This window comes from Haliotis rubra, unplaced genomic scaffold (genome assembly GCF_003918875.1).
Source record: "Haliotis rubra isolate DU_JTF1 unplaced genomic scaffold, ASM391887v1 Scf923, whole genome shotgun sequence".
Classification (NCBI taxonomy): Eukaryota; Metazoa; Mollusca; class Gastropoda; order Lepetellida; family Haliotidae; genus Haliotis; species Haliotis rubra.
The window spans coordinates 297,958-370,046 of NW_025767661.1; the positions used below are offsets into that span (position 1 = coordinate 297,958).

The 72,089-nt window shown below is 42.9% G+C and overlaps 4 protein-coding genes and 1 long non-coding RNA gene across 13 annotated transcripts; all 5 read right to left on the reverse strand.

Annotated features, from left to right (window-relative positions):
* Positions 1–7,705: 7,705 nt before the first annotated feature.
* LOC124264429 lies at positions 7,706–15,941 on the reverse strand. Of its 2 annotated transcripts, none has more exons than XM_046699175.1 (4): positions 15,915–15,941; positions 13,558–13,629; positions 9,312–9,542; positions 7,706–7,991 (listed from the first exon to the last, which is right to left on the reverse strand). In XM_046699175.1, exons 2-4 carry the CDS (start codon positions 13,601–13,603, stop codon positions 7,756–7,758), a joined length of 513 nt encoding a protein of 170 aa, XP_046555131.1. In that variant the 5' UTR covers positions 13,604–13,629; positions 15,915–15,941; the 3' UTR covers positions 7,706–7,755. The 2 variants fall into 2 exon arrangements, with proteins under 2 accessions (XP_046555131.1, XP_046555132.1); XM_046699176.1 differs by lacking the exon at positions 15,915–15,941 and adding an exon at positions 14,172–14,295 and having other exon boundaries at positions 13,558–13,632.
* Positions 15,942–18,824: 2,883 nt separating this feature from the next.
* Positions 18,825–49,990, reverse strand: LOC124264427. 8 transcript variants are annotated; one of them, XM_046699170.1, is made up of 5 exons: positions 34,096–34,696; positions 31,041–31,047; positions 20,060–20,145; positions 19,363–19,605; positions 18,825–19,098 (listed from the first exon to the last, which is right to left on the reverse strand). In XM_046699170.1, exons 3-5 carry the CDS (start codon positions 20,118–20,120, stop codon positions 18,878–18,880), a joined length of 525 nt encoding a protein of 174 aa, XP_046555126.1. In that variant the 5' UTR covers positions 20,121–20,145; positions 31,041–31,047; positions 34,096–34,696; the 3' UTR covers positions 18,825–18,877. The 8 variants fall into 8 exon arrangements, 7 of the variants coding, with proteins under 7 accessions (XP_046555126.1, XP_046555130.1, XP_046555129.1 ...); XR_006895136.1 differs by lacking the exons at positions 18,825–19,098; positions 19,363–19,605; positions 20,060–20,145; positions 31,041–31,047; positions 34,096–34,696 and adding exons at positions 46,504–46,532; positions 47,295–47,510; positions 47,776–48,016; positions 48,664–48,752; positions 49,520–49,977; XM_046699174.1 differs by lacking the exons at positions 31,041–31,047; positions 34,096–34,696 and adding an exon at positions 49,520–49,990 and having other exon boundaries at positions 20,060–20,148.
* Positions 22,273–27,479, reverse strand: LOC124264424. Its single transcript, XM_046699165.1, has 4 exons — positions 27,333–27,479; positions 26,332–26,430; positions 24,803–25,054; positions 22,273–22,547 (listed from the first exon to the last, which is right to left on the reverse strand). Exons 2-4 carry the CDS (start codon positions 26,399–26,401, stop codon positions 22,318–22,320), a joined length of 552 nt encoding a protein of 183 aa, XP_046555121.1. The 5' UTR covers positions 26,402–26,430; positions 27,333–27,479; the 3' UTR covers positions 22,273–22,317.
* LOC124264425 lies at positions 36,856–41,426 on the reverse strand. The gene is made up of 4 exons (XM_046699166.1): positions 41,314–41,426; positions 40,374–40,472; positions 38,868–39,119; positions 36,856–37,130 (listed from the first exon to the last, which is right to left on the reverse strand). Exons 2-4 carry the CDS (start codon positions 40,441–40,443, stop codon positions 36,901–36,903), a joined length of 552 nt encoding a protein of 183 aa, XP_046555122.1. The 5' UTR covers positions 40,444–40,472; positions 41,314–41,426; the 3' UTR covers positions 36,856–36,900.
* A 16,640-nt stretch (positions 49,991–66,630) lies between the features above and the next one.
* Positions 66,631–69,804, reverse strand: LOC124264430. The gene is made up of 3 exons (XR_006895137.1): positions 69,695–69,804; positions 68,824–68,921; positions 66,631–66,776 (listed from the first exon to the last, which is right to left on the reverse strand). It is a non-coding gene; the product is annotated as an uncharacterized LOC124264430 (long non-coding RNA).
* Between the last annotated feature and the right edge of the window lie 2,285 nt (positions 69,805–72,089).

The following is a 72,089-nucleotide window of genomic DNA, read 5'->3' on the forward strand; positions in this document are numbered from 1 at the left end:
TCCTTTTTCATTAGTTTGTGAAGAGTTATCCACCTTAGTTTACTTGATAGCAGACGACATTTTCAGTGATCTTCAGTATGGATGATTTAAAGAAGAGGAAGTTGGTTTTAGAGTATTATAACAAGGACATCAGATCAGCTAAAGTGATTTCAAGTAGAACAGGCATCCCTTTGTCCACTGTTTATCGTGTTTTGAAAAATATTGCAAATGGATATGGCATTGAGCACCAGGGAGGCGCAGGTAGGCCCAGACAATTGACTGTCGGTGACAGGAGGCGGCTTGGTATTCTTGTTTCTAAAAAACAAACGAAGAGAAAACTTAAGGCTGGATATGATTGATGGTAAAATGACCCGTAGGGATCTTGGGAAATGGACTTTTTCTCCTTTAGATCTATCAATGATATCATCACACATAGCCAGTAAGTTTAACTGGGATGTATTTCAGGAAGATGCGTTAGGTAGTGACCATTTTCCTGTTTTTTCTTGAAATTCAGGTTCGACCATATCGTGATTCTTGTGATAATGTCCCTCGGTGGGAACTAAAGAAGGCTAATTGGGCACTTTTTTCTAGTCTGTGTACTGAACATATCACATCCGATCTTATAAATAGTGATGTTAATATGTCTAATGAAAATATCACAACACAATTAATAAGAATTGCAGAAGAGTCCATTGGAAAATCGTCTGTAAAGAAAGCCGCATCCCCGCCAAAGTCCTGGTGGAATGACAGCTGTGAAAAAGCCAATATCGCAAGGAAAAAAGGCATATACATGTAATAAGGTTCGCCACTCGTCATTGCCATGTGATTTCGCTGATTTTCGTAAGAAACGAGCTACGTTCCAACGTATTGTACGGAGTACAAAACGATTGTGCTGGAGGGAATATTTTTGTAATATTAATAGATTTACATCATTAACTAGTATCTGGTCCAAGGTGAACACGATCGGTGGAAATAATATTCGTTCACCTATACCGGTAATGGGAGAAGCTGGAGGACTCGTATCAAACAGTCAGAAAGTAAATGCTCTTGTTAAACAATTTAAATCTGTTAGCAGTTCTGAAAATTCTTGTCATGAATTCAGAGAATATAAACAAGTCTTTGAAACAAACTTTATGCCTGAAATGTCTTCTGCCATGTTGGAAGGTAGCTTGGAAATCAATATAGCTGTCACTCATGATGAACTTAAGGCAGCCATATCAAGAACACATAATTCGGCACCAGGTGCGGATGAGTTGTGCTATGAAATGTTTAAGCATATGCCAGATTCTACTCTAGCTGTTATTCGGGAACTGTTGAACTTAAGATGGTGTTCTGGATCCTTGCCTAGGACATGGAGACATGCAATAATAGTTCCAGTGCCCAAACCAGGTAAAGATCCATCGCTTCCTGCATCATATAGACCGATTGCTTTCACTTCTAATTTGTGTAAAAGCACGGAGAGAATAGTTACTAATCGCCTGAACTATTATCTTGAACGAAATGAGCTCCTTCCCACATCCAGTCAGGATTCAGAAAGGGGCGTTCATGTATAGATCAGCATGTTTGTCTGGAAACTGAAGCACATAAGGCTTTATGCAACCAGGAATACATATTGTGTGCATTCCGTGATATCGAAAAGGCTTATGACATGATTTGGAGAAATGGTTTGCTTTTTAAATTGTGGAAACTTGGAATTAGAGGCAACATGTTCAAGTGTATATGGTCATTTTTGTCCGAAAGAACCATTCAAGTTCGCATATGTCAAGAACTGTCAGGCGTGCATATGATTGAAAATGGTACCCCACAAGGAAGTGTAATAAGTCCAGTTTTATTTAATATTATGATCAATGACATTTTCGAGGACCTGCCTATAAACATAAATGCAGCACAGTTTGCTGATGACGGATCGTTTTGGAGACGTTTTGGTAATTTTCAGTTTGTCATAGAATCTGTACAAAACTGCTTAAGTAAAGTCAGTACATGGTGTTCAAAATAGGGGTTTAAGATTTCAAAATCAAAATCAGTGGCAATGATGATCACAAGACGTAAGATCCCTCATGATATCAATTTAACTCTTGGACACCATAAACTGGAAATGGTGTCAGTGTTCAAATTTCTTGGTGTGTATTTTGATCAAAGATTAACATGGTCTCACCACATCACACATTTGTATAACACATGTAACAAGATCATCAATCTATTAACGTGTATTTCAAAAACAAAGTGGGATGCTGATAAGTCAACTATGTTATTGCTGTACAAGGCCCTTATCTTGTCCAGACTTGACTATGGTTGTCAGGTGTATATGTCGGCGGCTAAATGTCATCTTAATAAGCTTGATAGAATTCAGTCTAAAGCTTTGAGAATATACACTGGTGCATATTGTACAACTCCAACCTCAGCGCTTCAAGTTGAGTGTTCAGAAATGCCCCTTCACCTTCGAAGACAACAGGTATCTTTGAAATATTTCTTAAAAATGAAAACCAAGAACAGACACCATGCAGTCACTGAGATTGTTAATGACTGTGTGGAATATGTCATGTGTGACTGGACTCATGGCAAATTACCCTTTGGCTTGAATATTCAGAGATTAGCTGATAAACATGGTATTTACAACTGTAACCCAGTAGATCCTTCTGCTCCGCCTTTCACACCTCCGTGGCTTCTCCTGAAGCATGGATTGAATTCTGAACCCAATTTAATCGTGATTAAGAGAATGGACCAAAACATAGAAAAAGTGATAACTCAAGACTTTCTGTCTGAACATTATTTTAATTTCACACACATATACACTGATACATCGAAAGAACCATCTAATGATCGTACTGCTGGGGCTTTTTGGATACCCAATTTATCGATCGCTAAGGTGTTCAGATATCCTGATTATCTTTCTGTTATTGCAGCTGAACTGTTGTCCATTTTGCAAGCATTGAGATGGGTAGATGAATATGACCATGAAGCAATTATCTTTACAGATTCCATGGCAGCAATCAAAGCTATAGTAGCTGGTGCAAATGCATCTAGAGATGACATTGTTCATGAGATATTAAAGTTGGATACATCTTTAAGTATGAAGTACATTGCATGCGACATTGTGTGGGTCCCAGCACATGTTGGAATACATGGGAATGAGATGGCAGATAATTTGGCCAAATCCGGGTTACAGTTTCCTGAAGTTGATTTATTTAAATTTCAACCAGTCCCTAAAGATTTTGAAAATGTTTTATCGAAATATGTTACAAGGAGTTGGCAACAGTTGTGGGATACATGGAAAAACTGGCCGACATATGTACAAACTTAGACCATCACTAAAATTCTGGTCATAAAATTCGTCGTCGTAAAAGGCGTGATGAGGTTATTCTTTCACGTCTCAGACTTGGACACTGTGGGCTAAATGCTTACAAGAGTATTATAGATAAGACGGTCTCTTCTAAATGTGGCCAATGCAATTTGGAGACGCCTGAAAACATCGAACATTATCTAATTACATGCCCTGGGCATAACAACATAAGACATAATCTCAGAAGTGCTGTACTTGAGGTTGATAATGTATTTTCATTAGAAACAGTTTTGGGCTCCAATATCATGTATGGGTCTGTGCAACGGGCAGTTTAAGATTTTGTCTCGTCATCTGGAAAATATGATGTAATCTAGACAGGCTCTCGAATGGCTTAGACATATTTAGTTCTGTGGTTTTAAATCATTTTAACACTCTGTCATCTGAACCTACTGCTTTTTTATTGAATGAGTATTTCATGTTTCAGAAATGGAAGTGATTACTTAAGGTTTTTAATCCGGAACACAAAGCAGAGGTTATTCGATATATGTATACATCTATCCAAATTAATAGTGTTGTCGTTTCTTTTATCTTAACTAAACGATTCCTTTTGGCGATGAAATTACATATGATTGTTTATTAAATCAAGTCAATGTGTTGGGCGCAGATAGGCCTCTTATTGGCCCACGTCGCCCTAAAACTATAAAACCAACCAACTATTCTATAAACTGGCGTTCACAAAAGAACTTGCAAAGATAAAAAGGTAAGAGTGAGTGAGTATGGTTTTACGCCGCTTTTTGCAATATTCCATCAATATCACGGCGGGGGACACCAGAAATTTGGCTTCACACATTGCACCCATGTGGGAATCGAACCCGGGTCTTCAGCATGTCGAGCGGACGCTTTAACCATTAGGCTACCCCACCGCCCCAACAAGGTAAGACAGGGTCGACTAGCAGAATACGTTTAAGAAGTGTTGAACTGTGTGCATCGCTACAAACACAAAGGAGTGTTAACTGATTTTCTATGAAGATGATATATCATGGACAAAGTTGTTTCACTTGCACTGGTATCACGTCACGAAACACTCCCATCCGAATTCCGCAGTCGCTATCCACTCCGAGGAAGTTTCCGCAGTCACCCGATCCGTGGTTGACATCGGGTAGTCTCCAACATAACAACTGGTTGACCCACAGCGGGTATGCGTTATTCGTAGGTATGTCTGTCTTTCTGTCTATTCATAGATCTGTCCGTCTGTTCGTAGGTGTGTCTGTTCATAAATCTGTGTGTCTGTTCATAGATCTGTCTGTTTGTTCATAGATCTGTCCGTTTGTTCATAAATCTGTATGTCTGTTCATAGATCTGTCTGTTCATAGATCTGACTGTCTGTTCATAGATCTGTCTGTCTATCTGTTCATAGATCTGTCCTTCTGTTCATAGATCTGTCTGTCTGTTCATAGATATGTCTGTCTTCATGTTTATAGATCTGTCCGTCTGATCATAGATCTGTCTGTCTGTTCATAGATCTGTCTGTCCGTCTGTTCATAGATCTGTCTGTCCGTCTGTTCATAGATTTGTCCGTCTGTTCATAGATCTGTCCGTCTGTTCATAGATCTGTCTGTCTGTTAATCGATCTGTCTGTTTGTTCATAGATCTGTCCGTTTGTTCATGGATCTATCTCTCTCTGTTCATAGATCTGTCTATTTATAGATCTGCGTGTCTGTTCATAGATTTGTCTGTTTGTTTATAGATCTGTCCGTCTGTTCATAGGTTTGTCTGTCTGTTCATAGATATGTCTCTTTGTTCATAGATCTGTCCGTCTGTTCATAGATCTGTCTGTCTGTTCATAGATCTCTCCGTCTGTTCATAGATCTGTCTGTCTGTTCATAGATCTGTCTGTCTGTTCATAGATCTGTCCGTCTCTTCATAGATCTCTCCGTCTGTTCATAGATCTGTCTGTCCGTCTGTTCATAGATCTGTCCGTAGATCCGTCCGTCTGTTCATAGATCTATCTGTCTGTTTAAAGATCTGTCTATTTGCTCATAGATCTGTCTGTCTGTTCATAGATTTGTCTGTCTGTTCATAGATCTGTCTGTCTGTTCATAGATCTGTCTGTTCATAGATCTGCGTGTCTGTTCATAGATCTGTCTGTTTGTTTATAGATCTGTCCGTCTGTTTATAGGTTTGTCTGTTTGTTCATAGATATGTCTCTTTGTTCATAGATCTGTCTGTCTGTTCATAGATATGTCTGTCTGTGTCCTTTAGGCAGGGCGTATCCATACCCTTTTCGCCTGCTCACGGGGCCAGCTTCTCTGGTACTCCTTTCAGAACGTTCGTGGTTCGAATCCAAGCACAGGAGTCGGAAATGGTATGGCCGCTACATATCTATCTATGTGCCTCCACATACGCCCGTGGATGTGAATAAAACACTTTAGATAGGTATAAAACATGTATGTTTTTTTCGGATTAAATGAGATCTATTCAAGGGGATACATCGCTATGGCCATAGTTACAAATTCACAAACTGAAGCTCAATATTCTTTCTAACCTTCTTCACGGGTCACATCTATGTTGATAAAACTTGCACTACGTAGATGCTACTTACATTCATGTAGATGATACTTTCATCTAAGTACATGACAAGTTACTTCTACGTAGATCATAGTACTTTTAATTATAGACATTATAATCTAGGTGGAAAAGGTATCATTTAGTACGAATTATCAACATATCATTAGTTCCCGGTCTGTTGTATGTACTCTTGCTTCATTTGTAATGACCAACTTGTTTGACTAACAATCTTGATGTGTCTTTATTGAGGCACTTTATGAACATTCGCTAAAATATCACTTCTTTAATAGTTGTGTCCGTGTGCGTGTGCGTGTGGCTGTAAGCATTGCCTATATAAACCCGTCTAGCACAGGCAATGGTTGCTGCCATTTCAAGTTCAAATCCTGTCTGAAGATCATCTAAGGATCATTGTGTATGAACTCTGCAAGGATTCACGTCTTCCCAAGGGGGTCAATAGTCTGTAGTGGAAGTCGCAGCTCCCCATATGTACGACTCGTTCATCCAGACACACAACAAAGAACGGGCTGAGGATCCTTCCTGGCCATGCGTTCTCACAATCCGGAAGTCCACTGTATGATGGGTACCGGATATGACATGGGATGCAGTGACCGCCATGACACTGATGACGGCTGTAATCACCTACAAAAAATACATATTAGATACACAAGACCCAGGGCAATGACTCTCAGTCTATTGTCTGAAACACCAATACATTCAGATCTACACTACACAGAGACAGTCAGATACACTGTGGAGTCTCTCATTCTACTGTCTGAAACACCAATACATTCAGATCTACACTACACGGAGACAGTCAGATACAGTGTGGAGTCTCTCAGTCTACTGTCTGAAACACCAATGCATTCAGATCTACACTACATGGAGGCAGTCAGACTTACAACCTTCTGAAATCAAGCACATTCTCACTTTTTAAGTATATCGTACCGGAAGAACAAAGGGATTTTATGCACTCATCGTTACCTACCCTATCTCAAAATTGTAATTAGTATATCCGATCTTAGCAATCGCTACCGTTCCACACAGAACTCAGGACAAACCTGAGAACATCCGGGTTAGGTGAGGTGAGGTGAGGTGAAATTGGGTTTAACGTCGTGCTTGAGAATATTTCGCATATATGACGACGTGCATGCGTGTGTTTGTGTATGTGCGGCTGCTTGTACTAGCCCAGACTGAACTGGTTTTATAGTGCTAGCCCACTGGGATACCACGCTGCAGTGAAGCATGAATACCCCACTCAGACACATTATACTGACTCCGAGCCGATCAGTCCTTGTTGTACCCATTAATGCCGAGCGCCAGGCAGGAACCAACAAGTACCATATTTTAACGTCTTTTGGTATGACGCGGTAGGGGATCGAACCCGCGACCTTCCGCTCTCCGGGCGGACCCTCTAACCACTACACCACGGAGGCGGTCCCCGGGTTAGAAATGATCTCAGCAACCCATGCTTGTCGTAAGAGGCGACTAACGTGATCGGGTGGTCAGGCTCGCTGACGAGATTATAAATGTCATCCCAGTATTGAGCAGATCGATGCTCATGTTGTCAATCACTAGATTGTCTGATAGCTGTAAGGCTGCTGGGTGTGATATTCTAACACGAATCTTCACGGGTTGTGAACAGTGACGATGACTTGGTTGACACATGTCATCGTGTCCCAGTTGTGTAGATGGGTGGTCATACTGTTGATCACTGGACTGTCTGGCCCAGACTCGATTATTTACAGATCGCCGTCATATAATTGGAAAATTGCTGAGTGCGGCGTTAAACAACAAACCAACCAACCAACCAACCAGTTGTTTTTTTAAAGATAACAGAGAAACGCACTTGGATGACGATCATAGAAACATAAGCGTGTGTTGTTGACAAAGTATTTATTGCCTTTTGGGATCTGTAAACCTACGGGTTTTTACGAACAACTGCAGGTACGCAATTTGGGGTCAAAGCGAGGTGTCCCCGGTCCTAGGTATGGGCACTGGCCAGTGTAGACCAGTCTCTGATTCACGCACACAACGAAGTAAGAGGAGTTGATTCGATATTCGTAGACGTTGAGGCCGTCGGAGAGGTTCCTACAGGTGGGGTTGTAGACGTGACAAGGTGGCCCACAGTACCTGGAGCCAGCGCATCTGTTCCAATCATACTCACCTAGAAACAGACAACAGTGGCTGTATGCAAGCACGTGTCGGAACCTCAACTGTGATCGGCTGCCAGAGCGAATATTGCGGTACGATTGGCCTATCTCACCAAGAAGAACATATGTACATTTTACCGATTATACTTATGACATCTGTAACAATCACATACAACAATGCATGCCAACTAGATACATCGCCACCAATCACATCTCTCATTTATGCAAAAAAGCTTTATCCCGTCATAAGGCGAAGGCCGCGAGTCAACCAAAATGCGTGTAACTGATATATCTATCAATACCGTTATGATAGTGTCTTCAAATCAGCTTTCCACAATACTTTATTTGGCGCCTTAATAAACAATTACATGATAGTGCAGCAGCATCCGGAAGACCATCGTCAGTTCCCTGCCTAGCCGCTGTCCCAAGGCAAGTCCCTCTTACAACACGATACGGATTCAACGTACGGAATATAATACAGTGTTTATATAAAAAAACGTTTGTGATCAGCATTGTGTTTTCATTGTCCTTCCACATTTATCTCCAAATCAGCAGCCCTGTATCGTATTACGGTACATATATGGTAAGCTAGACTAACGCTTAGTCTCTGAATATATAATTTTGATGGCAAAAAAAACCCACCATTTAAATTGAAAAGGAGCCCAAGGGAGACCAGAGATCCTGAACCTGAGGAAATCTTGACTTGCTTTATTTAGGGCTTTAGCATTGCAGGGAGGGCTAGGTTGTAGGGAAAATAGTGTGGTTGAGGGACTGTGTGACAGACTAATGGTAAGCCTGGAGTATCCAGCACCTCATCCAAAATGTTAAACTTCCCTAGACAACCGGCAAGGTTAAATTACACGCAGCTGACCTGCACATGGCTGTGCTGATGGCCATGAAGATAAGCTGCTTCTATTTCATTTATATTGGCAGCACTGAGAAGATTTAGATGTGCAACTTTAACAGTTACTTAACTCAGGGAACATGCAAACATATGTATACACCCTGTTAAAAAGGGACTTCGATACATATTCCGCGGGGTAATGAAAGATGACAACCAGGTGTCTATCTCGTCCTTCTAACTTAACACAAGAGCACGCAAATTCAATTTCGGAGCGTTCAAGGAAATCAAGTAGTCTGTTTACGTTTTGTGTGCTTCCATCGGGTTTCCTTAAAGTTCGATCTTGTCTGTCGTCGAAAATGGACGTCTTTTGACAGAAAATTCATGAGTGTTGTATAACATGTGATTGTGATTGTGTCCGGTTGTCCTTTTATTGTGAATAGACTCGTACTTGCTTTCTATTAAACAGAATGGATAGGAACATGATACCTACAATACCCAAGGGGTTCAGATCTGTTGCCACATTGGACCATGCTGTAGTGCTCACATCTCTGCGTGTCAGGGTTGTACAGTTGTGGGTAGTTACATTCCTGTAGGTGTGCCTCCCAAGAGTAGCGATGTCTTACCACGGTGGGCGCGCTACAGTTGTAGTACTGGGCACACTTCGTGGGATGGGCAATCAGGTTCTTCCCCGTCGTCGTGCAGACGTTGCTAGAAGCGGCATCTTGAACAGGTTAGTTTGTAGATGAATTTGAACAGTGCCACCAAACATTCCTCAACTATTGGTTGGTTTGTTGTTTAACGCCCACTCAGCAATATTCCAGCTATATGGCTGCGGTCTGCGAATAATCGTGTCTGGACCAGACAATCCAGTGATCAACATCATGATAATCGATCTACGCAATTGGGATACGACGACATGTGTCATCCAAGTCAGTGACCCTGACCACCCGATCCCGTTAGTCGTCTCTTACGACAAGCATGAGTTACTGAAGACCAATTCTAACCTGGATCTTCACGGGTCTCCTCAACTATTGGTCCTCCTACCCTCTGTCGCCTTCGTTGACCACTGCATTATTCCATCCACCCAAACCTAACCAACAATCAATGCTCAACGTCTACCTATCTCGTAACCTTAACCTTTCTCAGAACAATTAATGCTCAATACCGCATCAATCTCTCCGCTGTACCCTTTCTCGACAAAGTTCAATGCTCACCACCACACTGCTTCCTCCACCTTTTTCAACAACGTTCAACACTCTCCACCCTTGACATTTTAACATCACCTCCACATCCCTCTGTTTTTCAACATCCCTTCTCACAGGAACGATCAAGGTTCCATATCGCATCATTCACTCCACCCTAAACCTTCTGAAGAGGTCAATGGTTCGCATCACAACCTGACACCTCTACTCAACAACTGTCAAGGTTCACACGTACTTATCTTTCCTTTCACCCGCGTCACACAGCGACAATCAACGCTCACCCGCGCACGCCTCTCTGAACCATGTGTAGTCGGGGTAGAATGTGTCCTCAGAACCCTATTGGTGGTGGGAAAGGGTGACCACCTTTGGTAACCTGTTTGCCTTGGTTGCGCCTCTGTGTCTGTGGAGGACAGGAGTCTGGTGTTTAGGAGCACTGGTCCGTATTAAGTGTTTGCCCAATACACCCCTGCTTTGCCGAGACGGGTAGTAAAATGGGAGCGGTTATGTTTATCTGCTTGTCATGCCAGGCCCCCTGCATTTCACGACATATACTATTAAGTAGTTGATTTATCTTTTAAGAACTTGGCATCAAATTGTTCCAAAATATAAACATTGGTAAATGTGTAGAATAGATTAGTTAGTTTGCCCGGCGTTTCAATGCCCAGAAGACGATGGTTTATGGGCCAGTCTGGTGGGATCTTCAAGACATATTTCTACTTGGGTATAGCCTTCTGGTATCCTTAGTGCCATCTGTTGGAGACTGACAGATTTGAAGCATCGCCCTTGTTGACACTCCGTGGTGGTGGGAAGCCAGCTGGATGAAGCATATGTAATACTAACATGGCACCCCTTACAAAAAGCGGTGTTATGAAGCCGACGATTTGCTCTATTCGGAGGCTGAAGAACCATCAGCACCTGTAATAAATCTTGATAATTGTTCAAGATTTCCGTTCATGTCTGCTATTGTCGGTAATCTTCTCAAGTTGCATCCGTTTGCCATGGCAAAGGGTGTTAAAGGTTTAGCAGGTGTAGTGAAAGAGGTTACATAGCATACCTTCTTGATGTCGAATGAGTGCCTATACGAGGGGCGTTCAAAAAGTAGTCTCACCTAGAAAATGATACAAATGCAGCTGTTTTCATGGTTTATTTTTCTAGATATTATCTGTCAACCTCAAGCAAAGTGGTTTTGCTATGTTCCAGCATCACGATCCCAATTTTGTTTTACTTTTTATCTTGGCCCCTCGTACAGTCACAGATTTCCTTTCTACAAAATCACTGGCATATGTTCATTTGAGGTTTCTTCTCACGGGATGTCGCATGCAGAAAATGTCCGTGATGAAATGTATTACCTTTCGGACACGACAGAGACGCCAAGGTGGCATCGACTTCAAACGCTTCACGTCGAAAGACAATAACGAGCCAAACACGTTTACATTTGGTCTCAAGCTGGCTACTGTAATTGAAGGACGTTTGCTTTCATTCCTAATGTCCTGAGATATCACAGTTGTCAGAGAGTAGTGCCAAGGAATCAAGGCGAATTCAATTCATAATCGAACTTTTATTGATGAGGTTGAACAAGCGAGGATGGCAAATGTCGTGACCAACTCACTGCTTGTGTCAACGACTCTTTAGTCATCCCTCCTCACCCAAGAAATGCCCCACATAGATTACAGTCAAAGGTCTCGAGAGAAGTGAATGAGTGAGTAAGTATGGTTTTACGTCGCTTTTAGCAATATTCCAGCAACATCACGTCGGGGTCACCAGAAATGGGCTTCACACATTGTACCCTCGTGGGGAATCGGACGCGGGCCTTCGGGGTGACGATCGAAGGCTTTAACAACTTGGCTACCCCGCCACCCCATGTAGGGAGTAAAACATGACCGTAATTCAAGTTTTCTGGCAGCAAAGAAGGTTCTTCTAGCTCAAGAACAATCCCATATCATTGCGCTTCAGCTCCTCCAACGGTGTCAATACCAAAACTGTGTTTCGCTTAAAACAATTGGGGCGGTTGGATAGCTTAGTGGTTAAAGCTTTCGCTCGTCACACCGAAGGCCCGGGTTCGATTCCTCACCTGGGTACAATATGTGAAGCCCATTTCTGGTGTCCCCTCCATGATTTTCCGCCATATAGCTGGAATATTGCTGAGTGTGGCGTAAAGCTAAACTCACTCACTCACCCTCCATGATTTTGCTGGAATAGTGCTACAAGCGGCGTAAAACCAAACTCACTCAAAACAATTGGTTGGCAGATCGATTACACGTGGGCAAAGTCTTCTGTTCATACTTCGCTATTTGCTTCAGTTCAAGTGAAACCTCCTCAAGAGACCGCACTGATCCATTCCACTTTGCAAACAATCATTTAATCTTGTAAAAAAGTGTTAATCTTCATCTGAGACACAACCATCAGCACAATCAGCTCAGCTACACAAATCCGGAAAAAAATGTGAAACAAATTGCAAAAATCAAATTACAATCTAGAACTGTACCTTCTAAAATTAACAAAAGTGGCAGTGCCTAAAAAAGGGGGAAATAGGCAGGTCTAACTCCTTAATATTACGGCCTGGAAGGAAGGAAGGCTACAGGTTTATCTTCAGCAACCCATGCTTGCCACAAAAGGCGACTATGTTTGTCATAAGAGGCGACTGACGGGATCGGGTGGTCAGGCTCGCTGACTTGGTTGACACATGTCATCGGTTCCTAATTGCGCAGATCGATGCTCATGCTGTTGATCACTGGATTGTCTGATCCAGACTGGATTATTTACAGACCGCCGCCATATAGCTGGAATATTGCTGAGTGCGGCGTAAAACTAAACTCACTCACCCACTCAACAACAACAATAAACGCTAATCGGCCCATCCCTTCTCAAAAGCAACAATTAACGCTAATCAGCGCACCCCTCTCTCCTGTCCTCTCCTCAACAACAACAATTAACGCTAACCAGCGCACCCTCTCTCCTTCTGTCCTCTCCTTCTGTCCTCTTCTCAACAGCAACAATTTACACTTATCAGCGCACCCCTCTCTCCTTCTGTCTGATCAAGGCCCACCAAGCTACCCTCTCTCCATCCTTCCTCTTGCCAACAACAACAATTAATGCTAATTATCTTCCCTTTTTTTTTTTGTCAACGGCACTGATCAAGGCCCACCATCGCATCCCACTCTTCACTCCTCATCTTCTCCCCAAAACGGGCAAGGACCACCTGTACCGCCACCCTTTCTCAACCCTTCATCTTCAAAACAGCAACATCTACTCGTTTTTCAACAATCAACCCTCACATCCAAACACCTCTCTCCACCTCCTCAAACCCAGCCCCTCCCTTTAAAGAAAGAGAGTGAATGAGTGAGTGAGTTGGGTTTTACGCCGCTTTTACTAATATTCCAGCAATATCACGGCGGGGGACACCAGAAATGGACTTTACACATTGCACCCATGTGGGGAATCGAACCCGGACCTTCGGTGTGACGAGCGAACGCTTTAACCACTGTACTACCCCACCGCCCCCTTTAAAGAACGATGTGACAATTTACAACTTACATAATATGTCCATGGCAATCACCATCACTATGAAAACAGGAAGCATCGTGATTGTTTATGTTCTAGTGTAGCCTGAAAATATCAATCAGTTATAATCAGTAGGAATAATAGTGTTTAGTGATTATTGGTTTCGCTCTGTAACAATTGTTTAATTTTAAAACACTCCCAATTCGTTTAAATATATAACAACTTTATGTTATTGTAAAACAGATAACATCTTTATGTTTCTCTCAGTTAATCAATCAATCAATAAGTCAATCAGTTACTTAGTCAATCGGTGAATCAGTCAATCAGTTGATCAGCCAATCGGTGAATCAGTCAATCAGTTACTCAGTCAATCGGTGAATCAGTCAATCAGTTACTCAGTCAATCAGTGAATGCGTCAATCAGTTGATCAGCCAATCAGTGCATCAGTGAATCGGTCAATCAGTCAATCCATCAATCCGTCAATCTATCGATCAGTTACTAAGTCAATCAGTTCAGTCTAATCAATTTCGTTCAAGTACAAAGTGAGATAACATTAACTTTAACAATCAATCAATTGCTCACGCAACGATCATACCGACTCCTTCCCCATCAAATGATCTTAAGTCACTGCTAACGAAATGACAATACTGACTGTTTCCCCATCAAATGATCTTAAGTCACTGCTAACGAAATGACCATACTGACTGTTTCGCCATCAAATGATCTTAAGTCAGTGCTAACGAAATGACCATACTGACTGTTTCCCCATCAAATGATCTTAAGTCACTGCTAACGAAATGACCATACTGACTGTTTCCCCATCAAATGATCTTAAGTCACTGCTAACGAAATGACCATACTGACTGTTTCGCCATCAAATGATCTTAAGTCACTGCTAACGAAATGACAATACTGACTGTTTCGCCATCAAATGATCTTAAGTCACTGCTAACGAAATGACAATACTGACTGTTTCCCCATCAAATGATCTTAAGTCACTGCTAACGAAATGACCATACTGACTCCTTCCCCATCAAATGATCTTAAGTCACTGCTAACGAAATGAAAATACTGACTGTTTCGCCATCAAATGATCTTAAGTCACTGCTAACGAAATGACCATACTGACTGTTTCGCCATCAAATGATCTTAAGTCACTGCTAACGAAATGACCATACTGACTGTTTCCCCATCAAATGATCTTAAGTCACTGCTAACGAAATGATCATACTGACTCTTTCCCCATCAAATGATCTTAAGTCACTGCTAACGCAATGATCATACCGACTCCTTCCCCATCAAATGATCTTAAGTCACTGCTCAACGCAACGATCATACCGACTCCTTCCCCATCAAATGATCTTAAGTCACTGCTAACGCAATGACCATACTGACTCCTTTCCCCATCAAATGATCTTAAGTCACTGCTCAACGCAAATGACCATACCGACTCCTTCCCCATCAAATGATCTTAAGTCACTGCTCACGCAACGATCATACTGACTGTTTCCCCATCAAATGATCTTAAGTCACTGCAACGAAATGACCATACAAATGACTGTCACTGCCATCAAATGATCTTAAGTCACACTGCTAACGAAATGACCATACTGACTGTTTCGCCATCAAATGATCTTAAGTCACTGCTAACGAAATGACAATACTGACTCCTTCCCCATCAAATGATCTTAAGTCACTGCTAACGAAATGACCATACCGACTCCTTCCCCATCAAATGATCTTAAGTCACTGCTAACGAAATGACCATACCGACTCCTTCCCCATCAAATGATCTTAAGTCACTGCTAACGAAATGACCATACTGACTGTTTCCCCATCAAATGATCTTAAGTCACTGCTAACGAAATGACCATACTGACTGTTTCGCCATCAAATGATCTTAAGTCACTGCTAACGAAATGACCATACTGACTGTTTCGCCATCAAATGATCTTAAGTCACTGCTAACGAAATGACCATACTGACTGTTTCGCCATCAAATGATCTTAAGTCACTGCTAACGAAATGACAATACCGACTCCTTCCCCATCAAATGATCTTAAGTCACTGCTAACGAAATGACATACTGACTCTTCCCCATCAAATGATCTTAAGTCACTGCTAACGCAATGATCATACCGACTCCTTCCCCATCAAATGATCTTAAGTCACTGCTCACGAAACGATCATACCGACTGTTTCCCATCAAATGATCTTAAGTCACTGCTAACGAAATGATCATACTGACTCCTTCCCAATCAAATGATCTTAAGTCACTGCTAACGCAATGATCATACTGACTCCTTCGCCATCAAATGATCTTAAGTCATTCGCCATCAAATGATGTTAAGCCGTTATATCAAATGAGATACTGTAGAAAGAGGACTTACCGTAACTCCGATGCAGCGGTTATGGATTGAATTATGAGTTCTACATTATATAACAGGATGTGACACTCGTCATCACTCCTGCATCCAGCAAAGTGTTACCGCCAGATTCGATAACTGATAAGGTGTTAATAGTGTATGGACACATTGATTCAACAGCTGGGAAGAGTATTACGTTACATTGTCAACACCTTCAATACCACGGTGTACTTCAACATGATGAAGCTGACGGGTGTGTTTCTGTTTGTCAAGTTGGCTGGTTGGTTTGATGTTTAACACCGCACTCAGCAATATCCCAGCCATATGGCCGCGGTCTGTAAATAATCGAGTCTGGACCAGACAATCCAGTGATCAACAGCATGAGCATCGATCTGCACAATTGGGATACGATGACATGTGTCAACCAAATCAGCGAGTCTGACCTTCCGATTCCGTAAGTCGCCTCTTACGACGAGCATGTTTGTCAAGTGAATCATGCTATAAGTAACATTAATACGTAGGATACCCATGAAGAACTGGACTTCAGCATCCCATGCTTGTAAGAGGCGATTAACGGGATTGGGTGGTTATGCTCACTGACTCTATTCACGAGATGCCTGCTCCACTGGAGACAATTTTCCGGCGTCAACAGTGACTAGTCGTCTTCTACGGAAGTCGTAGAGGTCGTGGAACTGTTCTCGCAGATGCCCCTCTGTTGCTAGGTTTGGTATAAGTTGTAAGAGGCCCAATGTTGGAGGTGCGTAGTTCGAATTCATCAGTCTTAAAGTACGGTCGTTACTCGTGAGCGACCGATACGGGGACGGTCTATAACTTGTGTGTCTGAGAACGTCGTCTTTAGTGACAAAAGGTGTTTCAATGATTAGGCATACTCACAGCTCTCTATCTGTCTTTTTCCCCCGAGGCATGGCATGTCGAACTTGTACCAGAACGAAGACCTTTTAAATGGAACATTGCATTTTCCTCGAATATGTCACGCTTCTTGGAAATTTCGGTCAATTCGAACAATAACTGCTTGGTTCCTTTTCTTCGACCATTCTAACAAACTCTTTCTCTGGTTTAAATCCAAACCTTCGTTCATAAGATTACCAATGGAATAATCCATGTAACGATATTTTTTGCTTCTGAGTATATAACACGGAGTCTTCCTACTTCTTACCTATTGTATGTAATTTTGTAATAATATAGAAATATGCAATGTGTGTATTATATGTAACATATGCTATTTGTCAAATTTGTTATCAAAATAAATGACACATGTGGCGCAATGATAATAAATACCAGATTAAATACTAGTATCTGTAAAATGTTCGAAATGCGTTAGTTGTATATTCTCAATCACCTTAATGAGGGGACCTTCTGAGGGGGCATCACTGGGTCCCTGCTACTAAACAAACATGGTTGGGATTAACGGTTTGCCAGCTACATGCTACTTGCAAATTTCGTTCAATTCGAACAACAACTGCTTGGTTCCTTTTCTTCGCCCAATCTAAAACACTTTCTCGGGTTCAAATCCAAACATTCATTCACAAGATTACCAATGAAATACTGTAACAGTAACTTTTGCTTCTGAGTATATAACACGCACAACCTGTGATGACGCCATTATATCTGAACAGGACCTGTCACCTTTTGTGCTTACGTGACTTTTCACTATTCTTGATTGTATCGTTCAAAGTTTCTGACAGTTGTGATCCGGGTGTGTGGGCTATCAGATGTTTCACGTCATATTTACCTCAACGTTACGGTTTCCCATAACAATTTAGTATCTGTCGTTGTACACACGTTATGAATGTTGTCGTGGTAACAGGCCGATATACCGATAGCATCAAAACATAGAAACTTCCACACCGCTGTTTACATTAGATGGTAATACGTACCTGACAACTAATTATTGTTAAAACACAATGTAATGAACTTCCAATAAATCTAAACAGAAAAAAATGTAACTTTTATTTTTTTATTACACTGCCTAAAAATCAACATCTAAGCTAGATACTCCAGTGTCTAATTTCTTTAGTGAGTTAGTTTTACGCCACTTTTAGATTCCAACAATATCACGACGATGGAAACCAGAAATGATCTTTACACAATAACAACAACAAAAAAGCAGCATTCAGTCCAGACGTGTCAATCGTCGAACATGTCTGGGATATCATTGCGGGGCGCGTACGTCATCGTCAACAACCTTTAACCTCTCTCCACGAACTTGGCGCTGTCCAGCAGGAAGAGTGGGATGGAATGAATCAAACTGACAGTGGACATTTGATTACGAGTATGCCTCATCGACTCCGGGATTGTCTTGAGAACAGATGCGGATTCACGGGATATCGATATATTTGAGTTTTCATGGTAAATGACGTGATGGACAGTGGGGGCTTTGGCCAAACATCAAAATCTATGGTCATCTGAAAATATGACTAACGCAAAGTCAATGCCAGACGTCCTTGTTACAGTGTTAAACTACTTATTTCATTAAGAGTATAAAACGTCAATAGTTGTGACATCCATATATTGAATATCCCTACTAGTTTTGATAATAAAGTTGTGTTTTTTGGACACGCATTTAATATAAGAGAGTGAGTGAGTTTACTTTTTGCCGCTTTTTGCAATATTCCAGCAATATCACGGCGGAGGGCACCAGAAAATGGGCTTCACGCATTGTACCCATGTTGGGAATCGAACCCAGGTCCTCGGGGTGACGAGCGAACGCTTTAACCGCGAGGCTACCCACCACCCACATTTAATAATAATAGGGGTACGTTTACCCCTTACAGTAAGGTAGCCCCTGGGGATAATATTAGGGGTACGTTTGCCCCTTACGGTAAGGTAGCCCCTGAGGGTAACATTAGGGGTACGTTTACCCCCTTACGGCAAGGTAACCCCCAAGGGGTGAAGAGATGACAAATAACTGCATCGTTGATAAACTCTTTAATTTCCAGTTTCATTTTTAAAACAACATATATTTACTAACATTTGCAGGCGCGCAGTGTAGCGTCAAAGACCTTAGAATTGCCACACACCCCGGTGTAGACCAGCCTCTGATTCACGCACACAGTGTAGGACCCAGAGCCGGGGCGATTTGGGTAGGCGTTGAGGCCGTCAGGGCGGCCCCTGCAGGACGGGTTGTGGATGTAACAGGGCTGCCCGCAGTCCTTTCCCCCAAGACATGCATACCTGGCATAGTCACCTGGGAAAAAACATTATACCAGCCTGTAAATATTCTCGACAATCCGGTGATCAACATCATGAGCACCGATCTACGCAGTTGGGAATTTGGCGTTAAACAAACAACCGTTCATTCTTTTGGGTTCTGGGTAGAGGTTGGAGGCCAGGGCCTAGATTTTCGAAGCTCTCTTAGCGCTAAGGTAGTGGTAAGTGCCATACATTAACATTAAGTTACGGCTATCTTGGCGCCAAGAGAGCTTCGAAAATCTAGACCCAGAATACTTACATTTCCCGAGGGGTTCTGTTCTGTTGCCACACGTGACCATACTGCAGTGCTCACATCGCTGGGTGTCGGGGTTGTACAGTTGTGGGGGTTGACATTCCTGTAGGTTCCTCCCCCAGGTCCGTTTAGCGGCGGGGGCGCTGCAGTTGTAGTACTGGGCACATTTAGTGGGGTGGGCGATCAACGTCTGCGTCGTCGTCAGACAAATGGGGTTCACGTCGTCTTTGGGTGAAATCAGTGCTGATGCTAGAATGAGTTTGAAGTGACAGGTTGATACCAGTTTGTGAGTGAAGACTCTGAAGTCCACTCCACCCTTGTTACCGGCGACACCAAACACCCCCACCCTCATCTACCAAACCCCTCTCCCCCACGAATTCTCTTTACTATAACGTCCTACCTACTTACCCTACGTTAGGGACCGTACATAGTTTATGGCTAGGGGGTGATACTGACTTATATGGAGTAGCAAAATCAATGCCACGCCCACCCCCCTAATTTTAAGCAGAACAGAATGGATGACCCCTTTTCAAATCATCACCACCACTAGCCGTACATTATGAACGTTCCCTTAGCGTATACAAAGAGGTCACTCACTTACCCATTCCACCGACAAAACAAATCTCCCTCTTTTTCCATCCTGACAACGCACATACCAGACTTTACATCACACAAAAATAATGAAATAGCGAGGTCTGCTCACATGACTCCAGGGCGACCATCAGCGCCATCAGCAAGCACAATACCCGACACTCACACATCATGGGGCTGTAGATGGGATCCAAACGTCTACTAGAAAACAATTTAATGCATTACAATGCTGGAGTGGATATCGAAACGAAATTCCAGGTGTTGTATCTTAGACAGATAGATGTTACTCAAAGATGGGTATATTGTCTGAGATCTTAACGTCCACATGAAATGGAATTTAAAAAGTGAGGTCCATTAAGACTCCAACCACTTCCAGTATAATATGAAGGGCGAATTTCCTTATGTCCCATCTCATCCGTCATTATTATCTATTCTAAATATAATAAATGGAAAGTGTACAAATGCCACACACATACAAACACGCGCGCGGGCACGCACGCACGAACCCACATAAAAAAATATATGTACACATTCACACATACATGTAAGACTAAATTATATGTAAGCATTATTTACTAGTATTTGAAATTAGATGGAATATGTACACACACAAACACACACAAGCACATATATATAGCTGATGCTTTTTGCTGTAATGTCAATAAATACAGCCCACTCATTCAGTGACATGTTTTCAATGAGTGGTGTGATTCCATGCACGTTATCTCAGTAACCCATATAGATAGGGAAACCAAATGTGTTTTCAGGACATGAATGTCGTGGAGGAGTTAAAAAACAGGAACCAAATAGTGTTCTTTACTGTTATTGGGGATATTGATGACCAAGTCTTCCTGTTTCGAATCAAACATTTGTTACAATACATACCTTAACTCGATGGCTAAAATGACGTATGACGTATGACGTATAACCATAAAGGCCGGGCGGGAAAACAATGTTCAGCAAGTCCTAAATTGACACACAGAAGCAAGCTAAAAGCTAGCTATAATTTATATCAATAACATTTTATATCAATGACATGATAACGTACCATTGTGATCATGTGTTCATAACCTCACAAAATGGCTCAACAATTTACTTCCCATTGCATGTGTTCGTGACACTTGCCACTTGATATCATCGCTGTTTCCACCATATTCAAAATTAATATATTTTGTCGCTCATTTGGAATTTTGGAAATGTCATGCATGACTGCTCTTGACAAAATGGGTTTATTCCAATTCTATTCTGTTTTCTCACCCTTATCAGTTTTTACATTCTTCCAAAGAAAACATAAAACAAGCTTAACACACTGTGTAAAACATTTGACGGGTTCTCCTCGAATTGTCCACAACCGAGAACAAACACGTCAATTACAGTGAGTGAGTTTTACGCCGCTTTTAGCAATATTCCAGCAATATCACTTCGGGAGGACAGCAGAAATGGGGTTCGCACATCGTACCTATGTGGTGAGTGAGTGAGTTTAGATTTACCCCGCTTTTAGCTGTATTCCAGCAATATCACGGCGGCGTACCCAAGTGGGGAATCGAACCCGAACCCGGCGTGACTCTTTAACCACTTGACTACCCCACCGTCCCCGTCAATTACAAACCTAGCACCAAGTACATGGTGACTGGAAGTACATTGGGAAGAACACGAACAAAGAATTGGTGACTGAGTGAATGAGTTTAGTTTTACGCCGCACTCAGCAATATTCCAGCTATATGGCGGCGGTCTGTAAATAATCGAGTCTGGATCACAATCCACTGATCAACAGCATGATCATCGATCTGCGCAACTGGGAACCGATGACATGTGTCAACCAGTCAACCAAGTCAGCGAGCCTGACCACCCGGTACCGTTAGTCGCCTCTTACAACAAGCATAGTCGCCTTTTGTGGCAATCATGGGTTGCTGAAGACATATTCTATCCTGGATCTTCACTGGTAAAAGAATTGGTGCGGATGTGGACAAATGTAGATACTGTCTTTGATGGTGACACCAGAAATAGACACCATACATTGTTCCCACGTGGGAATCGAACTTGGGTCTTAAGCGTGACGAGAGAAAGCTTAAACCACTAAACTACCCATTCACCCTGTGGGCCGATTGAATTACAAGGGCAGATGAAGGTAAGGGGATCTGACGTTTATGGCGATGTTTCACTCTGTACCAGAAGATGCTTCTGATTATAAAGTTAAATCATCCCAGCATTCCAGCGCTGATTATTTTTGAAAGAGTAAAAAACATCAATGACACTGTTGAGGAGGAGTCGGTCTTAGTTTTCTAAACTCATTTACCCTTTGGTGGGATACAATTGGTCCATCCATTGTTTGCATAAGCTTTATTTTCCTTTCTTCAAAACAACCGATTTTTAATAAGCAACGCACATGCGAAGAGTTGCGTTAAACAAAACTGGCCCCGTTGTTAAACTGGGACACCTGCCATTGAAGACCAGTCGCTGATTGAAACAAACATGGTAGAAAGAAGTGTCCGGTTTATATTTGTCGGCGTGGGCGCCGTCGGCGAAGTTCCTACAGGAGGGGTAGGAGAAGTCACACCCTGGCCCACACTGCCGCGAACAAGGGAACAGGTCATACTCACCTGGAAACAAAATATATCCCATCCAGCTATAGTTGTCAACCTACCAATAATAAGGAGCTTCTCAGAAGTGTTCAAGGCACTTTGATAGGGTTTGAAAACCAATATGAGTTATAGTTTGATATCTTTGACACTAAAATCCTGCCAGTTCTATTGAAAAGTTATGAAGTTTATGGTATTTAAATGTAAAAAATATTGAAAAATACAGTAAGTAGCATATAAATTGTTTCATGATCAAAACTAGTGATATTGTATAAAGTGAATGCGGAAGACGCCACCGTTTCTTTTGTTGGGCATTTCAATAAATATATGAAAGTAAAATATTTAATAGTTTTTTTTGGGCTGAGCTGAAATGTGAAATTAAAGTTGGTCTGGCAACTTTTGTGAAGGGCTGGTAAGTTTTCAGAGTTACCAGTCCTGGTGTCTGGTAGAATTTTCCGTCAAGTTTCCTACACTGCATACATACATACATAAGCAAGCGAGCAAAAGAAAGTATAACACCTAATAATGTCAAACAAACAAATACCAACTTGCATTTTAATACAATGTATACACAAGGCAGACTGGCAGTACAAAGTACAGGCCAAGGTCAGTAGTTAGCAAACTAAGGGTATGAGGACACCCAACTGCATGTAATCTTCCATAGAGATTTGGTAGCCTCCCTGAATGCGAGAGGCTACCCATTAGGCTGACGTCACGAGGGGGAATCCCCCTCCCTCCCATACGTGAAACTAGGTCATAGCTCGCGTCCTTTATAGCGTGGGCCGACGCCATGATAAAAAAACTCAAGTCGTCCGTTTGTGTAATGACACGTGCGTGCGCAAATGCAAACCTATAGAGGGAAATAAACAACGACAATATGCAAGTTCTATACACATTATTTAATATCCCCGTGATGCCGAATGGACATGGGTCGGAGAGCCACCCCAAGCCACCCTTACAATCTATGTTTTATTAACATTTACATTTACAGTCTCTCTACATCGGAAGCTTAAATCCATGAATTCAACTTCTTAGGCCAGTGTAACCATTTCACAAAATATTGTTTGTTATGGCCTTTTCCTCTGGTCTTCAAAACTTCTACCACCTTCCAGGTATCGTTTTCTCTGACATCTACTTTCTGTAATTCGGATTGGTAGAAGGTTCCCTGGATTTCGTCACTACTATAATCCTTGACTCTATACACTGGTAGTCCACCTCTAAAGATTCTCTGATAAATGGTGAAATTTTCCCCAGTCCATTTTTCGTCGTTTTCTCTGCTAAAGATGTTCCTGAGATGACTTTAAAACGAAATGATTTAGTCTTTTTCACAACACCTTTCTTGGGCCAGTACATACGCCACCAAATAGTGGTTTCCTTGTCATTAGTCACTTTAGAGGGTGGCATGGTTCTATGCCATGTCTCATTATAACTGTTGGCAAAAGTCTGTAGTTTATCCGCAAATTCGTAAGACTGCTCAGGGAGACTATATAAGGGGGAGTGGTCACTCCTCGGAAAGCCCCTTAGCGTATGCCTCGGCTCGTCACGTGACCAGTGTAGCCAATATGGCGGCAGCTTGGTTTATAAGATTGAGCCCGGTTTATTTTCAACAGCTGATTTCATTCGCTGAGTGTTGTGACAGCTGAAAACCTACATGTAGAAGATAATCCTCATACCCTTAGTTTGCTAACTACTAAGGTCGGGTAGGCCACGTGTCACGACACCCTGCGAAGACCGACATCTGCGCACTCTCCACCTATATATATACTTGTTTCCTAACTGTGACGTCATCGGCAATGACGGGTTTGAATCATCATGTCAGCAGATAGACTGTGTCCAGACGACTACGTCATCGAGGCATCAGGTTGCGATGGGCACGAAACATTAGGCGTTGGCAACTGAGAGAATGGCAGAGTCTTATTCACCGAAGAAAGACGATTTGCACTATTCAGGTCAGATGGCAGAGCACGGGTGTACTGACGGAGAGGAGGACGGTACGCACCTGTCCACGCCTTTGGTGGAGGTGGAGTCACTGTTTGGGGCGGCATTTGTGGCCAAGAGAAGACGATACTACATATCGTTCATGAAAACATCAATGCTGTTTATTACAGGGATAACATCTTAAGGCCATTAGCCATACCATTCTTCCGTCAACGTCCCCAAGCAATCCTCCTGCAACACGACAACGCAAGACCACATGTCGCACGCCATGTCCATGGTTACCTTTAACAGCAGAACAATCTTAGGAGTATAGAAAAGAAGGGAGACAGGATACTTACACGCATCAAGGGGCTCAAATCTGCTGCCACATTGGACCATGCTGTAGTGCTCACATCTGTGTGTGTCAGGGTTGTACAGTTGTGGGTAGTCACATTCTTGTAGATTCTTTTCAATGCCGGGGTAGTATCTCCTAATGGCGGGAGCGCTGCAGTTGTAGTACCTGGCACAATTAGTGGGGTAGGGTATCAGCGTCTCCGTCGTCGTCTTGCAAATGGGGTTCACGTCGCTTGTTGGGACAATCAGAGCCGATGCTGGAATGAGTGGTTAGGGACAGGATAAATACCAGTTTGTAAATGAAGATTCTGAAATCCACTTCACTCCTTCTTGCCACTGGAACCCTGGTTCTCTCTCAAACTAATTCCTCTCGCCATCACTGCACCGACTCGCACTCACCGCACCCCCTCTCGACCTCACTGCACCCCTCGATACCGCACCCTCTCGACCTCACTGCACCCCCTCAGGCCCCACCGCACCCCTCTCGACATCACCGCACCCCTCTCGACCTCACTGCACCCCTCGATATAACCGCACCCCTCTCGACCTCACTGCACCCCTCTATATAACCGCACCCCTCTCGACCTCACTGCACCCCCCTCGATATAACCGCACCCCCTCTCGACCTCACTGCACCCCTCAGGCCCCACCGCACCCCGCTCGAAATTACTGCACCCCTCTCGACCTCACTGCACCCTACCCCCCCCCCTTCTACATCACTGCACCCCTCTCGAAGTAAGGATGTTTAAAGTTATAGACAATATATTTTTTCGAAACTGTTGTAAATGTGACGGACGGTACCTATCGTAACTTTCACAGAGAATACATTTCAGTGTTGAAAACTGAAAAAGCCGGGTGTTTCCCAATGACGTAACGGAATGTATGATTACGTTGTGAGGGCACATCATTTAGACTCGGGGTGGTTGGGCAGAGTTGTGGTTCATCACGCCGAAGACATGGGTCCGATTCCTCACATAGGTACTTTGTGTGAAGGCAATTTCTGGTGTCCCCCGCCGTGATATTGCTTGAACATTGCTAAAAGCGGCTTAAAACCACCACTCAATCACTGGCGAAGACCCGTCTGCCTGAGAGACTTTCCGAACAATGCTACATCTATGCTTCATGTTGACGTTTTGCTTATGTCAAAAGATCTCTCATCCCTCTCTCCCCCTAAGCTACCAACTACTCCGCACTATTCCACGCTCTCCCACACTCTCCACTCCGCTACTCTTTGACTAAGGGTAGGAGAGTAGTTAAACCATTCCCTCGTCGCATCAAAGTCCCTGGTTTGATTCTCCTCAGCCGCCCTAACGAACCTCATCTAACCTCCCTTACCTCGGTCAAGTACAACGCAGAAAACGACAAAAAACATTATACACACAGCACTCGACACAACACAAACAGACACATAATGTACACAGTAATCCACACCGCATGCGATACAGATAGCAAACGCAATTGAGCACAAAGAACATATAACCAAAAGACACGCACCACAACACACACAGCTCATTGAAAAGCTATGTCTGCTTACATGATTCAAGGGCGATCAGAATCGCCATCGTCAGCGCTTTCAGCAAACAAAACATCCGACACGCAAACATCCCGGTGTTGTAGATGAAATTCAAAGTCCCTGAAATATACATATGCGTGAATAGGTTAGAACTGATCTGGACTTGTATCTCAACTGATCTGAATTGATCTAGATAGTTTGTTTGTTTGTTGTGTAACGCCACACTCAGCAATATTACAGCTGTATGGTGGCAGTCTGTAAACAATCGACTCAGGACCAGACAATCCAGTGATCAACAGCATGAAAATCGATCTGCGCAATTGGAATGCGATTACACGTGTCAACCAAGTCAGCGAGCCCGACCACCCAATCCCGTTAGATGCCTCTCCGAAAAGCATGGGCTACTGAAAACCCCGATCTTCTCTATGATCTTCTCTATGATCTTCTATATGGCCTATTCTATGGTCTACTCTGTCTGCTCTTCTCGACGGCCTTCTCTATGATCTTCTCTATGATCTTCTCTCTGGTCTTCTCTATGGTCTCCTCTATGGTCTTCTCTATGATCTTCTCTATGGTCTTCTCTCTGCTCTTCTCTACGGCCTTCTCTATGCCTTCTCTATGATCTTCTCTATGGCCTTTTCTATGGTCTACTCTGTCTGCTCTTCTCGACGGCCATCTCTATGGTCTCCTCTGTGATCTACCGCTCCTGACAAAGATCAGCTGTATACATTGTACATACCTTTCAGAACCGAAGCCAACAAGGTGAACAGATACGTAGTAAGTATATTTATTGTGGCATGTCTGACTTACATGCCCCTAATGTATTGGCGGATTTAGATTTAATAGAAGTATCAGGCATATTTCCTCCCTCAGACACTTTCAATACAAACGTTTTTCGTTCATATTAAAAACCCCGATTTATTCTTAGAAAATAATCAAAGGCATACCTCCCAAATGTATTTTCGATAAAACAATATACACCAATAAAGATACGAATGTATATAGAACGAATGTAGTCTCACCTTAAGTGCTTTAAGTGCCACTGGGTGGGTGCTTGAGGGAGCACGAAGAATATACAGTTTCTCTAATGAAAATCTGTACAATATGGAATGACTGGTGCTCAATCCAGCTGCTTTGATGGGATATTTGTCAATCTTCAATACCGGATATAAATATCTTTGGAATGGGAAATGAGCATGTGGTTATCTTATCAGATATATTTTTTCATACATAAGCCCGTTTTAACCTGACGTAAAGGTTCCATTGTACATATACGCAGTTTAACACATGTATGCCAGCACTCTCACGCACACACGCACGTGCACGGAACTTCCTATGCATACACTTTGTATACACACATATTATACGTTTACCAATCATGTTCAAGATCTTATGTCCCTTTCTTTGCACTCCTCCCTCGTAACAAATAGAGAACTGTGTCAAAATTTTAAGGATAGTTTGTTAAACAACTTTTATATTTTTAGGACATAAATTCTGCAAACAAATCACAGAGTTGGTCTGATGTTTTGATTATGATCAGCGTTTCATTGAGTATTACATGTTTATTAGTTTTCGAGTTAGATTGCAATTCATCGGTCCGCTTTTGAGCCAAACGGACTATAGTGGGAACGACTACAATAAAAGGTTTGTAGGGCAGCCGACTTTCGATAACAGTTCGCTAGGACAAAAGGGGTTTCTTGCAGCTCTGTGTCCTGCTTTAAGTTTGTGTGATCTACCAATGACTACATCATGGGGTGACTTAAAACATTCATGGTTTTCAGTTGTTGTCATCAATTATCAACCTCCTTAGTAAAACTCTGGAATTCTGTTTACAGCCAATGATCAACACCAAGTATAAACTCACATATGAATAAGTTGTCTTGCACATAGCTGGAACATGCATGGCTTGTGTTTGTGCGGGTAGGTACGTGGGTGTTTGTGTGGGAGGTGCTTTTGGTAGTTATGAGATACGCTTCGCGCTTCTTGGACGATGAATACGCAGTTCCCGAACCACAGCCTTTATCACGTCTGTAAATAATCGGGTCTGGACCGGACAATCCAGTGATTAACAGCATCAGCATTGATCTACGCAAATGGTAACCGATGACATGTGGCAACCAAGTCAGCGAGCCTGACCACCCGATCCCGTTAATCGCCTCTTACGACAAGCATGGGTTACTGAAGATCAATTCTAACCCGGATCTTCACGGGCAGTAACTGACAATTCACAACCTCTTAATGATTTAAATGGAAGTGTATCTTTGAAAAATGAGCATGTGGTTATCTCAAGAGCAGATATGGTTTTTCATATACAAGGATTATAATTAACTCTCAATATATTGCAGAGCGCCTGTTGTACCTGCACCAATGAACACAACTGATTGGTTGTTATTTAACGCCGCACTCAGCAATATTCCAGTTATATGGTGGCGGTCTGTAAATAATCGAGACCAGACAATCGATTATCGTTGGGATACGATGACATGCGTCAATCAAGTCAGCAACCCTGAGCACCCGACCCCGTTAGTCCCAGGCGAAGGGATACAGGCATTAGTGGCTATCGCGGGTAAAGGTTTTGACCCAATCGTCGTGAAGTGTGTCTACGTCATGGTTGTCAACAACTCTTCACAGACAAGTTGGGGCGGTGGGGTAACCTGATGGTTAAAGCGTTCGCTCGTAACGCCGAAGACCCGGTTTCGATTCCCCAAATGGGTGCAATTGTGAAGGCCATTTCTGGTGCCCCCCGCCGTGATATTGCAGGATTATTGCTAAAAGCGGCGTAAAACCATACCCACTCACTCACTCACAGACAAGTTAAATGTCAGTATATATTTTAACATGTACTCAAATAGTCAAAACATCATAGCAATATCGTCTATGGAATGGATAGTGGCATGTGAGTATCATATTTCGAATCAACCTTTGTTAAAATAGATATCATAACGAATACCAAACTTTGACTCATCTATGGCTAAACTGGTATAACCATTTTCTTGTGTTTTTTGTCAACAATTGACTTGCCATTGCATGTGTTCGTGACATGTGCCACTTGATCACCGCTATCTGATGCTGATTCATAAACATCTTGTTTGTCACTCATTTTGAAATTTTGTAATGTTCAAATGTCATGCGTGACCACCATCGTTTGGATGATGTCTGCTCTGGACAAATGGATATATTCCAATTTTGCCTCCTCCTTTTCAGTTTCTGCATTCTTCCTTGTTATGGATTAAGGTGAGGTGAGTAAAATATTTCGTTCATATGACGACGTACATGAGTGTGAATGTGTGAATGTGTATGTGCGGCTGCTTGTACTAGCTGGTTTTATAGTGCTAGCCCACTGAGATACCACGCCGCAGTGAAGCATGAATACCCCACTCAGACACATTATACTGACTCCGAGCCGATCAGTCCTTGTTGTACCCATAAATGCCGAGCGCCAGGCAGGGACCAACAAGTACCATATTTCAACGTCTTTTGGTATGACGCGATCGGGGATCGAACCCGCGACGTTCCGCTCTCCGGGCGGACGCTCTAACCACTACACCACGGAGGCGGTCTTATGGATCAAGAGTGAGTGTGTGAGTATGCTTTTCACGACCAAAACAATAGATGCGGACAAATGTGTTGAAGTTAAAGTCCTTGTTGTGGATTAAGAGTGAATTTAGTTTTGCGCCGCATTTCGCAATATTCCCGCAATATCATGGCGGGGACACCAGGAATGGGCTTCATCTGGGAAATCCAACCCGAATCACTGGGCTATCAAATTTCTTATAAAAATAAATGACCCATGTGGTGCAATGACAATAAATATCAGATTAAATATCTGTAAATGTTGGACATGTGTTTGTTGTATATTCTCAATCACCTTGATGAGGGGACCTTCTGAGGGAGCATCACTGGCAAATATTTTTGAGACGGTCCCTGCTACTAAACAAACATGGTGGGGATTAACGGTTTGCCAGCTACATGCTACTTGCAAATTTCGTTCAATTCGAACAACAACTGCTTGGTTCCTTTTCTTCGCCCAATCTAAAACACTTTCTCGGGTTCAAATCCAAACATTCATTCACAAGATTACCAATGAAATACTGTAACAATAACTTTTGCTTCTGAGTATATAACACGCACAACCTGTGATGACGCCATTATATCTGAACAGGACCTGTCACCTTTTGTGCTTACGTGACTTTTCACTATTCTTGATTGTATGGTTCAGTTTCTGTCAGTTGTGATCCAGGTGTGTGGGCTATCAGATGTTTCACGTCATATTTACCTCAACGTTACGGTTTCCCAAAACAACTGATTAGTATCTGTCGTTGTACACACGTTATGAATGTTGTCGTAGTAACAGGCCGATATACCGATAGCATCAAAACATAGAAACTTCCACACCGCTGTTTACATTAGATAGTAATACGTACCTGACAACTAATTTTTGTTAAAACACAATGTAATGAACTTCCAATAAATCTAAACAGAAAAAATGTAACTTTTAATTTTTTATTACACTGCCTAAAAATATACATCTAAGCTAGATATTCCAGTGTCTAATTTCTTTAGTGAGTTAGGTTTACGCCACTTTTAGATTCCAACAATATCACGACGATGGACACCAGAAATGATCGTTACACAATAACAACAACAAAAAACAGCATTCAGTCCAGACGTGTCAAGCGTCGAACATGTCTGGGATATCATTGCGTGACGCGTACGTCATCGTCAACAACCTTTAACCTCTCTCCACGAACTTGGCGCTGTCCAGCAGGAAGAGTGGGATGGAATGAATCAAACTGACAGTGGACATTTGATTACGAGTATGCCTCATCGACTCCGGGATTGTCTTGAGAATAGATGCGGATTCACGGGATATCGATATATTTGATTTTCATGGTAAATGACGTGAAGGACAGTGGGCGCTTTGGATAAACATCAAAATCTATGGTCATCTGAAAATATGACTAACACAAATTAAATGTCAGATGTCTTTGTTACAGTGTTAAACTACTTATCTCATTAAGAGTATAATACATCAATAGTTGTGACATCTATATATTAAATATCACCTACTATTTTTGATTATATAGTTGTGTTTTTGGACACGCATTTAATATTAGTGAGTGAGTGAGTTTATTTTTTTGCTGCTTTTTGCAATATTGCAGCAATATCACGGCGGAGGGTACCAGCAAATGGGCTTCACACATTGTACCCATGTTGGGAATCGAACCCGGGTCTTCGGCGTGACGAGCGAACGCTTTAACCGCCAGGTTAATCCACCGCTCCGCATTTAATATTGAGGATACGTTTGCCCCATAAAGGCAAGGTAACCCCCAGGGGTAATATTAGGGATACGTTTACCCCTTACGGTAAGATAGCCCCTAGGGGTAACATTAGGGATACGTTTACCCCTTACGGAAAGGTAACCCCTGAGGGTAATATACGGGGTACGTTTATCCCATACGGAAAGGTAACCCCCAGGGGTGAATAGATGACCAATAACTGCATCGTTTATAAACTCTTTAATTTCCAGTGTGATTTTTAAAACAACATATATTTACTAACATTTGCAGGAGCGCAGTGTAGCGTCAAAGATTTTAGAATCGCCACACACCCCGGTGTAGACCAGCCTCTGATTCACGCAAACAGTGTAGGATCCAGAGCCGGGGCGATTTGGGTAGGCGTTGAGGCCGTTGGGGCGGCCCCTGCAGGAGGGTGTGTGGATGTAACAGGGCGGCCCGCAGTCCTTTCCCCCAAGACATGCATACCTGGCATAGTCACCTGGAAAAAACAACATAATACCAGCCTGTAAATATTCTCGACAATTCGGTGATCAACATCATGAGCATCGATCTACACGCAGTTGGGAATTTGGCGTTAAACAAACAACTGTTCATTCTTTTGGGTTCTGGTTGGAGGCCAGGGCCTAGATTTTCGAAGCTCTCTTAGCGCTAACATAGTGGTAAGTGCCATACATTAACATTAAGTTACGACTATCTTAGCGCTAAGAGAGCTTCGAAAATCTAGGCCCAGGATACTTACATTTCCCCAGGGGTTCTGTTCTGTTGCCACACGTGACCATACTGTAGTGCTCACATTGCTGGGTGTCGGGGTTGTACAGTTGTGGGGGTTGACATTCCTGTAGGTTCTTCTCCCAGGTCCGTTTAGCGGCGGGGGAGCTGCAGTTGTAGTACTGGGCACATTTAGTGGGGTGAGCGATCAGCGTCTGCGTCGTCGTCAGACAAATGGGGTTCACGTCGTCTTTGGGTGAAATCAGTGCTGATGCTAGAATGAGTTTGAAGTGACAGGTTAATACCAGTTTGTGAGTGAAGACTCTGAAGTCCACTCCACCCTTGTTACCGGCGACACCAAACACCCCCCACCCTCATCTACCAAACCCCTCTCCCCCACGCTGCTCATAACACCCCTCTTTCCACCCACCCCCATTTACCAACCCGTTCTTATTTCCAGAGGGAGCGGTGGGGTAGCCTTGTGGTTATAGTGCTAATCAGCTGAGAGGTATCAATTCTCTTTACTATAACGTCTAACCTACTTACCTTACGTTAGGGACCGTACATAGTTTATGGCTAGAGGTGATACTGACTTTTATGGAGTAGCAAAATCAATGCCACCCCCACCCCACCCCTAATTTTAAGCATAATCTTTTAATATCCTCATGTCCACAATTTGCTGACCCTCTTCCCCAAGTACATGTGAACAAAATTGAAGACCCCCTACCTCTCCAGAACAGAATGGATGACCCCTTTTCAAATCATCACCACCACTAGCCGTACATTATGAACGTTCCCTTAGCGTATACAAAGCGGTCACTCACTTACCCATTCCACCGACAAAACAAATCTCCCTCTTTTTCCATCCACACAACGCACATAACAGACTTTACATCACACAAAAATAATTAAATAGCGAGGTCTGCTCACATGACTCCAGGGCGACCATCAGCGCCATCAGCAAGCACAATACCCGACATTCACACATCATGGGGCTGCAGATGGGATCCAAACGTCTACTAGAAAACAATGTAATGCATTACAATGCTGGAGTGGATATCGAAACGAAATTCCAGGTGTTGTATCTTAGACAGCTAGATGCTCCTCAAAGATGGGTATATTGTCTGAGATCTTAACGTCCACATGAAATGGATTTTAAAAAGCAAGGTCCATTAAGACTCCAACCACTTCCAGTATAATATAAAGGGCGAATTTCCTTCTGTCCCATCTCATCCGTCATTATTATCTATTCTAAATATAATAAATGGAAAGTGTACAAATGCCACACACATACACACACGCGCGCGTTCGCGCACGCACGCACGAACTCAGATACAAAAAATATATGTACACATTCACACATACATGTAAGACTATATTATATATCAGCATTATTTACTAGTATTTGAAATTAGATGGAATATGTACACACACAAACACACACAAGTACATATATATATTACATAGATATACATATATATATGCATACATATGAGCATTATCTATACGAAAATTAGATGGAACGTGTACCCACACAGATAGACAGACAGACACACAGACACACAGACAGATAGATAGATATTTATGTACAACACATATCATTCAAAGGTCAGATTTATAGGTGAGCATATATTAAGAACGAAGTTTAAATGGCGAAAATATAAGTATGCATCAAATATAATTCTTCTGACATGCATTAGCTGAATATTATTCCACTTCCTTCTAATTATTGTATGCAGTCTGGTACATATAACGAAATAACGTTTACCTTCACAACTCTGAATCTGCTACAGGACAGGTGCTGGTGGTAGTTATGAGATCCGCACCTCGCTTAATGGACGAAGAGAAAAATACGCCGTTCCCACAGCCGTTATCAGACAGGGCAGAACATGGAAGAATTGTTACACAGTAATGTTTTCTTCACTCGCCGTCACGTAATTTAACCGACGATTCACAAGCTCTTGAAGATTTTAATGATAGGATGTATACACGAGAAACGACCATGTGGTTATCTAAGGAGCAGATATGGTTTTTCATTTGCAAGGATATTTTAACTCTCCATGTGGTGTAGAGCTCCCTTCACCAATGAACACAAACACGGGCACCGAGACAGGCTAGCATCAGTTGCACAGTCTTTATCTATCTCAGGTACGGGTTAAGGTGTTGCCCCAGATGTCGTGAAGTGTGTCTACGTCATGGTTGTCAACAGCTCTTCACAGACAAGTTAAATGGCAGTGTATAGTTTGACAAGCTTGCTCACACTAACATATAACACAAACATCACCAATTACAGTCGCAGTAATTCTGTCTGTATTTCAGAATAACCAGTTACACCACTCTATTTTATTATCTCCCGCCACGAAGTTGGAGGGGGTTATTGGTTTCAGCTCCGTCCATCCGTCCGTCCCTCCCTCCCTCCCAGATGCTGGGGACAGATTTTCTCAAAAACCGTTAAAGGTAGGGAAACCAAATGTGGAATGTATTTTCAGGACATAAATCCTTGATTAAATCCGAAAACGGAAACCGTTTTACGCTTCTTTACAGATTTAGGACCCTTGTCATGAATGAATGAATGAATGAATGAATGAATGAATGAATGTGCTTTATTTCCTTCATTAAGACGGAGAGTACATATATGAAAACATCTTAGGATATAATATTAAATATATTTACATATTCAAACATAGTCTCTGGCATAGCCTCTGACATAATCTCAGCTTCACAGATACAGCAGGGCTTTGAGGTTCCAGGAGCTGATGCTTTTTGCTGTAATGTCAATAAATACAGCCCACTCATTCAGTGACATGTTTTCAATGAGTGGTGTGATTCCATGCACGTTATCTCAGTAACCCATATAGATAGGGAAACCAAATGTGTTTTCAGGACATGAATGTCGTGGAGGAGTTAAAAAAAAGGAACCAAATAGTGTTCTTTACTGTTATTGGGGATATTGATGACCAAGTCTTCTTGTTTCGAATCAAACATTTGTTACAATACATACCTTAACTCGATGGCTAAAATGACGTATGACGTATGACGTATGACTTATGACGTATAATCATAAAGGCCGGGCGGGAAAACAATGTTCAGCAAGTCCTAAATTGACACACAGAAGCAAGCTACAAGCTAGCTATAATTTATATCAATAACATTTTATATCAATAACATGATAACGTACCATTGTGATCATGTGTTCATAAGCTCACAAAATGGCTCTGAAAATGCATTTCTGCAGAGGTTTCTAGCAGAATGACGTATGACGTATGACGTATGACGTATGACCATATTTTCGCTTGTATCGTCAACAATTGACTTGCGATTGCATGTGTTCGTGACATGTGCCACTTGATATCATCGCTGTTTCCACCATATTCAAAATTAATATCTTTTGTCGCTCATTTGAAATTTTGGAAATGTCATGCATGACTACTCTAGACAAAATGTGTTTATTCCAATTCTATTCTGTTTTCTCATCCTTATCAGTTTTTACATTCTTCCAAAGAAACATAAAACAAGCTTAACACACTGTGTAAAACATTTGACGGGTTCTCCTCGAATTGTCCACAACCGAGAACAAACACGTCAATTACAGTGAGTGAGTTTAGTTTGACGCCGCTTTTAGCAATATTCCAGCAAAATCACTTCGGGAGGACAGCAGAAATGGGCTTCACACATCGTACCCATGTGGTGAGTGAGTGAGTTTAGATTTACGCCCCTTTTAGCTGTATTCCAACAATATCACGGCGGCGTACCCAAGAGGGGAATCGAACCCGAACCCGGCGTGCCTCTTTAACCACTTGACTACCCCACCGTCCCTGTCAATTACTAACCTAGCACCAAGTACATGGTTACTGGAAGTACATTGGGAAGAACACGAACAAAGAATTGGTGACTGAGTGAATGAGTTTAGTTTTACGCCGCACTCAGCAATATTCCAGCTATATGGCGGCGGTCTGTAAATAATCGAGTCTGGATCAGACAATCCAGTCATCAACAGCATGATCACCGATCTGCGCAATTGGGAACCGATGACATGTGTCAACCAAGTCAGCGAGCCTGACCACCCGGTCCCGTTAGTCGCCTCTTACGACAAGCATAGTCGCCTTTTGTGGCAAGCATGGGTTGCTGAAGACATATTCTATCCCGGATCTTCACGGGTAAAAGAATTGGTGCGGATGTGGACAAATGTAGATACTGTCTTTGATTGTGACACCAGAAATAGGCGCCATACATTGTTCCCACGTGGGAATCGAACTTGGGTCTTAAGCGTGACGCGGGGGAAAGCTTAAACCACTAAACTACCCCTTCGCCCTGTGGGCCGAGTGAATTACAAGGGCAGATGAAAGTAAGGGGATCTGACGTTTGTGGCGATGTTTCACTCTGTCCCCAGAAGATGCTTCTGATTATGAAGTTAAATCATCCCAGCATTCCAGCGCTGATTATTTTTGAAAGAGTAAAAGACATCAATGACACTGTTCAGGCGGTTTTAGTTTTCTAAACTCATTAACCCTTTGGTGGGATACAATTGGTCCATCCATTGTTTGCATAAGCTTTATTTTCCTTTCTTCAAAACAACCGATTTTTAATAAGTAACGCACATGCGAAGAGTTGCGTTAAACAAAACTGGCCCCGTTGTTGGATCGGGGCACCTGCCATTGAAGACCAGTCGGTGATTGAAACAAACATGGTAGTAAGGACTGTCCGTTTTATATTTGTCGGCGTGGGCGCCGTCGGAGAAGTTCCTACAGGAGGGGTAGTAGAAGTCACACTCTGGCCCACACTCATGCACACAAGGGAACAGGTCATACTCACCTGGAAACAAAATATATCCCATATCCATCCACCAATAATATGAAGCTTCTCAGGAGTGTTCAAGGCACTTTGATAGGGTTTGAAAAGCAATATGAGTTATAGTTTGATATCTTTGACACTAAAATCCTGCCAGTCCATTGAAAAGATTTGAAGTTTATGGTATTTAAATGTAAAAAATATTGAAAAATACAGTTAGTAGCATATGAATTGTTTCATGATCAAAACTAGTGATATTGTATAAAGTGAATGCGGAAGACCCCACCGTTTCTTTTGTTGGGCATTTCAATAAATATATGAAAGCAAAAATATTTAATAGGGGTATTTTTTCTGAGCTGAAATGTGAAATTAAAGTTGGTCTGGCAACTTTTGTAAAGGGCTGGTAAGTTTTCAGAGTTACCAGTTACCAGGGAAATAAACAACGACAATATGCAAGTTCTATACACATTATTTAATTTTCAAAATTTCACCATTTATCAGAGAATCTTTAGAGGTGGACTACCAGTGTATAGAGTCAAGGATTATAGTAGTGACGAAATCCAGGGCACCTTCTACCAATCCGAATTACAGAAAGTAGATGTCAGAGAAAACGATACCTGGAAGGTGGTAGAAGTTTTGAAGACCAGAGGAAAAGGCCATAACAAACAATATTTTGTGAAATGGTTACACTGGCCTAAGAAGTTTAATTCATGGATTTAAGCTTCCGATGTATAGAGACTGTAAACGTAAATGTTAATAAAACATAGATTGTAAGGGTGGCTTGGGGTGGCTCTCCGACCCATGTCCATTCGGCATGCACGGGGATATTAAATAATGTGTATAGAACTTGCATATTGTCGTTGTTTATTTCCCTCTATAGATTTGCATTTGCGCACGCACGTGTCATTACACAAACGGACGACTTGACTTTTTTCATCATGGCGTCGGCCCACGCTATAAAGGACGCGAGCTATGACCTAGTTTCACGCATGGGCGGGAGGGGGATTCCCCCTCGTGACGTCAGCCTAATGGGTAGCCTCTCGCATTCAGGGAGGCTACCAAATCTCTATGGAAGATTACATGCAGTTGGGTGTCCTCATACCCTTAGTTTACTAACTACTAAGGTCGGGTAGGCCACGTGTCACGACACCCTGCGAAGACCGACATCTGCGCACTCTCCACCTATATATATATACTTTTTCCTAACTGTGACGTCATCGGCAATGACGGGTTTGAATCATCATGTCAGCAGATGGACTGTGTCCAGACGACTACGTCATCGAGGCATCAGATGTCAGCGACCTCTACGTGGCATCAAGTTGACTCCTCAACATCGTCTCAACAGGTTGCGATGGGCAAGAAACGTTAGGCGTTGGCAACTGAGAGAATGGCAGAGTCTTATTCACCGAAGAAAGTCGATTTGCACTATTCAGATCAGATGGCAGAGCACGGGTGTACTGACGGAGAGGGGGGCGGTACGCACCTGTCCGCGCCTATGGTGGAGGTTGAGTCACTGTTTGGGGCGGCATTTGTGGCCAGGAGAAGACGATACTACATATCGTTCATGAAAACATCAATGCTGTTTATTACATGGATAACATCTTAAGGCCATTAGCCATACCATTCTTCCGTCAACGTCCCCAAAGCAATCCTCCTGCAACACGACAACGCAAGACCACATGTCGCACGCCATGTCCATGACTACCTTCAACAGCAGAACAATCTTAGGAGTATAGAAAAGAAGGGAGACAGGATACTTACATGCATCAAAGGGCTCAAATCTGTTGCCACATTGGACCATGCTGTAGTGCTCACATCTGTGTGTGTCAGCGTTGTACAGTTGTGGGTAGCGACATTCTCGTAGATTCTTTTCAATGCCGGAGTAGTAGGGCAATATGGCGGGAGCGCTGCAGTTGTAGTACCTGGCACAATTAGTGGGGTAGGGTATCAGCGTCTCCGTTGTCGTCTTGCAAATGGGGTTCACGTCGCTTGTTGGGGCAATCAGAGCCGATGCTGGAATGAGTGGTTAGGGACAGGATAAATACCAGTTTGTAAATGAAGATTCTGAAATCCACTTCACTACTTCTTGCCACTGGAACCCTGGAACTCTCTCAAACTAATTCCTCTCGCCATCACTGCACCCTCTCGCACTCACCGCACCCCTCTCGCCATCACTACACCCTCTCGACATCACTGCACCCCTCTCGCCATCACTGCACCCTCTCGCACTCACCGCACCCCTCTCGACCTCACTGCACCCTCTCGCACTCACCGCACCCCTCTCGACCTCACTGCACCCCCGTCGATATAACCGCACCCCTCTAGACATCACTGCACCCTTTTGCAGTCACCGCACCCCTCTCGACCTCACTGCACCCCCCTCGATATAACCGCACCCCTCTCGACCTCACTGCACCCCTACCCCACCCCCCTCTACATCACTGCACCCCTCTCGAAGTAAGGATGCTGAACGTTATCGACAAGATATTTTTTCGAAACTGTAAATGTGACGGACGGTACCTATCGTAACTTTCACAGAGAATACATTTCAGTGTTGAAAACTGAAAAAGCCGGGTGTTTCCCAATGACGTAACGGAATTTATGATTACGTTGTGTGGGCACATCATTTAGACTCGGGGTGGTTGGGTAGCCTTGTGGTTCGTCACGCCGAAGACACGGGTCCGATTCCCCACATAGGTACTTTGTGTGAAGGCAATTTCTGGTGTCCCCCGCCGTGATATTGCTTGAACATTGCTAAAAGCGGCTTAAAACCACCACTCACTCACTGGCGAAGACCCGTCTGCCTGAGAGACTTTCCGAACAATGCTACATCTATGCTTCATGTTGACGTTTTGCTTATGTTAAAAGATCTCTCATCCCTCTCCCCCCCTAAGCTACCCACTACTCCACACTATTCCACGCCCTCCCACACTCTCCACTCCGCTACTCTTTGACTAAGGGTAGCAGAGTAGTTAAACCATTCCCTCGTCGCATCAAAGTCCCTGGTTTGATTCTCCACAGCCGCCCTAACGAACCTCATCTAACCTCCCTTACCTCGGTCAAGTACAACGCAGAAAACGACACAAATATTATACACACAGCACTCGACACAACAAACAGAACACAAACAGACACATAATGTACACAGTAATCCACACCGCATGCGATACAGATAGCAAACGCAATTGAGCACAAAGAACATATACTAGTAACCAAAAGACACGGACCACAGCACACACAGCTCATTGAAAAGCTATGTCTACTTACATGATTCAAGGGCGATCAGAATCGCCATCGTCAGCACTGTCAGCAAGCAAAACATCCGACACGCAAACATCCCGGTGTTGTAGATTAAATTCAAAGTCCCTGAAATATACATATGCGTGAATAGGTTAGAACTGATCTGGACTTGTATCTCAACTGATCTGAACCCATCTGAACCCATCTGAACCCATCTGAATTGATCTAGACAGTTTGTTTGTTTGTTGCTTAACGCCACACTCAGCAATATTACAGCTGTATGGTGGCAGTCTGTAAATAATCGAGTCAGGACCAGACTATCCAGTGATCAACAGCATGAAAATCGATCTACGCAATTGGAATGCGATTACACGTGTCAACCAAGTCAGCGAGCCTGACCATCCAATCCCGTTAGATGCCTCTCCGAAAAGCATGGGCTACTGAAAACCCCGATCTTCACTGGGTCCGAAACAAACTGGTGTTAGTATCCCGGTATTTGAATGCAGACATATTGTATGACATGCAAACGGATTATTAGGATGGATTTCTCTCTGGTCTTCTCTATGGTCTTCTCGATGGCCTTTCCTATGGTCTACTCTGTCTGCTCTTCTCGACGGCCTTCTCTGTGATCTCCTCTGTGATCTACCGCTCCCGACAAAGATCAGCTGTATACATTGTACATTCCTTTCAGAACCGAAGCCAACAAGGTGAACAGACACGTAGTAAGTATATTTATTGTGGCATGTCTGACTTACATGCCCCTAATGTATTGGCGGATTTAGATTTAATAGAAGTATCAGGCATATTTCCTCCCTCAGACACTTTCAATACAAACGTTTTTCGTTCATATTAAAAACCCCGATTTATCCTTAGAAAATAATCAAAGGCATACCTCCCAAATGTATTTTCCATAAAACAATATACACCAATAAAGATACGAATGTATATAGAACGAATGTAGTCTCACCTTAAGTGCTTTAAGTGCCACTGGGTGGGGGCTTGAGGGAGCACGAAGAATATACAGTTTCTCTAATGAAAATCTGTACAATATGGAATGACTGGTGCACAATCCAACTGCCTTGCTGGGATATTTGTCAGTCTTCAATACCTGATTTAAATATCTTTGGAATGGGAAATGTGCATGTGGTTATCTTAACAGATATTTTCTTTAATGCATAAGCCCGTTTTAACTGGCAGACCCTGTAAGACAACAGTAAAAGAGGATAGAACATTGTCGAGACATGGGACTCGAGCACATCGTTAAGGCTACAGTTCTTACCAGGAAGGGCCATTTCTTACATGATACTCAGGAATCGAATGAAAACAGCAGGATACAGGACCAGAAGAACCATCAAGAGCATAAAACTGTCTCCAGCTTACAAAACAGCACGACTTGTCTGGTTGCAATTAACCTGTTCACTGGAACATTGTATCATGGCGGAGGGTTCACGTTTCCAAAAAGTGTCGCTTCATATTGCATATTGTGGATGGTCGTACAAAGGAGACAAAGGAACACAGTGTCCAGGAGAAGGTTCCCTTTGGATGAGAGTCAATTTTAGGATGGGGATGCATTTTCTTGGGTTGCAAGTGTTGAATTCACTAAAGTCTTTATTCTCTGTATTTCACATAGTACAACGCTAAACATACTGTCCAGCTAGCTGGCCCAAGTTCACCCATGCGCTCAGTCAATTACCCAGAAAACCCACTTCCGTGCGCAGATCTTTGCTCAATGTCACTTCCGTGCGCAGAGGGGCACCACCAACCTAGCAGACGATATATTATCTGAACATACAATATATTTTCTTTCTTTGTTTTCTCTTACAGGTAAACATTAATGTCAGTATCAAATGAGTTGAAACATCTTTTGGGATTGTTTAAATTCTATTTGAAAAGAATATGTACACAAGCAAAATTACCCTCATTACCTTCCGTGGTAACCGTGATGGGCCTCGCTATCAACGGGATATCCTTGAGAGGGTTGTAGTCCCACATTTTGATAACCATCCTCTAGCCACTAGACCCGTCTTTATGGATGACGATGCCAGGCCTCGCAGAGCACGTGTTGTCAAACAGTTCTTGCAACAGAATGTTGTTGAGACCACCCCCATGGTCAGCCATGAGTCTAGATCTCAATCCTATCTCTGGGACATTCTAGGTCGTTGTGTTCGATAGAGAGACTCGTCATAGACCCGTAGTGACTGCCGAACAGTTATCGCCAATATTTCAGTATCACACGTGCGCAGTTCATGTCAATTACAATTCCCGTATTTTGTCCTCACGGTATTTGACAACAATAAAGGACAGCAAAAGAAATTTCTTCACGGTAAGTAACAAAAGAGAAAAAATTAAGATAAAATTATGAACCCTATTAAATTTTGTGATCTTAGTTGGGGGATATCCCACGATCTATATAATAGCAAGTTCAAGTTCACAAATCATTGATTATTTCATTCCTATCAATCTTCTGTAAAAGAAATACTCAAATAGCCACACAATCAATTATTCGAGGTTACTGTATGATATAAATTTATATTATTTCACGAATGGCATGACAATTTGTTGAAATGGCGATAACTGTTACAGTTAGTTGTGAGAAAACACCTATTTGTACTGTCATTTGTTCACTTCCACCGCGTATAATAACACGATCGGCGGCAGTGAACAGGCTGGACACATCGGCGCATAGCTAATTAAGTATCGTAATTAATTCTGTTTCATTAATTTAACGAATGGCAGAGTAATTTTGTAAATACCGCTAAAATATGGCGATAACTGTTCGGCAGCCAGTAGTGAATTGACTTCTGCTTTGCATGAGGAATGGAATAGGATGCGTCAGAATCAAATCCAGAGATGGATCCAAGGAATGAGGAGGAAAGAAAGTTAGTATTTGTTTTTTGCAAGACAATATTCCTCAATTCCATGATCAAGATGTGTGCATGGTACTGAAAGTTAAATCTGTGGAAGAAAAGTGACGTTGGTAATGTTTTTGCAGGAAATGACGTTATTTTCAAAACCTGTACCATCTTCAAATAAACCAGATTATGTCATAGTAATCTTGGTTGTTTCAAAGGAATTCACTTAAAGTCTTTATTCTCTGTATTTCACATAGTACAACGCTAAACATACTGTCCTGCTAGCTGACACTACATAATTCATTTGGTATGGACATCTTTGACACATTTCATGCACCAAATTATTAAAGTTGCTCAGTCTGAGAAAATACGGATGTTGCTTAATTAATGTCCTTATGTATATATTAGTTTCAGGGATTACGTAATTGAACGATATCAAATCATCAATATAACTTGATCCATCTAACCCACTCAGCCACCGGGGCTTCCACTGACATTGTGTGCTGGCGACTAGGTGCCTGACTCTGGGATTATGGGTTCGAATCCCGGATGGGACTCAACCTAACAAAAGTATCAGAACCTGTACTGTACTGAAAAAAGTGTAATCCCAAATATAACATGCGTTACATTTGACCACTTTCTAAATGGCATTGTAATTTCATATTACTCTTTGTACAGATTTTGACGGCGCTTTGGAATCCAATACAAAAGATGATTGAACACATGATGGAATCAAGTCTCAAGTCAAATTACTAGAGAAAGGTTCCAGCAGATTTCTTCCACAGTTGGCATGTATCAGGCAGTATGTGATACGTCACCTAGCCGTTTCCTATGGAATCCTGGAAGGGACATTGTCGCGTTGTCGCATTGTCGCGTTGTCTCCCTCTCAAATACAAGCAAAATTAACCAAAAACGCGACAACGCGACATTTCGCCCATTTGTCGCATTGTCGCGATGTCGCGTGTCGCGTTTTGAATAATATTTTTTTTTATTCCTACAAAGGGCGACACGCGACAAAGCGACAATTTTCAAGGTCAAAATATGTCGCGTTGTCGCGTGTCGCGTTTTAGTGAATTTTTAGGCTTCTTCTCACACATCTCAGATAGGGCGACGCGCGACAACGCGACATATTTTGACCTTGAAAATTGTCGCTCATCGATTATCAACCTCCTTAGTAAAACTCTGGAATTCTGTTTACAACCAATGATCAACACCCAGTATAAAGTCATATATGAATAAGTTTATCTTGCACATAGCATGAACATGCATGGCTTGTGTGTGTGTGCGGGTAGGTACGTGGGTGTTTGTGTGGGAGGTACTTTTGATAGTTATGAGATACGCTTCGCGCTTCTTGGACGATGAATACGCAGTTCCCGAGCAACAGCCTTTATGAGACAGGGAAGAACATGGAATCTTCACGGGCAGTAACTGACAATTCACAACCTCTAATGATTTCGAATCAACCTTTGTTAAAATAGATATCATAACAAATACCAAAATTTGACTCATCTATGGCTAAACTGGTATAACCATTTTCTTGTGTTTTTTGTCAACAATTGACTTGCCATTGCATGTGTTCGTGACATGTGCCACTTGATCACCGCTATCTGATGCTGATTCATAAACATCTTGTTTGTCACTCATTTTGAAATTTTGAAATGTTCAAATGCTATGCGTGTCCACCATCGTTTGGATGATGTCTGCTCTGGACAAATGGATATATTCCAATTTTGCCTCCTCCTTTTCAGTTTCTGCATTCTTCCTTGTTATGGATTAAGGTGAGGTGAGGTGAAATTGGGTTTAACGTCGTGCCTGAGAATATTTCGCTCATATGACGCTGTGCATGAGTGTGTATGTGTATGTGCGGCTGCTTGTACTAGCTGGTTTTATAGTGCTAACCCACTGAGATACCACGCCGCAGTGAAGCATGAATACCCCACTCAGACACATTATACTGACTGCGAGCCGACCAGTCCTTGTTGTACCCATTAATGCCGAGCGCCAGGCAGGGACCAACTAGTACCATATTTTAACGAGTGTGTGAGTATGACGCGGTCGGGGATCGAACCCGCGACCTTCCCTTCTTCGGGCGGACGCTCTAACCACTACACCACGGAGGCGGTCTTATGGATCAAGAGTGAGTGTGTGAGTATGATTTTCACGACCAAAACAATAGATGCGGACAAATGTGTTGAAGTTAAAGTCCTTGTTGTGGATTAAGAGTGAATTTAGTTTTGCGCCGCATTTCGCAATATTCCCGCAATATCATGGCGGGGACACCAGGAATGGGCTTCATCTGGGGAAATCCAACCCGAATCACTGGGCTATCAAATTTCTTATATAAAATAAATGACCCATGTGGTTCAATGACAATAAATATCAGATTAAATATCTGTAAATGTTGGACATGTGTTTGTTGTATATTCTCAATCACCTTGATGAGGGGACCTTCTGAGGGAGCATCACTGGCAAATATTTTTGAAGCGGTTACTGCTACAAAACAAACATGGTGGGGGATTAACGGTTTTGCCAGCTACATACTACTTGCAAATTTCGTTCAATTCGAACAACAACTGCTTCTTTTCCTCTTCTTCGCCCAATCTAAAAACACTTTCTCGGGTTCAAATCAAACATTCATTCACAAGATTACCAATGAAATACTGTAAAAAATAACTTTTGCTTCTGAGTATATAACACGCAATAACCTGTGATGACGCCATTATATATATCTGAACAGGACCTGTCACCTTTTGTGCTTACGTAACTTTTTCACTATTCTTGATTGTATCGTTCAGTTTCTGTCAGTTGTGATCCAGGTGTGTGGGCTATCAGATGTTTGACGTCATATTAACCTTTAACGTTATGGTTTCCCGCATAACAACTGATTAGTATCTGTCGTTACACACGTTATGAATGTTGTCGTGGAAACAGGCCGATATACCGATAGCATCAAAACATAGAAACTTCCACACCGCTGTTTACATTAGATAGTAATACGTACCTGACAACTAATTATTGTTAAAACACAATGTTATGAACTTCCAATAAATCTAAACAGAAAAAATGTAACTTTTAATTTTTTATTACACTGCCTAAAAATATACATCTAAGCTAGATATTCCAGTGTCTAATTTCTTTAGTGAGTTAGGTTTACGCCACTTTTAGATTCCAACAATATCACGACGATGGACACCAGAAATGATCTTTACACAATAACAACAACAAACAGCAGCATTCAGTCCAGACGTGTCAATCGTCGAACATGTCTGGGATATCATTGCGGGGCGCGTACGTCATCGTCAACAACCTTTAACCTCTCTCCACGAACTTGGCACTGTCCAGCAGGAAGAGTGGGATGGAATGAATCAAACTGACAGTGGACATTTGATTACGAGTATGCCTCATCGACTCAGGGATTGTCTTGAGAACAGATGCGGATTCACGGGATATCGATATATTTGATTTTTCATGGTAAATGACGTGATGGACAGTGGGCGCTTTCGCCAAACATCGAAATCTATGGTCATCTGAAAATATGACTAACGCAAATTCAATGTCAGATGTCCTTGTTACAGTGTTGAACTACTTATCTCATTAAGAGTATAAAACATCAATAGTTGTGACATCCATGTATTGAATATCCCCTACTAGTTTTGATAATATAGTTGTGTTTTTTGGACACGCATTTAATATAAGGGAGTGAGTGAGTTTAGTTTTTGCCGCTTTTTGCAATATTTCAGCAATATCACGGCGGAGGGCACCAGAAATGGGCTTCACGCATTGTACCCATGTGGGGAATTGAACCCAGGTCTTCGGGGTGACGAGCGAACGCTTTAACCGCTAGGCTACCCCACCGCCACGCATTTAATAATAATAGGGGTACGTTTACCCCTTACAGTAAGGTAGCCCCTGGGGGTAATATTAGGGGTACGTTTACCCCCTTACGGCAAGGTGACCCCTGAGGGTAATATTAGGGGTACGTTTATCCCCTTACGGCAAGGTAACCCCCCAGGGGTGAAGAGATGACAAATAACTGCATCGTTGATAAACTCTTTAATTTCCAGTGTAATTTTTAAAACAACATATATTTACTAACATTTGCAGGAGCGCAGTGAAGCGTCAAAGATTTTAGAATTGCCACACACCCCGGTGTAGACCAGCCTCTGATTCACGCACACAGTGTAGGACCCAGAGCCGGGGCGATTTGGGTAGGCGTTGAGGCCGTCGGGGCGGCCCCTGCAGGAGGGTGTGTGGATGTAACAGGGCGGCCCGCAGTCCTTTCCCCCAAGACATGCATACCTGGCATAGTCACCTGGAAAAAACATTATACCTGCCTGTAAATATTCCCGACAATCCGGTGATCAACATCATGAGCATCGATCTACACGCATCTGGGAATATGGCGTTAAACAAACAACTGTTCATTCTCTTGGGTTCTGGGTAGAGGTTGGAGGCCAGGGCCTAGATTTTCAAAGCTCTCTTAGCGCTAAGATAATGGTAAGTGCCATACATTAACATTAAGTTACGACAATCTTAGCGCTAAGAGAGCTTCGAAAATCAAGGCCCAGGATACTTACATTTCCCGGGGTTCTGTTCTGTTGCCACACGTGACCATGCTGTAGTGCTCACATCTCTGGGTGTCGGGGTTGTACAGTTGTGGGGGTTGACATTCCTGTAGGTTCTTCTCCCAGGTCCGTTTAGCGGCGGGGGCGCTGCAGTTGTAGTACTGGGCACATTTAGTGGGGTGGGCGATCAGCGTCTGCGTCGTCGTCAGACAAATGGGGTTCACGTCGTCTTTGGGTGAAATCAGTGCTGATGCTAGAATGGGTTTGAAGTGACAGGTTAATACTAGTTTGTGAGTGAAGACTCTGAAGTCCACTCCACCCTTGTTATCGGCAACACCAAACACCCCCCACCCTCGTCTACCAAACCCCTCTCCCCCACGCTGCTCATAACACCCCTCTTTCCACCCACCCCCATTTACCAACCCGTTCTTATTTCCAGAGGGAGCGGTGGGGTAGCCTTGTGGTTATAGTGCTAATCAGCTGAGAGGTATGAAGTCTCTTTGCTATAACGTCTTACCTACTTACCTATGTTAGGGACCGTAAATAGGTTATGGCTAGGGGTGATACTGACTTTTATGGAGTAGCAAAATCAATGCCACCCCCACCCCACCCCCTAATTTTAAGCATAATCTTTTAATATGTCCAAAATTTGCTGACCCCCCCCAGTACATGTGAAAAAAATTGAAGAATCCCCTACCTCTCCAGAACAGAATGGATGACCCCTTTTCAAATCATCACCACCACTAGCTGTACATTATGAACGTTCCCTTAGCGTATACAAAGCGGTCACTCACTTACCCATTCCACCGACAAAACAAATCTCCCTCTTTTTCCATCCACACAACACACATAACAGACTTTACATCACACAAAGTTAATTAAATAGCGAGGTCTGCTCACATGACTCCAGGGCGACCATCATCGCCATCAGCAAGCACAACACCCGACACTCACACATTATGGGGCTGTAGATGGGATCCAAACGTCTACTAGAAAACAATTTAATGCATTACAATGCTGGAGTGGATATCGAAACGAAATTCCAGGTGTTGTATTTTAGACAGATAGATGCTACTCAAAGATGGGTATATTGTCTGAGGTCTTAACGTCCACGTGGAATGGATTTTAAAAAGCAAGGTCCATTAGACTCCAACCACTTCCAGTATAATATAAAGTCCTTATTCCCTTATGTCCCATCTGATCCGTCATTATTATCTATTATAAATATAATACATGGAAAGTGTACAAACACCACACACATACACACATACACACACATACACACACGCGCGCGCACTCACGCACGAACTCACATAAAAAAAATATATGTACACATTCACACATACATGTAAGACTATTATCTATAAGCATTATTTACTAGTATTTGAAATTAGATGGAATATGTACACACACAAACACACACAAGCACATATAATATTACATAGATATAGATATACACACACATATATATGCATACATATAAGCATTATCTATACGAAGTTTAGATGGAATGTGTACCCACACAGATAGATAGACAAACAGACACACACACAGACAGATAGATAGATATTTATGTACAACACATATCATTCAAAGGTCAGATTTATAGGTGAGCATATATTTAGAACGAAGTTTAAATGGCGAAAATATACGTATGCATCAAATATAATTCTTCTGACATGCATTAGCTGAATATTATTCCACTTCCTTCTAATTATTGTATGCAGTCTGGTACATATAACGAACTAACGTTTACCTTCACAACTCTATGTCTGCTACAGGACAGGTGCTGGCGGTAGTTATGAGATCCGCACCTCGCTTAATGGACGAAGAATACGCCGTTCCCACCGCCGTTCCCACAGCCGTTATCAGACAGGGCAGAACATGGAATAAGTGTTGCACAGTAATGTTTTCTTCACTCGCCGTCACGTAATGTAACCGACAATTCACAAGCTCTTGAAGATTTAAATGACAGCATGTATACATGAGAAACAACCATGTGGTTATCTAAGGAGCAGATATGGTTTTTCATTTGCAAGGATATTTTAACTCTCCATGTGGTGTAGAGCGCCCTTCACCAATGAACACAAACACGGGCACCGAGACAGGCTAGCATCAGTTGCACAGTCTTTATCTATCTCAGGTACGGGTTAAGGTGTTGCCCCAGATGTCGTGAAGTGTGTCTACGTCATGGTTGTCAACAGTTCTTCACAGACAAGTTAAATGGCAGTGTATAGTTTGACAAGCTTGCTCACACTAACATATAAAACAAACATCACCAATTACAGTCGCAGTAATACTGTCTGTATTTCAGAATAACCAGTAACGCCAATCTATTTAATTATCTCCCTCCACGAAGTTGGAGGGGGGTATTGGTTTCAGCTCCGCCCATCCGTCCCTCCCTCCCTCCCTCCCAGATCCTGGGGACAGATTTTCTCAAAAACCGTTAAAGGTAGGGAAACCAAATGTGGAATGTATTTTCAGGACATAAATGCCTCGATTAAGTCCGAAAACGGAAACCGTTTTACGCTTCTTTAAAGAGTTTTGACCCTTGTCATGAATGAATGAATGAATGAATGAATGAATGAATGAATGAATGAATGAATGAATGAATGAATGAATGAATGAATGAATGTACTTTATTTACTCCATTAAGACGGAGACTACATGTATGAAAACATCTTAGGATATAATATTAAAGATATTTACATATTCAAACATAGTCTCTGGCATAGTCTCTGACATAATCTCAGCTTCACAGATACAGCAGGGCTTTGAGGTTCCAGGAGCTGATGCTTTTTGCTGTAATATCAATAAATACAGCCCACTCATTCAGTGACATCATTTCAATGAGTGGTGTGATTCCATGCACGTTATCTCAGTAACCCATATAGATAGGGAAACCAAATGTGTTTTCAGGACATGAATGTCGTGGAGGAGTTAAAAAACAGGAACCAAATAGTGTTCTTTACTGTTTTTGGGGATATTGATGACCAAGTCTTCTTGCTTCGAATCAAACATTTGTTACAATACATACCTTAACTCGATGGCTAAAATGACGTATGACGTATGACGTATGACTTATGACGTTTAATCATAAAAGGCCGGGCGGGAAAACAATGTTCAGCAAGTCCTAAATTGACACACAGAAGCAAGCTACAAAGCTAGCTATAATTTATATCAATAACATTTTATATCAATAACATGATAACGTACCATTGTGATCATGTGTTCATAGAAACTCACAAAATGGCTCTGAAAATGCATTTCTGCAGAAGTTTCTAGCAGAATGACGTATGACGTATGACGTATGACCAAATAGTGTTCTGAACCTTAACTCGATGGCTAAAATGACGTATGACGTATAACCATAAAGGCCGGGCGGGAAAACAATGTTCAGCAAGTCCTAAATTGACACACAGAAGCAAGCTACAAGTTAGCTATATTTTATATCACTGGAAAGATCTGGAGGACATGGATACAATAATGATAACGTACCACTGTGGTCATGTGTTCATAAGCTCAGAAAACGGCTCTGAAAATGCATTTCTGCAGAAGTTTCCAGCGGAATGACGTATGACGTATGTATCGTCAACAATTGACTTGCCATTGCATGTGTTCGTGACATGTGCCACTTGATATCACCTCTGTTTCCACCATATTTAAAAGTAATATCTTTTGTCGCTCATTTGGAATTTTGGAAATATCATGCATGACTAGCATTACCCGGAAGATGACTGCTCTGGAGAAAATGGGGTTATTCCGATTTTATTCTGTTTTCTCATCCTTTTCAGTTTTTACATTCTTCCAAAGAAAACACAAAACAAACTTAACACACTGTGTAAAACATTTGACAGGTTCTCTCGAATTGTCCACAACCGAGAAGAAACACGTCAATTACAGTGAGTGAGTTTAGTTTGACGCCGCTTTTAGCAATATTCCAGCAATATCACTTCGGGGGGACAGCAGAAATGGGGTTCACACATCGTACCCATGTGGTGAGTGAGTGAGTTTAGATTTACCCCGGTTGTAGCTGTATTCCAGCAATATCACGGCGACGTACCCAAGTGGGGAATCGAACCCGAACCCGGCGTGACTCTTTAACCACTTAACTACCCCACCGTCCCTGTCAATTACAAACCTAGCACCAAGTACATGGTTACTGGAAGTACATTGGGAAGAACACGAACAAAGAATTGGTGACTGAGTGAATGAGTTTAGTTTTACGCCGCACTCAGCAATATTCCAGATATATGGCGGCGGTCTGTAAATAATCGAGTGTGGATCAGACAATACAGTGATCAACAACATGATCATCGACCTGCGCAATTGGGAACCGATGACATGTGTCAACCAAGTCAGCGAGCCTGACCACCCGGTCCCGTTAGTCGCCTCTTACGACAAGCATAGTCGCCTTTTGTGGCAATCATGGGTTGCTGAAGACCTATTCTACCCTGGATCTTCACTGGTAAAAGAATTGGTGCGGATGTGGATAAATGTAGATACTGTCTTTGATGGTGACACCAGAAATAGGCGCCATACATTGGTCCCACGTGGAAATCGATCTTGGGTCTTAAGCGTGACGCGGTGGAAAGCTTAAACCACTAAACTACCCCTTCGCCCTGTGGGCCGAGTGAATTACAAGGGCAGATGAAGGTAAGGGGATCTGACGTTTGTGGCGATGTTTCACTCTGTACCAGAAGATGCTTCTGATTATGAAGTTAAATCATCCCAGCATTTCAGCGCTGATTATTTTTGAAAGAGTAAAAGACACCAATGACACTGTTGAGGCGGTTTTAGTTTTCTAAACTCATTTACCCTTTGGTGGGATACAATTGGTCCATCCATTGTTTGCATAAGCTTTATTTTCCTTTCTTCAAAACAACCGATTTTTAATAAGTAACGCACATGCGAAGAGTTGCGTTGAACAAAACTGGCCCCGTTGTTGGAGCGGGGCACATGCCATTGAAGACCAGTCGCTGATTGAAACAAACATGGTAGAAAGGACTGTTCGTTTTATATTTGTCGGCGTGGGCGCCGTCGGAGAAGTTCCTACAGGAGGGGTAGGAGAAGTCACACGGTAGAGTACACTGATGATGACAAGGGTACAGGCCATACTCACCTGGAAACAAAATATATCCCATCCAGCTATAGTTGTCAACCTACCAATAATAAGGAGCTTCTCAGAAGTGTTCAAGGCACTTTGATAGGGTTTGAAAACCAATAGGAGTTATAGTTTGATATCTTTGACACTAAAATCCTGCCAGTTCTATTGAAAAGTTATGAAGTTTATGGTATTTAAATGTAAAAAATATTGAAAAATACAGTAAGTAGCATATAAATTGTTTCATGATCAAAACTAGTGTATACATGTATTGTATAAAGTGAATGCGGAAGACGCCACCGTTTCTTTTGTTGGGCATTTCAATAAATATATGAAAGCAAAAATATTTAATAGTTTTTTTTTTGGCTGAGCTGAAATGTGAAATTAAAGTTGGTCTGGCAACTTTTGTGAAGGGCTGGTAAGTTTTCAGAGTTACCAGTCCTGGTGTCTGGTAGAATTTACGTCAAGTTTCCTACACTGCATACATACATACATAAGCAAGCGAGCAAAAGAAAGTATAACACCAATTACTGTCAAACAAACAAATACCAACTTGCATTTTAATACAATGTATACACAAGGCAGACTGGCAGTACAAAGTACAGGCCAATGTCAGTAGTTAGCAAACTAAGGGTATGCGGACACCCAACTGCATGTAATCTTCCATAGAGATTTGGTAGCCTCCCTGAATGCGACCCATTAGGCTGACGTCACGAGGGGGAATCCGCCTCCCGCCCAAGCGTGAAACTAGGTCATAGCTCGCGTCCTTTATAGCTTGGGCCGACGCCATGATGAAAAAAAGCTTAAGTCGTCCGTTTGTGTAATGACACGTGCGTGCGCAAATGCAAATCTATAGAGGGAAATAAACAACGACAATATGCAAGTTCTATACACATTATTTAATATCCCTGTGCATGCCGAATAGACATGGGTCGGAGAGCCACCCAAAGCCACCCTTACAATCTATGTTTTATCAGGGAGAATATATAAGGCTGTTGTAGAGTATCCCTGGTTTTATTAAAAAGGTCTCATGCAACGTAAAACACAACTTTGCAGATTCTGATACCTTTCGGTATGGACTTACCGAAACAAATCATCAAAAATGCAAATTCAACTTATAAAGTTGAAAAATAACGCGATGAAAAAACCGCGCGAAATCGGAGTTCAATCGTTTCACTTATTTTCCCCCGACTTTTCGGGGGAAAACTGGTTTCAACAACTGGGCTGCGCTCATAGCACGTGCGCAGTGAAATAGGTTCGCGCAGCTTGGAAGCGGGTTGTCGGGTGAATACTCGGTGAAGGCTTTGGTGTGAGCTATTTTTCTAATGTTTTGTTGATATCTCACAGGCGCGAGCTTTTTATATGTTATGACAGTAAATTAACTGTTTATATAATTTCATTTGTCTGTTTCACCACACGTTCTTCTTACCGAGTCACTTTCTCAGTTCGATACTTAAAAGCAATGTCATTATTTAGCGTTGACAGAATTTCTAACTGTGATATAGATATGTCGTTGTCACAGGCAAAACTCAATGTCTTGTTTTATTGACACCTGTGTGTCTGCCTGCCTGTCTGCTAATGACAATATTCAATACACAGCTGCTATCACTGACCACATGCAGTTTGAACTTAACACATATCAGGCTATACACCATAAACAAAATGCATTGATTTATGGCCCGAGTTCGGTCTCTGTCACATTATGTAATTACACAGACAGGCAGGCGTGATACTTGAACACATGACATGTTATGATGTCTGTTGATTGCAAAATATTATACACAAAAAACGAGCATGTATTTACAAAACCCAACATCTCTATATATACACACACAATGAGCCGTGAGGGTATCTGCAAATGAACCAGCCGTTGCACTTGAGTGCACACCCACCCGCTCTGACTTGGTTCGGTATCCTGGCTGCTTTGTTTGTTGGGAAGTAAACCCAAGTACAAAATATTGCACTTTTGATTTGCGATTGTATGCTTATAATTTTGTTTATATGTTTTTTCATAACCAGCAATGTATATCATATGTCATGAATAAGTGATAATTGTGTTTTAATTATGTTTGATTTTTTGGTTGCATGTGACCTTTAACATTTACGTTTACAGTCTCTCTACATCGGAAGCTTTAATCCATGAATTCAACTTCTTAGGCCAGTGTAACCATTTCACAAAATATTGTTTGTTATGGCCTTTTCCTCTGGTCTTCAAAACTTCTACCACCTTTCAGGTATCGTTTTCTCTGACTTCTACCTTCTGTAATTCGGATTGGTAGAAGGTTCCCTGGATTTCGTCATTACTATAATCCTTGACTCTTTACACTGGTAGTCCACCTCTAAAGATTCTCTGATAAATGGTGAAATTTTCCCCAGTCCATTTTTCGTCGTATTCTCTGCTAAAGATGTTCCTGAGATGACTCAATCCCACTCGATCTCCAACTCGACCTGTTCACGGAGGGAAGTCATCATAGAAACCTGTCAGTGATCGCTATTAACCAAAACTTGTACTACAGTAAAGATGCCACACAACGAAGGAACTGCCACTATCTCATTTTGTTTAATAACCCGATAGACAAGCAGCCCATCATGACTTTGGCGAGACAGATGTATCCTGGCCAGACGCAAACGTTTATGCAAAAGTATGAAGAAGCCATTGCCCAACCTTATTGGCACGTCCTAGTCGACCTGAAGCCATTCACTCCTGACACCAGACATCGCCTCCCTAATGGGTTAGCGCATGCGCAAAGACCTATAACTAGCTTTGGAGAACAAGCACAGATTCCTATAAATAGAGTCAGAACAGGAAGATTCCCATTCTTGCCTAGACTTGGAAGTGAGCAGATGTATGACGAAGACCTCTCTGAGATGCCATCTTGTGATGACTGTGGACTCATGTTTCAAAACAAGACCCCTGATCCGAAGTGGCAAAACTATGTGCTGGATAAACTATGGGATTTGGAAGTAGCTGACGAGGATAACAGAAGTGATATGTTGACCAAGGAAAACAATACCAAAATGATGGGAAATCTCCAGAATGGATTGAACAGAAAATGAAGAAACACTGGGAAGATATCTACTTGAAAAGACTTATAAGACAGGTGTCTACAGCGGTGTATTTTATTGATAGTCCTCTGTTTTCACACATTATCGAACAGTTGAGAAAAGAAGAGCCCACCTGTCTATTTTATGAGAATATTTTTAGAAAGATTCGGAGGCTTAAGTCGATACAAGATCAAGAAATGGTTGCAAAGACAAGAAGGTCACAGCCTTCAACGTCCTGTGAGAAGAATTTTTGCCAGGAATAGAATTATGGTGACTGGCATTGATGACCAGTGGTCGGCTGATCTTAAGGATATGGTCAAGGTTTCTAATTACAATAATAGATTTGCTTTTGTCTTGGTGATGATTGACGTGTTCTCCAAATACCTTTGGCTAAGACCTTTGAAAGATAAAAAAGGCCATACCGTAGCCAAAGCCCTTACAGACATATTCGAGGAAGGGAGACAACCTACAAGACTCAGAACGGATCGACGACAAGAGTTTCGAGCTAAAGAAGTACAGACAGTGTTGAAAGATAGAAGCATCAAACATTTGTTGACCAGCAATGAAACCAAGGCGGCAGTAGCTGAACGTGTTTTAAAACCATTAAAACGAGACTGTATCGATATTTTACCTATAAGCAGTCCAGGGATAACAGGGTTAGGTCACTCGCTTGCTTTCTTTACCATTTGTACTAATTAGCGTGTGCCTCGTCATGCTCCAACGCACACAGTGACCTGGTTCGTTCCCAGCCCAACTTCGGCTGCGTTTAACAGTACTTCAGACAGTTTATTGTATCAGTCGGACTTTTAGAATGAATGACTGAATGAATTAATTAACTAAAAGAATTATATGTGAATGAATGAAATAAGAAAAAGAACAAAAGAAAGAAATACATATGTGAATGAATGAAAGAATAAATGATACACCACGGCCATCCCTCCCCAAACATGTTAAAGAACGCAAAACTATCGCTAGAACACATGTGTTAACATCAGCTGTCCTTTTTTCAAAAGAAAAATCTACTTTGAGACATTTTTTACATTAGTAATTAATCTTATTGCAGGTGTGGGATGGCATGGACATTGAATGTTAACTGACACTGTCACACCCCTCAAAAACAGAAAGTTTAAAACTATCACAAAGCATTGTAAACACCTATCCAGTTTTGTCAAATACTAAGATCAACAAGAAAGAAAGAAGTTTTAGAACTATAACACTCAAGCATCACAAGCATCACTGGCGGATCAGAACAGATAGGCGATAATATGTCACATTTTTCACACACCTCAAATGCACCCTAACAATTTTTTTTTAAATTATGAAACTATCACTATTACCTGCAAACACCTTTCATCTGATGGTATATTCCACTCATAAAAATTGAAGGTGCACGTGAAAGAGGTTTTTAGAACAATAACTAGAAGCACTCAAACAACGCCCTGTAGTATTTCAATGGCGGATCAGATCAGATAGGCGATATGTCATATTTTTCACACATCTCAAATACACCCTAACAATTTGTCATAAAACTATCACCATTACCTGCAAACACCTTTCATCTGGTGGTATATTCCAGTAGTAGATATAATGATAGTCTGAGACCAAGTCCAACAAAAGCCTCTGCAAAGCTTTATTTCACAAATAAAGCTTTTGTCGGGCCCTTAGATCTCGCCCCAGTATATCTACTACTTTTTAACCCCCAGTTAACTTCCCGGCCACACGTGGCACTATTGTGCCACTATGACCACGAACTAGCACGTGACACTATGTGGCCTTGACCTTGATGAAACAGTTTAATGTGAATCGCCTATGATCTCTTTGGTGTTCGTAATAAAGTCTTGCTGGGCTTTTTGTACCCCCTGTTCTATGTACTTTTTTTTCTCATCCTCGCTGATAGCAGACTCACGAGACTTGGACCGGATTTCTTGTTTCATCTTACGGTACTTGTCGAGTTCAGAGAGGATTGAGCAAAACTCCTCCTCCGAGATCTTACTGTCAGTGAGTGCTGCTGAAATACGCTCACTTACCGTGTTCAGCTTTGCTTCGGCCAGAACCCTGATCTCATCGTGTTTCAACGCTTTACGATGCAGTCTGAGGGATGCAAACTTAAACACCAACCCTGCCACCCCTACCACCCCAGCTGTTATTTCGATGCCTAGCACTATAGGTGCGGCCACGATGGTAGCTAACAGCCCAACACCTGCCGCCCCTAGTCCCATGCTGGTTGCCATAAGGGCCGTATCAGTCCCGTACACGATATTGAAAGCTCTATGGTACTTGTTATATAGTGCTTGCGGTGTCGCGGTCTTGTTCTAGTTAGCATTTTACATCACATAGCTGTCTGAAGCGAAATCCGTCTACGGTTTCCAGGGTCTTTATAGGAGCCTTAAAATCTGTAGGGTACCATGAGTTTCGGCAACCCCAATGCAATGGAACCAAAAAAGCCCAACATTTCGAGATTTTCCATTTAGACATATGGTGCCCAAGCATGTATACAGCAACCTATTGCATTTCAAGAAATATGGCAACCGAAGCAACTTTCGAAAATATGGGCTTGCGAGTTGAAAAAGCAGTGGCATACCACCTCCTACTGGAAAATACCGTGGGAAGCAATCTTCTCCCGGACATTGTCCGTGTAGACTATCTCGATGGCCATCTTGGCAAAACAAACCTCCAACCACTGGAAGGCCTACCTACATTTGTGGACGATATATACGTATTTGGCTATCTTTGGCGAAAAGACTGTGTCTATAGAAAAGGAGCCGTGTATTGCACCATCGGAGAAAAAGGAACAGCATCTATTGTAGTTTCCAATATAGCGAGTGCAGTACGCGAATCTTTCAAGCAAGAGGAAGGCTACGTGCAAACCAAAATCGTACATACACTACAATATACCATAGATGCCCCCTCTGCAATACGGAGCACTGTATGAAGAATCGAGAAAGAAACCAATTCTGCGGCAAAGATACAATGGGAATCTCTACACGTAGACGACCCGATATTTGGAATATTTGTGGCAAAAGTAGATGTCTCGAAATACCTATGGAACAAATACAAGCCAATATTTCCAAATTCGAACGATTTCTATTGGCACATGGCTATGGCCTGTATTCTATCGACTATACGAGGGATTTCTCCGGCACCCTAGATAGAAAGTGTCTCGTGGAATACCTCCAAAGGATACACGACTTTCGAAACCAAAGAGATCTTGCAACTGCCATGGACTGCGAGGGACCCACCATCCTGGACAATACAAGAAGTGTAGGCAACCACGTCTGTACTTGGGTTGGAACCTGGAATGGCTATACCATGCAAACAAAAATCTACAACAAAGTAGTTTCCAATTTCGAAGCGGGAGAAGTACGAGAACACATCGGTGGCCATTTGGCCGACTATGCGGATTGTTCCAACGAACACCTGCGGAAAACCTTTCTCCATCCAGATGTCCTGGCTAGAGGTTGTACGCGCATAGAACCAACACCACAATGGCCAACGATTTGGTGGACGAAGCACTAGAGTTGTTCTCGTGGGAAAACCTATTCATAGTACAACCACCAGCAAAACAGTGGGAGAATCTATCGAAATGTCTAGACCGTTGGATGGTGCTTGCAGACAGACCCCTGGAGACCATCTTCGTGGGCTGGTATGCACACACGGGCACGAGAAGAGTATCCGGAATCCAAGTACAACTAGATGGGACCACGCTGTAGAATGGGTTACAGCCGATTTCGGATTCCGAGCGTGTCCTCTATTCCAAGTAGACATTTTGGCTGCCACAGCTAGAGGAGTGGAAATAGGCCCACTACGATGCTACACAAAAGCTCCCCATACGAGAACTATACTATCTTGAAGTCGTAGGCCGACACAGCTACATCCCCAAGGTCCAAACCCAGATACGATACTACCCCCGAACAAACGTGTTGCTTTCGAATGGCGCCCAAAAAAGACCAAAAACGCCATCGGCATAGAAACTTCGAAATACGAGATAGAGGAGGTACCGGAAATCGTAGTAGGTCTCACTATACTGTGCGGGTCGACGAGAGATCTCGAAAGACGATTGGAAGAGATTTTGCATTCTGCCAATGCAGAAGAATGGCGTAGAGATGCATGGAATCGTCTAGAGTCGATGCGAGAGGAATACAAACAGAAAGAAGAAAAACGAACACAGGAAGTCCATCGCCTCGAAGATATCATCGCTGCCAAAAAACGCTATGCAGAGATTTCGAAAAAAGCACAGGAAATGGCCGAACATGGTCTCTCCCTTCCCAGCACAATCAGCCTGTCTTGCCTTTCAGGGGAAAAAAACTATTCCGTTCTCGGGTGGCGTATACAGAAATCCAAATGGGACTCCAGCAAGACTTCCTATAGAGTAGTTGTGAAAAACGAAAGCGAACCAATTGCAGTTTGGGCAAACAAAGGTCTAGAACGAATTCTCTCCGCATGCAACAAGTTTGCGGAAGAGAAATGCGATAGGTGGGGATGAACTACGTATTGGACTCCGTATGGAACAATTTCTTTCTGCGTAGAGCCTAGCAGGAGTTTCGAAACCGAAAATGGTGTTCCGATCTATTGGAATCCAGTGTCTGTCGTATCGTTGCCAGATGCTATGGAAGAATTTGTTCGCCGAGCACTTGCTACAGAATCTGCAGTGCAAGATCTCGAAAGACTACACCCAAAGGCAGTAGAAGAAACAAATCCAACCAAAGCCAACGAAACAACACGTATATTTGATATGCTTCCTGGCGAATACATTTGTTGGAAATTTGCTTCTACAACCTATCGCGGAAACAAGAGAACCATACTGTGGCCGAATCATTGTCTCGTTTCTTGTGCTGGGACTTTTCCACGCATCTTGCAAATCTCCTCCATTTGGTCTTGCGATAGTTGTACTATATATCTACATTCACAAAAAATTGTCTATATGGGAAACTAGGGCACACTAGATCCAGACTAGGCAAACTGGGGCACACAAGGTGCAGACTAGGCAAACTGGCCATGGTCTACCAGCAGCGTATTGCCTGCTGCAGAGTCGACTGCGCCCACCGTCCAGGACTTCTACGACCGCTTGGGGAGGCTCGAGGCTCGTGACGACGACGAGGAAGAACTCCGGTAGGAAATAGAAAACGTCGAGGAGGAACAAGAAGAGACCCGTCTGGATATCCAGAAGGTGCGGCAGATGCTAGAAACAGTCCAAAGGTGAACCTACCTTTCGCTAGTGGCTGTTTTTCTCTGGAAGGTCATCCACAAGACCTGGAAGCACAGCACACCACCACCGCCGATCCACAAGCAGGCCCAGGAGACGACAACAGCAACACCAAAACATAGGGACCCATTCCACATGGACTAGAAAAAAAATATTGTGCCCAATTCGAAGTATATACTGTACTGTGTATACATCTCGAGCATGCATATTGTATACAGCAGAGGAAATCCACCCTGCTTCCCATTCGAGGAGTTCCGAAATGCCCTAGCAAACAAACCCAGTGTGGAATACAATTCCTTGCAAGATCTGGAACACATTGCCAAGAAAATAGAAACTCCTGCCATACTTGGACATATTTCTCCAGAAACGGCCAAGGAGTGGAAGAACTGGTCTCTCGGTTGTTTGTATCCAGTAGCCTATCGTGGGAAGATTTTGTTCTGCATTTCTACTGGCCATGTTGTCTTGTAGGCCTTGCAATTTCTAGCGTGCAGAGTCTATCGTTCTTTTTTTGTGGGGTTCTTTTCGGTTTGCCGATGGAGCAGAGAATTGGAGTTTCGCTATTTCGAAGAGCACCGTGTCCTCCAAGCCGTTCGATTTCTTTTTCTAGATAGAATCCACACGCGGGTACATGTACGTCTGTTGTCTCCGCTCCATCTGCAGTCGGAACCAGCCACAGTATGGTTCTCTGGTTTCCGCGATAGGTTGTAGAAGCAAATTTCCAACAAATGTATTCGCCAGGAAGCATATCGAATATACGTGTTGTTTCGTTGGCTTTGGTTGGATTCGTTTCTTCTATTACCTTTCGGTGTAATCTTTCGAGATCTTGCACTGCAGATTCTGTAGCAAGTGCTCGGCGAACAGATTCTTCCATAGCATCTGGCAACGATACGACAGACACTGGATTCCAATAGATCGGAACACCATTTTCGGTTTCGAAACTCCTGCTAGGCTCTACGCAGAAAGAAATTGTTCCATACGGAGTCCAATACGTAGTTCATCCCCACCTATCGCATTTCTCTTCCGCAAACTTGTTGCATGCGGAGAGAATTCGTTCTAGACCTTTGTTTGCCCAAACTGCAATTGGTTCGCTTTCGTTTTTCACAACTACTCTATAGGAAGTCTTGCTGGAGTCCCATTTGGATTTCTGTATACGCCACCCGAGAACGGAATAGTTTTTTTCCCCTGAAAGGCAAGACAGGCTGATTGTGCTGGGAAGGGAGAGACCATGTTCGGCCATTTCCCTGCTTTTCGAAATCTCTGCATAGCGTTTTTGGCAGCGACGATCTCTTTGAGGCGATGGACTTCCTCTGTTCGTTTTTCTTCGTTCTGTTTGTATTCCTCTCGCATCGACTCTAGACGATTCCATGCCATTCTTCTGCATTGGCAGAATGCAAAATCTCTTCCAATCGTCTTTCGAGATCTCTCGTCGACCCGCACAGTATAGTGAGACCTACTACGATTTCCTCGCACCTCCTCTATCCTCGTATTTCGAAGTTTCTATGCCGATGGCGTTTTTAGGCTTTTTTGGGCGCCATTCGAAAGCAACACGTTTGTTCGGGGGTAGCATCATATCTGGATTTGAACCTTGGGGATGTAGCTGTGTCGGCCTACGACTTCAAGATAGTATAGTTCTCGTATGGGGAGCTTTTGTGTAGCATCATAGTGGGCCTATTTCCACTCCTCTAGCTGTGGCAGCCAAAATGTCTACTTGGAATAGAGGACACGCTCGGAATCCGAAATCGGCTGTAACCCATTCTACAGCGTGGTCCCATCTAGCATCGTCTTCCACGTTGGCTTTGGTTGGTTGTACTTGGATTCCGGATACTCTTCCCGTGCCCGTGTGTGCATACCAGCCCACGAAGATGGTCCCCTGGGGTCTGTCTGCAAGCACAATGCAACAGTTTAGACATTTCGATAGATTCTCCCACTGTTTTGCTGGTGGTTGTACTATGAATAGGTTTTCCCACGAGAACAACCCTAGTGCTTCGTCCACCAAGTCGTTGGCCATTGTGGTGTTGGTTCTATGCGCATACAACCTCTAGCCAGGACATCTGGATGGAGAAAGGTTTTCCGCAGGTGTTCGTTGGAACAATCCGCATAGTCGGCCAAATGGCCACCGATGTGTTCTCGTACTTCTCCCGCTTCGAAATTGGAAACTACTTTGTTGTAGATTTTTGTTTGCATGGTATAGCCATTCCAGGTTCCAACCCAAGTACAGACGTGGTTGCCTACACTTCTTGTATTGTCCAGGATGGTGGGTCCCTCGCAGTCCATGGCAGTTGCAAGATCTCTTTGGTTTCGAAAAGTCGGTATCCTTTGAGGTATTCCACGAGACACTTTCTATCTAGGGTGCCGGAGAAATCCCTCGTATAGTCGATAGAATACAGGCCATAGCCATGTGCCAATAGAAATCGTCTGAATTTGGAAATATTGGCTTGTATTTGTTCCATAGGTATTTCGAGACATCTACTTTGCCACAAATATTCCAAATATCGGGTCGCCTCTACGCAGTAGAGATTCCCATTGTATCTTTTGCCGCAGAATTGGTTTCTTTCTCGATTCTTCATACAGTGCCCGTGCATTGCAGAGGGGCATCTATGGTATATTGTAGTGTATGTACGATTTTGGTTTGCACGTAGCCTTCCTCTTGCTCAAAAGATTCGCTGCACTGCACTCGCTATATTGGAAACTACAATAGATGCTGTTCCTTTTTCTCCGATGGTGCAATACACGGCTCCTTTTCTATAGACACAGTCTTTTCGCCAAAGATAGCCAAATACGTATATATCGTCCACAAATGTAGGTAGGCCTTCCAGTGGTTGGAGGTTTGTTTTGCCAAGATGGCCATCGAGATAGTCTACACGGACAATGTCCGGGAGAAGATTGCTTCCCACGGTATTTTCCAGTAGGAGGTGGTATGCCACTGCTTTTTCAACTCGCAAGCCCATATTTTCGAAAGTTGCTTCGGTTGCCATATTTCTTGAAATGCAATAGGTTGCTGTATACATGCTTGGGCACCAAATGTCTAAATGGAAAATCTCGAAATGTTGGGCTTTTTTGGTTCCATTGCATTGGGGTTGCCGAAACTCATGGTACCCTACAGATTTTAAGGCTCCTATAAGTCTGCTATCGGCGAAGACGAGAAAAAAAAGTACATAGAACAAGGAGTGCGAAACATTAAACTGTTTCACACGTCACAGCGACACTATTATGTCACGTGGGGCCGGGAAGTTAATTGGGGGCTCAAAAGTAGTAGATATACTGGGGCGAGATCTAATGGCCTGACAAAAAGCTTTATTTGTGAAATAAAGCTTTGCAGAGGCTTTTGTTGGACTTGGTCTCGGACTATCATTATATCTACTACTATTCCCCTCATAAAAATTAAAGGTGCACATGAAAGAAGTTTTCAGAACAATATCTAGAAGCACTCAAACAACGCCCTGTAGTATTTCAATGGCGGATCAGATCAGATCAGCGATATGTCATATTTTTCACACACCTCAAATACATCCTAACAATTTTAAAAGTTATAAAGTTATTAAACTATCACTATTACCTGCAAACACCTTTCAACTAAAGGTATATTTTCCTTCTAAAAATTAAAGCTGTATGTGAAAGAAGTTTTTAGCTATAGATTTAGTCTTTCTTCGCTGTGTACCGAGAATTGAAACTTTACTACAAATCTACTGTACTAATACTTACAATAATAACAAGTAGTTGACTCACAAAATGAAGTGACAGAATAGGTAACTTATCTTCTACATGTAGGTTTTCAGCTGTCACAACACTCAGCGAATGTAATCAGCTGTTGAAAATAAACCGGGCTCAATCTTTTAAACCAAGCTGCCGCCATATTGGCTACACTGGTCACGTGACGAGCCGAGGCATACGCTAAGGGGCTTTCCGAGGAGTGACCACTCCCCCTTATATAGTCCCCCTGAGCAGTCTTACGAATTTGCGGATAAGCTACGGTTATAATGAGACATGGCATAGAACCATCGGTATGCCACCTTCTAAAGTGACTAATGACAAGGAAACCACTAATTGGTGGCATATGTACTGGCCCAAGAAAGGTGTTGTGAAAAAGACTAAATCATTTCGTTTTAAAGTCATCTCAGGAACATCTTTAGCAGAGAATACGACGAAAAATGGACTGGGGACAATTTCACCATTTATCAGAGAATCTTTAGAGGTGGACGACCAGTGTATAGAGTCAAGGATTATAGTAGTGACGAAATCCAGGACACCTTCTACCAATCCGAATTACAGAAAGTAGATGTCAGAGAAAACGATACCTGGAAGGTGGTAGAAGTTTTGAAGACCAGAGGAAAAGGCCATAACAAACAATATTTTGTGAAATGGTTACACTCGGCCTAAGAAGTTTAATTCATGGATTAAAGCTTCCGATGTAGAGAGACTGTGAATGTAAATGTTAATAAAACATAGATTGTAAGGGTGGCTTGGGATGGCACTGACCCAAGTCCATTCGGCATGCACGGGGATATTAAATAATGTGTATAGAACTTGCATATTGTCGTTGTTTATTTCCCCTCTATAGATTTGCATTTGCGCACGCACGTGTCATTACACAAACGGACGACTTGAGTTTTTTCATCATGGCGTCGGCCCACGCTTATAAAGGACGCGAGCTATGACCTAGTTTCACGCATGGGAGGGAGGGGATTCCCCTCGTGACGTCAGCCTAATGGGTAGCCTCCTCACATTCAGGGAGGCTACCAAATCTCTATGGAAGATTACATGCAGTTGTCCTCATACCCTTAGTTTGCTAACTACTAAGGTCGGTAGGCCACGTGTCACGACACCCCTGCGAAGACCGACATCTGCGCACTTCCACCTATATATATACTTGTTTCCTAACTGTGACGTCATCGGCAATGACGGGTTTGAATCATCATGTCAGCAGATGGACTGTGTCCAGACGACTACGTCATCGAGGCATCAGATGTCAGCGACCTCTACGTGGCATCAAGTTGACTCCTCAACATCGTCCCAACAGGTTGCGATGGGCAAGAAACGTTAGGCGTCTTATTCACCGAAGAAAGTCGATTTGCACTATTCAGATCAGATGGCAGAGCACGGGTGTACTGACGGAGAGAGGGACGGTATGCACCTGTCCACGCCTTTGGTGGAGGTGGAGTCACTGTTTGGGGCAGCATTTGTGGCCAGGAGAAGACGATACTACAAATCGTTCATGAAAACATCAATGCTGTTTATTACAGGGATAACATCTTAAGGCCATTAGCCATACCATTCTTCCGTCAACGTCCCCAAACAAGCCTCCTGCAACACGACAACGCAAGACCACATGTCGCACGCCATGTCCATGGCTACCTTAAACAGCAGAACAATCTTAGGAGTATAGAAAAGAAAGGAGACAGGATACTTACACGCATCAAGGGGCTCAAATCTGTTGCCACATTGAACCATGCTGTAGTGCTCACATCTGTGTGTGTCAGGGTTGTACAGTTGTGGGTAGCGACATTCTCGTAGATTCTTTTCAATGAAGGAGAAGTCGGCGATATTGAGGCGGAGCGCTGCAGTTGTAGTACCTGGCACAATTAGTGGGGTAGGGTATCAGCGTCTCCGCTGTCGTCTTGCAAATGGGGTTCACGTCGCTTGTTGGGGCAATCAGAGCCGATGCTGGAATGAGTTGTGAGGGACAAGATAAATACCAGTTTGTAAATGAAGATTCTGAAATCCACTTCACCTCTTCTTGCCACTGGGACCCTGGAACTCTCACAACCTATTTCCTCTCGCCATCACTGCACCCTCTCGCACTGACCGCACCCTCTCGCCATCACTGCACCCCTCGACCTCACTGCACCCTCTCGACCTCACTGCACCCCTCGACCTCACTGCACCCTCTCGACCTCACTGCACACCTCTCGCACTCACCGCAGCCCTGTCGACCTCACCGCACCCCTCCTCGACCTCACGTCACCCCTCTCGACATCACTGCACCCTCTCGCACTCACTGCACCCTTGTCGACCTCACTGCACCCTCTCGATCTCACCGCACCCCTCTCGACCTCACTGCACACCTCTCTCGCACTCACCGCACCCCTGTTGACCCTCACTGCACCCCTCTCGACCTCACTTCACCCCTCTCGGACATCACTGCACCCTCTCGCACTCACCGCACCCGTGTGAACCTCACTGCACCCCTCTCGACCTCACCGCACCCCTCCCGACATCACTGCACCCTCTCGCACTCACCGCACCCCCCAGTCGACCTCACTGCACCCTCTCGCCATCACTGTACCCTCTCGACCCTCACTCGCAACCCTCTCGACATCACCGCACCCTCCTCGACATCACTGCACCCTCTTGACCTCACTGCACCCTCTCGACATCGCTGCACCCCTCTCGCACTCACTGCACCCCTCTCGCCATCACTGCACCCTCTCGCACTCACCGCACCCTCTCGCCATCACCGCACCCTCCTCGACCTCACTGCACCCTCTCGACCTCACTGCACCCTCTTGACCTCTCACTTCACCCTCTCGACCTCACTGCACCCCTTCTCGACCTCACCGCACCCCTCTCGACCTCACTTCACCCTCTCGCCATCACCGCACCCTCTCGACCTCACTGCACCCTCCTCTGACCTCACCGCACCCCTCTCGACCTCACTTCACCCCTCTCGACATCACTGCACCCTCTCGACATCACCGCACCCCTCCTCGACCTCACCGCACCCCTCTCGACCTCACTGCACCCTCTCGACATCACCGCACCCTCTCGACATCACTGCACCCCCTCGATATAACCGCACTCCTCCTCGACATCACTGCACCCCCTCAGGCCCCACCGCACCCTCCTCGAAATTACTGCACCCCTCTCGACCTCATTGCACCCCTACCCAACCCCCTCTACATCACTGCACCCTCTCGAAGTAAGGATGTTTAAAGTTATAGACAAGATATTTTTTCGAAACTGTTGTAAATGTGACGGACGGTACCTATCGTAACTTTCACAGAGAATACATTTCAGTGCTGAAAACTGAAAAGCCGGGTGTTTCCCCAATGACGTAACGGAATTTATGATTACGTTGTGTGGTCACGTCATTTAGACTCGGGGCGGTTGGTTAGCCTTGTGGTTCGTCACGCCGAAGACACGGGTCCGATTACCCACATAGGTACTATGCGTGAAGGCAATTTCTGGTGTCCCCGCCGTGATATTGCTTGAACATTGCTAAAAGCGGCTTAAAACCACACTCACTCACTGGTGAAGACCCGTCTGCCTGAGAGACTTTCCGAACAATGCTACATCTATGCTTCATGTTGACGTTTTGCTTATGTTAAAATATCTCTCATCCCTCTCCCCCGCTAAGCTCCTCACAACTCCACACTATTCCACGCTCTCCCACACTCTCCACTCCGCTACTCTCTGACTAAGGGTAGCAGAGTAGTTAAACCATTCCCTCGTCGCATCAAAGTCCCTGGTTTGATTCTCCACAGCCGCCCTAACGAACCTCATCTAACCTCCCTTACCTCGGTCAAGTACAACGCAGAAAACGACAAAAAACATTATACACACAGCACTCGACACAACACAAACAGACACATAATGTACACAGTAATCCACACCGCATGCGATACAGATAGCAAACGCAATTGAGCACAAAGAACATATAACCAAAAGACACGCACCACAACACACACAGCTCATTGAAAAGCCTGCTTACATGATTCAAGGGCGATCAGAATCGCCATCGTCAGCGCTGTCAGCAAGCAAAACATCCGACACGCAAACATCCGGGGTTGTAGATGAAATTCAAAGTCCCTGAAATATACATATGCGTGAATAGGTTAGGAACTGATCTGGACTTGTATCTCAACTGATCTCAACTGATCTAGACAATTTGTTTGTTTGTTGCTTAACGCCACACTCAGCAATATTCCAGCTATATGGCGGCGGTCTGTAAATAATCGAGTCAGGACCAGACAATCCAGTGATCCTGCAGCATGAAAATCGATCTGCGCAATTGGAATGCGACTACACGTGTCAACCAAGTCAGCAAGCCTGACCACCCAATCCCGTTAGATGCCTCTCCGAAAAGCATGGGTTACTGAAAAACCCCGATCTTCACTGGGTCCGAAACAAACTGGTGTTAGTATCAGGGTATTTTAAAGCAGACATATTAGTGTTTTTCTATGACATGCAAACGGATTATTAGGATGGATTTCTCTCTGGCCTTTCCTATGATCTACTCTGTCTGCTCTTCTCGACGGCCTTCTCTATGGTCTTCTCTAATGTTCTACCGCTCCCGACAAAGATCAGCTTTATACATTGTACATACCTTTCAGAACCGAAGCCAACAAGGCGAACAGATACGTAGTAATTACTATACTTATTGTATCATGCCCCTAATGTATTGGCGGATTTAGATTAAAAGAAGTATCAAGCATATTTCCTCCCTCAGACACTTACAATTTCAAGAAAACGTTTTCGTTCATATTAAAAAAATTATTTAATAATCAAAGGCATACCCCCAAATGTATTTTCGATGAAACAATATACACCAATAAAGATATATAGAACGAATGTAGTCTCACCTTAAGTGCTTTAAGTGCCACTGGGTGGGGGCTTGAGGGAGCACGAAGAATATACAGTTTCTCTAATCAGAATCTGTACAATATGGAATGACTGGTGCACAATATCTTTGAATGGGAAATGCATGTGCTTATCTTAACAGATATTTTCTTTTATGCATAAGCCCGTTTTAACTGGTTGTAAAGGTTCCATTGTACATATACGCAGTGAAACACATGTATACCAACTCTCACATACGCACGCGCACGGAACTTCCTATGCATACACACATACACACATATTATTATACGTTTACCAATCATGTTCAAGATCTTCCAAGGTCTGGCAGACCCTGTAGGACAACAGTAAAAGAGGATAGAGCATTGTTGAGTCATGGGACTCAAGCACATCGTTAAGGCTACAGTTCTTACCGGGAAGGGCTATTTCTTTGCATGGTACTCAGGAATCGATTGAAAGCAGCAGGATACAGGACCAGAAGACCCATCAAGAGCATAAAACTGTCTCCAGCTTACAAAACAGCACGACTTGTCTGGTTGCAATTAACCTGTTCGCTGGAACATTGTATCATGGCGGAGGGTTTACTTTTCCGAGGGGGCGGTGGGTAGCCTAATGGTTAAAGCGTTGGATCGTCACGCTGAAGACCCGGGTCTTCGAATCCCCACATGGGTACAATGTGTGAAGCCCATTTCTGGTGTCCCCGTCGTCGATGTTGCTGGAATATTGCAAAAGCGGCGTAAAACCAAACTCAGTCAGTCAGTCAGCACTTTTCCGAAAAGTGTCGCTTCATATTGCATATAGTGGATGGTCGTACAAAGGGAGACAAAGGAACACAGAATCCAGGAGAAGGTTCCCTTTGGGAGGGGTCAATCTTGGGATGGGGATGCATTTTCTTTGGGTTGCAAGTGTTGAATTCATTAAAGTCTATATTCTCTGTATTTCACATAGTACAACGCTAAACATACTGTCCTGCTAGCTGGCCCCAAGTTCACCCTTCTTGCGCTCAGTCAATCACCCAGCAAATCCACTTCCGTGCGCAGATCTTTGCTCAATGTCACTTCCATGCGCAGAGGGCACCACCAACCTAGCAAACGATATATTATCTGAACATACAATATATTTTCTCTTACAGGTAAACATGGAATGCTCAGTATCAAATGGGTTGGAAACATGTTTTGGGATTATTTAAATTATATTTTAAAAGAATATGTACACAAAGCAAAATGACCTCATTACCTTCCGTGGTAACCGTGGTGGGCCTCGCTATCAACAGGATATCCTTGAGAGGGTTGTAGTCCCATATTTTGATAACCATCCTCTAGCCACTAGACCCGTCTTTATGGATGACAAAATTCCAGGCCTCGCAGAGCTCGTGTGTTGTCAAACAGCTCTTGCAACAGAATGTTGTTGAGACCACCCCCATGGTCAGCCATGAGTCTAGATCTCTATCCTATCTCTGGGACATTCTAGGCCGTTGTGTTCGATAGAGAGACTCGTCACAGACCCGTAGTGACTGCCGAACAGTTATCGCCAATATATCAGTATCACACGTGCGCAGTTCATGTCAATTACAATTCCCGTATTTTGTCCTCACGGTATTTGACAACAATAAAGGACAGCAAAAGAAAATTCTTCACGGTAAGTAACAAAAGAGAAAAAATTAAGATAAAATTATGAACCCTATTAAATTTTTTTAACTTAGTTGGGGGGATGTCCCACGATCTATATAATAGCAAGTTCAAGTTCACAAATCATTAATTTTTTCATTCCCTATCAATCTTCTGCTGTAAAGGAAATACCAAATAGTCACACAATCAATTATTCGAGGTTACTCCCATGATATAAATTTATATTATTTCACGAATGGCATGGCAATTTCTGAAACGGCGATAACTGTTACAGTTAGTTGTGAGAAAACACCTATTTGTACTGTCATTTGTTTCCTTCCGCCGCGCATAATAACACGATCGGCGGCAGTGAACAGGCTGGACACATCGGCGCATAGCTAATTAAGTATCCTAATTCTGTTTCATTAATTTAACGAACGGCAGAGTAATTTTGCGAATACCGCTAAAATATGGCGATAACTGTTCGGCAGCCAGTAGTGAATTGACTTCTGCTTTGGTATGAGGAATTGAATAGGATGCGTCAGAATCAAATCCAGAGATGGATCCAAGGAATGAGGAGGAAAGAAAGTCAGTATTTGTTTTGGTAAGACAATATTCCTCAATTCCGTGATCAAGATGTGTGCATGGTACTGACAGTTAAATCTGTGGAAGAAAAGTGACGTTGGTAATGTTTTTGCAGGAATGACGTTTATTTTCAAAAACTGTACCATTTTCAAATAAACCAGATTATGTCATAGTAATCTAGGTTGTTTCTCCTCAACACTTTACACTA

Coding starts and splice junctions, on each gene's coding strand:
- LOC124264425 (XM_046699166.1), bottom strand. CDS start 40,443: ATGTTTGCGTGTCGGATGTTTTGCTTGCTGACAGTGCTGACGATGGCG. Junction 39,120..40,373: donor TCTGATCGCCCTTGAATCAT/GTAAGTAGACAT, acceptor CACTCATTCCAG/CATCGGCTCTGATTGCCCCA. Junction 37,131..38,867: donor ATTTGAGCCCTTTGATGCAT/GTAAGTATCCTG, acceptor TTTTGTTTCCAG/GTGAGTATGACCTGTTCCCT.
- LOC124264424 (XM_046699165.1), bottom strand. CDS start 26,401: ATGTTTGCGTGTCGGATGTTTTGTTTGCTGAAAGCGCTGACGATGGCG. Junction 25,055..26,331: donor TCTGATCGCCCTTGAATCAT/GTAAGCAGACAT, acceptor CACTCATTCCAG/CATCGGCTCTGATTGTCCCA. Junction 22,548..24,802: donor ATTTGAGCCCCTTGATGCGT/GTAAGTATCCTG, acceptor TTTTGTTTCCAG/GTGAGTATGACCTGTTCCCT.
- LOC124264429 (XM_046699175.1), bottom strand. CDS start 13,603: ATGCTTCCTGTTTTCATAGTGATGGTGATTGCCATGGACATATTAT. Junction 9,543..13,557: donor GATTGCCATGGACATATTAT/GTAAGTTGTAAA, acceptor AACCTGTTCAAG/ATGCCGCTTCTAGCAACGTC. Junction 7,992..9,311: donor ATCTGAACCCCTTGGGTATT/GTAGGTATCATG, acceptor GTCTGTTTCTAG/GTGAGTATGATTGGAACAGA.
- LOC124264427 (XM_046699174.1), bottom strand. CDS start 20,120: ATGATGTGTGAGTGTCGGGTATTGTGCTTGCTGATGGCGCTGATGGTC. Junction 19,606..20,059: donor GATGGTCGCCCTGGAGTCAT/GTGAGCAGACCT, acceptor AACTCATTCTAG/CATCAGCACTGATTTCACCC. Junction 19,099..19,362: donor AACAGAACCCCTCGGGAAAT/GTAAGTATTCTG, acceptor GTTTTTTCCCAG/GTGACTATGCCAGGTATGCA.